The 72,089-nt window shown below is 40.8% G+C and overlaps 2 protein-coding genes across 2 annotated transcripts in view; both read right to left on the bottom strand.

Moving 5' to 3' along the window:
* F11 (coagulation factor XI) overlaps window positions 1-15,284 on the bottom strand; it is a 22,491-nt gene extending 7,207 nt beyond the window's left edge. Inside the window, exons 1-10 of the mRNA XM_059156237.1 lie at window positions 14,913-15,284; window positions 13,831-13,886; window positions 11,272-11,434; window positions 9,062-9,168; window positions 8,037-8,196; window positions 6,507-6,616; window positions 5,681-5,840; window positions 3,208-3,317; window positions 2,943-3,105; window positions 2,747-2,853 (exon numbers count right to left, since the gene is read on the bottom strand). Coding sequence (XP_059012220.1) covers window positions 2,747-2,853; window positions 2,943-3,105; window positions 3,208-3,317; window positions 5,681-5,840; window positions 6,507-6,616; window positions 8,037-8,196; window positions 9,062-9,168; window positions 11,272-11,434; window positions 13,831-13,886; window positions 14,913-14,944 — 1,168 coding nt within the window. The 5' untranslated portion in view covers window positions 14,945-15,284. The remainder of the gene's footprint in view (window positions 1-2,746; window positions 2,854-2,942; window positions 3,106-3,207; window positions 3,318-5,680; window positions 5,841-6,506; window positions 6,617-8,036; window positions 8,197-9,061; window positions 9,169-11,271; window positions 11,435-13,830; window positions 13,887-14,912) is intronic.
* A 5,071-nt stretch (window positions 15,285-20,355) lies between these two features.
* Window positions 20,356-45,047, bottom strand: KLKB1 (kallikrein B1). Its single transcript, XM_059156301.1, has 15 exons — window positions 44,964-45,047; window positions 44,316-44,374; window positions 39,339-39,501; window positions 37,682-37,788; window positions 35,586-35,745; window positions 35,072-35,181; window positions 31,025-31,184; window positions 30,196-30,302; window positions 29,873-30,035; window positions 29,661-29,773; window positions 29,328-29,496; window positions 24,686-24,864; window positions 23,658-23,753; window positions 21,374-21,513; window positions 20,356-20,840 (listed from the first exon to the last, which is right to left on the bottom strand). Exons 2-15 carry the CDS (start codon window positions 44,371-44,373, stop codon window positions 20,661-20,663), a joined length of 1,905 nt encoding a protein of 634 aa, XP_059012284.1. The 5' UTR covers window position 44,374; window positions 44,964-45,047; the 3' UTR covers window positions 20,356-20,660.
* Window positions 45,048-72,089: the final 27,042 nt, after the last annotated feature.

The raw sequence follows: 72,089 nt of genomic DNA, 5'->3' as shown, positions 1-72,089 counted from the left end.
AGTCTAGGGTGAAACCTGAAATTCTTTCTAGCAGGTTTACCGGTAACCTTAACATGCTACACCCAGACCACACTTAGAATAGCAAGGCCCAGAGGATCAGGGAAGTTTCGTGGCCTTAGCTAAAGGAGGAGGGCCAAATCAGCAAGAGAGTCACTAGTCAGAAGCCAAGTCCTAGATGGTCCGCTTCCTGATTTTGTGGGTAAACACAAAGTATGGGTAAACACAAAGTCAATAAAACAGTCTATCCAGGCCTTTCTTTCCTCAACAGGGAAATGGATATATAATCCTGGGGCAGACTTCAAATCAAAGGAGAAGTCAGGAAAAGGAGTCTTGGAGAAAACACCAGTTGGTGCATGTGGAGGCAGGAATAAGCTTGATGTGCTTGAGAAAGCATAAACAGGCTGGGATGCTGAGAGAAGAGGTCTCACCTGAGAGTAGATGGAGTGAGATTACCTTCAGAGTAATATTTTGAAGATTTTTACTAGATTCTGGAATTTCAGGGAAGCCATTATGATTTACAAGAAAGGAACAGCAAAGTTTAGGAAAATTAATAGGTAAGCCATAACTAAAATATGTTACAAACAAGAAAGTCTTTCTTAGGGATAAGTAATAGGTCTTGTTCATTCCCTTTCATCTCTCAGTTTAAACAAAATGCTGAAGATATATGTTTAGCATTAGATTTTGTGTCAGGAAACATTTTTTTTTTTATGGCAATTGCTATGTATCTTCAAGAAGTTATGAAGACCAATGCCAGTGTAAGACATGATAACTATCTCCAGTAGGTATCCCCCCCCAACTAGGGTGTTATTTCATCTCGTATACTGCAGGAAAATCTAATTACCTAGTTTCAGAAGGTGCCCTAAAAATTTGTAAGATTTTATTTCCCCTTATCTTGTATTTTCTGCTTCAGCTATCAATTTCTACATGATATATACCGTAGCCTTCACGGACCAGAATCCATACATTCGTTAGAGAAAAAGCTAAGAAGGAAGGTGGGTGGGGAATGGATTCTGCAATTTTTTTTTAAGATTTTATTTTTTATTTGACAGACAGAGATCACAAGTAGGCAGACAGACAGGCAGAGAGAGAAGAGGAAGCAGGCTCCCTGCTGAGCAGAGAGCCTGATGCAGGACTCGATCCCAGAACCCTGAGATCATGACCTGAGCCGAAGGCAGCGGCTTAACCCACTGAGCCACCCAGGCGCCCCGTGGATTCTGCAATTTAAGGTGTAAGTGTGATTCCCATTTTAGAAACTATATCAATATCACTAACAACAAAATCTGCCAAATGTCAAGCATCCCTTCTAGTACTTAGCAGATGACAGAATGTTCATAAATGCTCCTTCCGTCTCAGGTAAATGTATTGTGAGGAAAACAGAGAATATCTGAGATACAACTTCATTGGCTGGCTTTTTAAAGGAGCTCGGGCCATCCAAAGATTCCCATCAGACCCCTCAACACCCCAGGAAGGCACGGTTTCCTAGTTAGGATGTTAAGCACTGGACACAATATGGTATATGCTATGTGACAAGTTCTCAGAAGGTAAGGATTTACTCATCTTCTCAGTAGAGAATTCCGACACAAAAAAATTTTCATACTCTGAAAACCATTACAAAGTATAATCACCACTCCTTTTTATTCACTAAATCTCGTTGAATCTTAAATTTGTCGTACCTTATAATACTGGACACAAAAACAACAAAAGTCTAAAATGTAGTTTTATTTAAATCAGTAAATACTGAAGTCATAATGGGTAATTTAGGGAGGAGTGTGGTATATTCTTTCCTCTTGGGCATTCTGTCCCTTAGATCATCTGTTTGCCTAAAAACCAGCACTTGGTACTATGCTTAGAAATTAGCCCCTGGAATTGGCCACGGCTGATCTGATTTCAATTAAAATTTTTATGTTAGTATAGCTCTTCTTTAATGTATACAATCTTTTTATTTCCTTTCTACCCTACCACACTCATTGTTATAAATTAAAAAGGTTTTACTGTAAATTTTTGCCAATAGTAATAGATATGCAGAACACTTGTAGGCAAACAGAAAGAATGAAGGCCCCTGAGAAGAAACTACTTTATTTTTTGAATAAATACATAATTTTTCAAACATATGATAATTATTTATCTTTCAGTTAAAAGTCAAGTCATGGCCAATGGACAGAAAATGAATGATAAACCAAAATGCTGGCTGATATTCATTTTTAAAGGATGATAAGAAAGATCACTGGCCTTCATAATAAGAATCAAACATCAAAGTGTTGGCTAACCCCGAGTCTCACCATGAAATACCAGCTATATAAATGTGTCAAATTAAAACACATATTCATGGGGCGCCTGGGTGGCTCAGTGGGTTAAAGCCTCTGCCTTCAACTCAGGTCATGATCCCAGAGTTCTGGGCTCTCTGCTCAGCAGGGAGCCTGCTTCCTTATCTCTCTCTGCCTGCCTCTCTGCCTACTTGTCATCTCCGTCTGTCAAATAAATAAAATCTTAAAAACAAACAAACAAACAAACAAACACATATTCATTTAGTACTAGGCAAAGCAGAGTTTAGGTAAAGCCCAATAATTACCCATAAAAAATGGTCAGCCTGAGTGACGGGAGCAAAAATAAGAGAAAATTGCATCTAAGTTTGTTATCGTACTAATTTTCTCCCCTTTGCGGCTATTAGTGACTCTCTCTGTCGTGATATATTTGGTACAGAGTAACTCCTTCAGATGTATTTTTCCTCAGGTAACATTAAACTCACCATTATCCATTTTACATAACCTTAATGTATATCCAGAGATGCCTCCTCTCCCATGAAGTATTTTAGTTGGAGATCCATTTGAAGAAAGTTTTAAGTAACATTTACCCCTGCAAGTTGGAAACAAAAGAGTATAAACATAACACACCCCTCTAGAAGATGGGACAAGAGTGTCTACATAAGTCTTCATAGGTCTTACTTCCCTCCGTTGCAAGATTCTGGAGATGGAGAATAGGTAAAAAATTGGCAGCGTATGGTGTCAGTACACATTTTCTGGCAAGCTTCATGCCCTTTTGCATCAACAATGTCCAGTTCTTCTCCCAAGAAATCAGTGTCGTGGTAAAATGAGGAGTGACAAAACACTAGGCAGCAAACCACAGATCAGATATGAGACACAAAACCTCAGCACTGGTCAGGCTTGGCTGTGCTGAACTGGAGCAGGAGAAAGTGCTTTCACAGCTTACCTGGGACACTGTGCCTGCAGCTTTGCAGACTGAACCCAGAAAGAGCTTTGCTCTTTTTAATGCGCGTGCTCGGTAATCCACTTACAGATGTTTTCAGGAGACAAAGATTTCTGACGATAAAAAAGTGGGGAGGGGGATGTAAATATATCATGTAAGACATATCAAAGAGAAGAACCATTTTTTATAGCACATACAGAAGGCAATTAATTCATGTTGATCCCGGACAGTGAAAATTTTTTCATTTTGTAAGTACTCTTCATATATCATTGAGTGAAACCCCATGATCCACAGGTGGCAGACAGATCTTCAAAACGAAACCACCTGCCTCCATAAAAATTCTCTGAGCTGGTTCTATTGTCAGTGTTCCAAGCACTTTCCTTCTTTACCCACTTTCTTTCAAATCTCCTAGCCCAACTCAAAGATTCCATCACTTTTATGTTAATGGAGAAATCTGGCATCCGGAGTTGCTGGGTGACTCTGGATGGCAGATTTATTCCTGGCTTAGACAGGGATAAATGCATTCCAACACAGACTCCGCACAGAGAGCATCTTCCTAGAAGGAAGGAACTTTTCCTAATTAGCCCCAAATCACAGTGTAAAGCAGAACTGTCCCAACAGAATTTTCCGCAGTGATGGAAATAGTCCATGTCTGTGCCATCCAAGGCAATGGCCATTAGCTACATGTGGCTAGTGAGCACTTGGATGTGGCTAATACAACTGTAGAAATGAATATATACTTCTATTTAATTTTAATTAATTTAAATTTAAAAAGCCAAGTCTTGGCCTCTAGTGTTCATCCCCTTCTCTCACCCTGTACTGAGGATCCCATGTGTTACTCCTCTTACAGACATTGAGAATTTTATTTTTTTTATTTTTTTTAAAATATTTTATTTATTTATTTGACAGAGAGAGATCACAAGTAGGCAGAGAGGCAGGCAGAGAGAGAGAGGAGGAAGCAGGCTCCCTGCTGAGCAGAGAGCCCGATGCGGGACTCGATCCCAGGACCCTGAGATCATGACCTGAGCCGAAGGCAGCAGCTCAACCCACTGAGCCACCCAGGCGCCCAACATTGAGAATTTTATAAAAGGAATACAAAGAAAAAGGACAGCAATGAACCCAACGGTATCAAAGCCATATTTCTAATTTGTGGCATTTATCATGTCCCAAGGCTCAATCTTTGAACCTCCTTTCTTCTCTGCCTGCTTTCAGTCCTTTAATGTTCTCACCCAGTTTCAGTCACTTGGATTACCATGTACGCTGGTAACACCTGAACACAGATCTAGAACATAAACCTCTCTTCTTCATTCCAGATTTCTCTTTCCAATTGCCAATTCAACACTTCTGGATGTCTACTAGGCATCTCTTCCCTCTTGAAATCTACATCCCCGTGATGGGGTTTTCATCCTCTCAGCTCCCTGAGCCAAAAGTCATAGCACTATCATTGACTTTCTTTCCTCCAGAGCCGACGTCAAACTCATCAGCAAATCTTATTGGCCCTATGTGGACAATATATCCCAATCTGATTACTTCTCTATCACTTTCACTCTGGTCCAAATAGGGCAGGGCTTTTATCTGTTTAGTTCATTAATAGAATCCCTGGTGTTTAGAACAGTGACTGGTATACAGTAGGCACCGAATAAATTACATTATGTAATTTATTGTTGAGTAAATGAAAGCAACAGATATATTTTCATGTGACATACTTAATAATTCTGAAAGTTGCTCAATGGAAAACCAGGCTTGCTTGATGGACAAGGAACTTGAGGGCTACCCTGGCTGGATTGCTCTTGGGGACACAATCCCCATGAAGGCAACCAAATCAAGTGAATACCAAGGATTCTGAGAATTCTGATTCAGATAATATAGAGAACCTAGATTTTGAAGCAAACTTAAGGGTTGTTTTTTTTTTTTTTTAGTAACTCTTATTAATGAGGGGCAGCAACCCCAAAAGATAACCCTTTAATGATCAAAGAAAATTCCTATCCTTTACTATGGTTTCCTGCATCAATACCCATCAGTAGGGAAACACCATCTCAAGTCTCAAAACTCCCTCTGCAGTTATCCCCAATTTCATTAATATAGGCCTTCACTTCCCCTTCTCTTCACGGTGATTGGGCATTTCACTGGTATTCCTAGCTTTTTCTGCTCAATGATCTCAAACTGGGCATTGGATGAAGTTGCCTCTTAATGGTCATCCATGCTTTCTTCATTCTGTTAAGATCTAGGCAACTCTCTCTTTGCTGAAGGCAGGGACCTCCCCCAGCTAAAGAAAACAAGAGTCCTTGCTAACATGGGATTTGTGGCCATTAGGTTGGGAACAGAAAGAGAGAGAAGCAAGGAATTCTTCTTTGCAAATTTGATCTACTCTATGCAGGCATTTAGATCAAATGTGTAGCAGCTCAGAATTGTTAACAATGGATTTTGAGCAGTTGTTTTAAAAGACACCACATTAATCTTAATCTGAACTCCTTACCTTTCAGATTCCTTTGGCCATTCTTGAGAAAAGAAGGTAAAAAACAAACAGCTGGGATGGTGAGTACAAATGCGGCGACAGACAAAGGCATCTGGAGCCACGACACTGTCAATGTTACTGTCTGCAAACGCCGTACCAGGGAAAATGTCCCTAATGCAAGCTGCACAACAGAAGACACTATGCTTAAGGAATCAGTTCTCCCATACAATCAGTAAAATCCCAGTTATCATATTTGTAAATGCCATATGAAAATTAGTTAGGGGGCGAGGGAGGTATGAATAGGCTAAGCACAGAGGAATTTGAGGGCAGTGGGGAAATTCTCTGTATGATACTGTAATGACATTGTCCTAACCCATAGAATACACACCACCAAGACTGCTTGAGAAAGTGAACCATGGACTTGAGGGGATTAGGGTGGGTTCGCGTACGTTAATCAACTGTAAGGAACATACCACTCTGGAGGGGAATATTGATGTGAGGGAGTCTGGGAATGGGTGGGGCACAGGCATGTATGGGGCATCTCTACTTTACCCTCAACTCTGCAGCAAATCTAAAATTGCTCTAAAGTAATAAAGTCTCCATAACAATTTTTTTTAAGTTTTTTGTAATCTCAGGATCTTCAAATTTTTCTTTTAAATGAGGAAACGTAAAGTGATTATTTTAAATTCCAATGTGGCTCTAATTATACAGGACATAATGAATTTTTTCACAGGAAGAAGGTAAAAGATCATTTGGTCCATCTCATCAGTGAGCACCCATCGTACATACCATCAGCGCGCACTTACTATTTAATGGCCAAACCATCTCACGAAGTAATAATAGTTACCCAGGTTAGAAAGCGCACAGGATTTCAGTGAAAATCCAGACACCACTGAACCGAGCTTCATTATTCTGGTTGGTAGCCCCATTTGGGTGTACTTCAGTAGACAAATGTTACTAAATAAAAACAAAAATGGAAAAATGTTTTACTCCTCTAAATACAAGTAGGAAAAAACGTAAGGTGATAAGAAATTCCAATGTAGACATTACTTGGGCATTACAGCTAAGGGATCACTCTGAAAAGCATGAATCTGACAACTGGACAGCTGGACTTCAGTCCTTGCTCTGCCAAGACCTGGTGGGCCTGTGAATTTTGTCAACTTTTTTTTCATAACAAAAATGGCAGCTTTGGAGGAAGGATGGTCTAAAGAGTATCGGGTAGGAAGTAATGAATTCTCAAGCCCTTCTCAATTTTAGCAGTTTAACTTTTTTATAATGCCCAGCAACTAACTCCCAAGCTCCTGGCTTGCTGTGCCCATTGTGTTAAATCTTAGATATAAATAAAATATGTAAAAAGATACATGAACTAAGCTAAATATAAACCATGAAAGCTTGCTTATTAACTTGAGGGTTTTATCATTGTTTTTGAAATAAATCTCTATTGCTTTATTTGCTTTGCACTGATGTCCTTGTGAATATGGAGAGTGGCAATGTTAAAACCCAAAGGTAAATCCAAATACTAGTCATTTGAACTTATTTCTCTTTCTCTCTTTTGGATTCTAGATAAGTATAATTTACCACAGAACTCAAAAACATCGCAAATATTTGTAAATGTAAAAGTCAGAGACATTTTTTTTCCCTAAATTTTTTTTAAAAAGAGAACACAGATTCATCATTAGAGATCAAGTCCTTTTTATATCCTACCCATTTATCTCTGGAATATTTCAAAATCCAATATGGGAATGATTTTAAAACACTTCATATGGGTTTCAGTTATTTTGTCTTAGGTAAGAAACTTTCATTTAGAGAGACCTGAGAGGGTTTTTCCTTTTGGTTCTATAATCCTTTAGGCCAGGAATGGCATAGTCAGACAAATTATAACTCTCAAAACTGTCAATGAAGAAATGTGTCATTTTTAAATTAGTTAGGAGATGGGTTAATCTTTTTTTTTTTTTTTTAATGTAACAATGTCAGTAAAAGACTCCTTACTATAAGGAAATGCATCTGAGTTGGGCTTGAAATGCACTTTCTGTGAAGAAGAGCACTGTACTTACTGTAGTAATGTCATTTAGGGGCTAGAAGTAAATTCTGGCATTCAGCTAAAGAGAAATTTTTTCTTTTTTTTTCTCCTTTTTGAAAAAATTTTATCTTCTCAGTGTTCCAAGATTCACTGTTTCTGCACCACATGCAGTGCTCCATTCAATTCATGTTTTTCATTGGATAATGTAATGATCTGAAAGACCCGCGGATCCCCTTACCCAAGAATCCAACACTGCCACTGGATGCAATCAGCAAGAGGTTCTTTATTGTTACGCAGGCGCCTGGGGGTCTTTCAGATCTACTTACTGTCCTTGGGTTCAGCCCATTGCTCACTCACCGATGTTCTGCGCTGGGAAACTGGCTTGTTGCATATGTGAAAAAGTGACAGTGCACATCATTTGTACACCTCTCTTGGCATTCCTGAACATTCCTAGCGATTGAGCCATTATAGTTCATGCCTTTCATGTCCAAGCCCACATACACCTTTTTGTTGCAAGCTGGAAACAAAAGCAGAAAATGGCAATCTTCCAGACTCCAGGGGCAACTGGAATAATGCTACCTTAGCAACTGTCCCTCCTGACTTACTCTTTCCACACTTACTATTCCTCAGAAGTCCTTTGTTTTCATCTTAATCTGCTTAATTTCTACCCTCAGGTGGAAGCCGCAAAACAATACCAATGTCCTTCTTATATTGCAACAATGTAAACTTGTAAATCACTGTTTCAGTTTCCCCCCCTGGCCTCTCTGATCTCCTTTAACCCTCTGACTGATTGACTAAACTATCCAGGAATCTTTTGACTATTAAGACAAGTGTCATCTCAACCTTTACAGCTGCTCTTTTGATTTGAAGTCATATGTTTAATAAGGACTTTTATATAAAACTTTAAGCTGGGAAAGAGAAAGACAACAAATGAATGGTGAGGACTAATGTAGTAAGATCATGTCCTTTTATTGTGTAAATTTTAATGAATGGGGGGATATGCATGCTTATTTTTTATTCTACACTGAAGCAACTAACTTCATTTGGAGACTCTATGACCATACAGCAGGGTTTTGCTAGATAATTATAAAACCATATGTGAGGGGCGCCTGGGTGGCTCAGTGGGTTGGGCCACTGCCTTCGGCTCAGGTCATGATCTCAGGTCCTGTGATCGAGTCCCGCATCGGGCTCTCTGCTCAGCAGGGAGCCTGCTTCCCTCTCTCTCTCTCTGCCTGCCTCTCCATCTATTTGTGATTTCTCTCTGTCAAATAAATAAATAAAATCTTTAAAAAAAAAAAAAAAAAAAAAAAAACCATATGTGATATGACTATACATATACATCACAGTAACTAGTATTTACAAATTCTAAGAAGACAACTTACCACTTATTTGGTGTGAGCATTGCTTGAAAGAATATCCAGAAATGGCTCCTGTCATATTCACCCTTGGCAGTGTTTCTGTTACACTGTCTTTCAGGATACAAGTAAACCTGTTTAAAAAAAAAAAAAAAAATTACTGCATGAGAATTTACATTTTAAAAGAATGGATCTTGGGGCACCTGGGTGGCTCAGTAGATTAAGCCTCTGCCTTCCTCTTAGGTCATGATCTCAGGGTCCTGGGATCAAGCCCTACATGGCTCTCTCTGCTCAACAGGGAGCCTGCTTCCTCCTCTCTCTCTGCCTGCCTCTCTGCCTACTTGTGAGCTCTGTCTGTCAAATAAATAAATACAGTTTTTAAAAATAAAAATAAAAGAATGGATCTTAAAAGCCAGCACACAGAAAGTCAAAGAAAAAGAAACAAACTCCTCTATCTCCTGCCAAAACAAATATTTTCTTGGCAAAACTGCAAATTTGTTTCTCATTCCAACATCCCTACACTTAAAAGATCACATATTGTATCCCCTACTACCTGGAAACAGGAGTGGGTGAACTCTGGCCTGTTGGTGAAACAATCCTCCACCTATTTTGCCTGGCCCATGAGCTGAGAATGGTTTCTATATTTTTAAATGGTTACATTTTAAATGGTTATAAAAGTACTTAAGTAATATTCTTGATTTTGCTTTTTGACCTGTAAAGCCCAAACTATTCCCTGCCTTGTCAAGAAAAAGTTTGCCAAGCTCTGCTCTAGATTCTAGAATAGTAATTTCGTAAGTTCTGGGTACTATGTAAGTATCTATGAATGTGGCAACAAGACACAAAGATGCTGATAACTTAATTAGGTAGTAAAGCTTTGTTACTGAATTTTCAGGTTCAACATGGAAACAGAAGTTGTGGATGGAATGTCCTAAAATTTTAAAAATGTAACTCTAGGGCACCTGGGTGGCTCAGTGCGTTAAATGACTGCCTTCAGCTGGGGTCATGAAACCCAAGTCCTATGATTGAGTCTGTTATCGGGCTCCCAGCTCAGTGGGGAGTCTGCTTCTCCCTCTGACCCTCTCCCTCTCATGCTCTCTCCCACTCACACTCTCAAATAAATAAAATCTTAAAAAAAATAAAAATAAATGGGGTTATGGACATTGGGGAGGGTATGTGCTATGGTGAGTGCTGTGAAGTGTGTAAACCTGGCAATTCACAGACCTGTACCCCTGGGAATAAAAATATATGTTTATAAAAAATAAAAAAAAATTTTTTTAAATAAAATAAAAAATAAAAAAATAAAAATAAAACCATAATTATAAACATAAAACCACTAAATGCAATTTGTGATCAAATGTAAATGCAATCTTCTGGAGAAGATTCTGGTTAATAGCTATAATTTATATTTGGGGGACAACTGAGATGATATGAAGGGATTCTTGTTAAAATTATATGTTTTTCATGTAGGAAAATGTATGCTGAAATATTTAGCGGTGAAATGTTACAATGTCTTCAAATTAATTCAAGTGGTTAAACAGATTAGATAGATAATAGAAAGAGAGGTAGATAGGGAAGAAATGGCAAAAGTCTTGGTGATGTCAGGGGACTACTGTACTGTTCTTTGAAACTACCATTACAAATATTTATCTCCTGGGATTGGGAGGGAGACAAACCCTAAGTGACTCTTAATCTCACAAAACAAACTGAGGGTTGCTGGGGGCAGGGGAGTTGGGAGAAGGGGGGTGGGGTTATGGACATTGGGGGGGGGTGTTTTGGTGAGTGCTGTGGAGTGTGTGGACCTGGCGATTCACGGACCTGTACCCCTGGGGATAAAAATATATATTTATAAAAAATAAAAAATTAAAAAAAAATTTATCTCCTAATAAAATAATTGAGGGAAAAGCACCAGTTTAAATAACATCCAACATCAATAACAATCAAAAAGCAAAGAACAAAATGATTAAGAGGCATAAAAGTGGAGAGAAATAAGAGAGAAAGTGCACCATTAAAATCTAGACCACAGAGAAGTTGGAAAGTCCACACTGAGGGGCACGTCTGCTCCTCACTTATCTGCCAAAACACCATCCTTTTTTTCTGTAATATTTTGTATTTTAATTGAAGGACAGTATGTTTTCCAACTATTGACCATACATTTTATAAAATGGTAGATGAATACTCATTGGTAAGTAATCCTTATGTAAAAACTATTTCTGCTACGTAGAAATGCAAACATTTACCATTTGGCAGGATCTTGAGAAGACGATTCAGCCATGAAGGTGAAAAGCAAACAGCGTGGGTGGTGGGTGCAGACGAGCTGGCAATGCCTGGCACTTGGTGTAAAGACGGTAGTGATGTCTCCTCCTTCGAAGCAGGTGTCTGTGAACAGCTCAGTCACACAGTCTGTGATGTAATACATTGCATGCCTTATTTTGGATTTTAGTTGCATGTAACTGATTAGAAAATAATCTCACAAAGGCCAGCAGAGCAGGTCTACATAACAGAAAATATGCCTGACCTTGGAAATCAGAGCAATCAATACTTTTATGGTAGTTTATTGGGTGAGAAGCCTCAGACAGAAAAAGAAATCACAAAATGGCACGTTTGCCTTAATGGAATGGTGCAGATGGGGGTTGTCTGGGAGACATGGGAGCTTTGTGGGTGACTGAATAATTGCACAGAGCTTTACTGGCCCAAGATGTTCTTTAGCGTTACATCCAAGTCTGGACAGGGCCACCTGCTTTTTCCTTTCCCTGCTGATTGCTTGTTGGAACTCCACGTTTCTATGAAACAAAGGATCCAGACTGATCATTTTTCAATAGTGCTCAATGGCCCTGGATGTGATATTTGGTATCATATTACTATTTTTTTTCAAAGATTTTATTTATTTACTTGATACTCAGAGATCACAAGTAGACAGAGAGGCAGGCAGAGAGAGAGGAGGAAGCAGACTCCCCGCTGAGCAGAGAGCACGATGCTGGGCTTGATCCCAGGACCCTGGGATCATGACCTGAGCTGAAGGCAGAGGCTTTAACCCACTGAGCCACTCAGGCGCCCCTCATATTACTATTTTAAATGGGCCAGTTTAGTAACAGGAACTTTAGATGCTCAGAAAAATAATTGAATCCGATTATAACTGAAACCACACAGGTTTGGTTTTTTTCTTTTTTTTTTTTTTTTTTTTTTTTTTTTTTAATTTTTTTTTTTTTTTTTTTTAAGATTTTATTTATTCATTTGACAGAGAGAGATCACAGTAGACAGAGAGGCAGGCAGAGAGAGAGAGAGGGAAGCAGGCTCCCCGCTGAGCAGAGAGCCTGATGCGGGACTCGATCCCAGGACCCTGAGATCATGACCTGAGCCGAAGGCAGCGGCTTAACCCACTGAGCCACCCAGGCGCCCTGGTTTTTTTCTTTTAAAGCTAAAGTGCATAAGATTAATTTTTTTTCTGTTTCTAGGAAGATATAGCTAATATTCCAGATTATGACTCTTTGGGTCATTATTATTTAGTCACTGAATAAAAGGTTGTAGTTTTTAATCTTGGTATATTCCTATTAAGAAGTACTACTACACCGCCCATGGTCTTCTTAATATCTTTCATATACATTTACTATATGCATACTACATATGTAAATGTATACATACAGATTTGGTAAAAATGAAATACTTAGGGAGGATAAAATATAACTCAAATACTTATTGTAGCAATAACCAACATACCAAATATATAGGAAAATATGTAAGTAGGGAGCAGTAAAAACTATCACTAGAGGCTTACAGGATTTAGGTAGCCCATGGCCTTGGATGGGGGAAATTCCAACTTTATTTTCTCTAACCTCTAACTAAAATGTGGCATAGACTTCTCTTGTTAACGTAAGTAACAAAGCACATAGTGTTCACGGTATCTGCAACTTTGTCATAGTGCAATTATAAGATTTTAAAAGAAAATACTACCTGCAGATACCTTAAAATACCATTATCCTCATGACTAGTTTGGTAGTAATAATTACTCTGCATTTTTAGACCACTAAAATTTTAGACCACTAAGATACGAAGCACATCTATTTTTATATCAGAGTTCAGGGTTTTTTTTTTTTAAATACATTAATTAACTATATTGCAATATACTTGATTTTCTTGGTAATCCTGTGTATTTTTACTTTATGCCTTTAAAGACATTATTTTGAGAATATAGTCTCCATGGATTTATGGGGAAAAAGGAGTAAGGATCCCTGCCACAGACTCTGCTCAAAATCCACCATATACACCTTCTAAAATACCCAACTACAACCTCTGCAGATAGCATAATTTTCTCCGAAATTGGCAGCTAGCCAAGAATGACCTGGAGGTTAACAGAAACCTGCCCTGGCTCAAGTTCTGTGTTGCTTCCAACAGAACTGAACAGCAGTTCCCCCCTCCCCTGCCTTAATGAAGTCTATTGACAGCTCAAAATACTCCCACTGCCCACACATCCCACCTCTTGGTGCAAAGCAAGTACTAAGTACCACCAAACTAGTAAGAGTGATATGGATTTGGATATAAATATAGGTACAGATGTGTATACAGACATACATATAGATTACTGCTATTATGAAGAGTTCCTGTACCTCATTTGCCTCCCCTGTTTTGAAAACCCCCAAAGCCTTAAGTGAAAAATAAAACTATGCTGTCCTTCACTAGAATAGATGGCATGGGACCTCGGTGTGATTTCCATCCCTGGGATCAATCCCTTTTGTTTCCTAGTTTTCAAGTCAGGGAACCAAGCTCTTTCCAATTCATACCCAAGATTAAGCTCTACTTACCACCAGAAACGGAGGCAAATAAAATGAAATGTACCACTTGATATAATAAAATCATCCTACAAAGAGAAAAATGTTCATGTGTTTAAAACATAAAACGTGAATTTATAATTCGCTTACTGCCATCAGTGTTTATAAGACATAGGGAGGGAGGGAGTGGTTAATTTCATAGTGTTCCCAGGGTTCTTACCACAATGCTGAATTTTACTTTCCCCACACCCCAAGACATTCTTCATCATGGTTGTGTGTAGAGTTCAACACTTTCCTAGTTCTGAAGAACCCAGAACTGACAGGGCAGATTACACCCCACATCTTTGCTTTCTCCCCGCCCCCACCCCCACCCCACCTGCCCCTCACCATTAACCAGACATTTCTCACTGCCATGATCTGACCCTTCCCCAACTCCAATTTTTCCACTTTTATTTTCCCTTACAAATTGCTTCCTTACTTTCCATCACTGAAGTCTCTATAGCTGTTGACTCCAAATGATTTTCTACGTACGAAGTTTCCCATTTTAAAAATTCTGCTGCAAATATATTCATAGACTGTCTTGGTCATCCATAAATGTACTCATCCCCACAAAGTACTGATTTAACTCTTCTATAAAAAACCGACCATCAGTGAGAAAATTCAAGATTTTTTTTTTTTATTTGACAGAGAGCGCAAGTACACAGAGAGGCAGGCCAGGGCAGCGGGAGGGTTGGGGCAGACTCCCCACTGAGCAGGGAGCCTGATGCGGGGCTCGATTCCAGGACCCTGAGATCATGACCAGAGCCTAAGGCAAGAGACCCTAACCCACCGAGCCACCCAGGTGTCCCAAGACTTATTTTTTAATATTGATCTTGAAAACCTTTTTAATTTGCAAAATACTTGTCATTGATTACAAATGATTAGTCTTCTCTCATTCTGCATCTTCTCCCAAACTGATTAGAGATATAAGCTTCTAAAATGTCAGGTCAGACAAATTTTAATAAACCAATCACTCTCCATTGTAAAAAAAAAAAAAAAAAGAATTTTAAGCCCCAGTGGTAGAAAAAGGATAATTGCTTGGGAGAAATCTTAAATAAAAATTTTCAGAAACATACCTGAGAACATTTTGTTTGTTTGTTTGCAGCATTCTCAGCAAGAGTGTTTCTCTTCTTCCGAAATAGTCTTCATCCTCCTCTACATGAACTTATGCAGGTAACGCTCACTAATATTTACTTTAACTGGTTCCCAATGTTATGCAACCTTGTCTCTTTGTGGAGCACTTCCGCAAGGCCCTTAAAATCTCGGCATATCAAAAATGTTCATCGGTCGAGTTGCTTGCTCTTTTTGTCTTATTTTACTGTGTCTTCCAAAAAAAAAAAAAAAAAAAAAAAAAAAGATGCCCAGAGAGATTGCTAGAGAACTTGGATTTGTCTGCATGTCTCTTAGCAGTTGGGCAAACTCCCATTAGTGTATGCCTGCTTGCCAAAGGCTCACAGAACCACATGTTCAAATACCAGCTGTTAATCATTAAACCCCGCCGAACCTGAGCCTCGCACTCCGCAAAGAAAACAAGGAAGACCTGAGGGACCTACTGATGCTCAGTAGAGCAGCGGGACGGAACCTCACCTGTTGGAGGTGGGGAGGCTTCTGCCGGGGTCTATGCTGATAGTTCTAAGAAGCCAAGCTCTTTTTTATTCCACTCACAAACACTGAAAGTCTAACTTACTTTTTTTTTTTTTCTTTAAACGGAAAAATATGGGGCTTTTGTATTTTTCTTTGGATGTTGGCGCCCTGAGACAAATGGAGAGCTGGGAAGTCACGTGTCTAGCCTTTGCAGGAAAAACAATGGAAACAGAACAGGTCGTTTCTCTCTGCCTTGGAGGGTGCCCCCTAGTGATAGGACCTGGTGCAGCTCACAAAGAGGAAAGCTTGTGAAACACTTTCTTGGGTTTCGCCTGGTTGTATTTGTTAAGAGTCTTCCCATTGATCTTGAAAGAAGGGCTAAAATCTCTACAGAAGCCGAGGTTGAAGCATGTCCTCTGTTACTAGTCATTAGTTTACTATTCATGGAACTGCAACTTGGTCCTTGGCCAAGTTGCCTTATCTCTCTGAGCTTCAGGTTCCTCATTTATAATATTAGACAATAACTAGCCCTAAGGATTTCTATGTGATTTCCTGGAAGCCTAAAGAAATTTAAAAAAAAATTTTTTTTAAGCCTTTTTTAGGGATACCTGGGTGGCTCAGTCTATGAAGAAGTCTTTGGCTCAGGTCATTGTCTCACCATCCTGGGATTGAGTCCCTCACATGGCTCTGTAAATAGTATGGAGTCTGCTTCTCCCTCTCCTCTGCCTGCCACTACCCTTGCTTGTGCTCTCTATCTCTGTGTCAAATAAGTAAATAAAATCTATTTTTAAAAACCTTTTCAATGTATCTGATTTACATATATTTGAGTTCCCTCACAATAATAATGTAGATAAATAAATAAATAAATTTAAGAGAAAGATAATTTTATGGCTCAAAGAAGACTTCTGTTTTCCAGAGAGAAGCAAAATAAGATTTTACATTCACAAATGAAGTCACAATTTAAAAACAGTTCTGAAGAGGAAAGAAGAAATAAAATTATAGGTTTGCCTCCATTTGAGATCTTGCTGAAGTTATTGGTATCAGAGGAAAGATACTTTGTTCAGGGACACTGTACTGATATGAGTGTGATCTTCCGATCTTAGAAAATGCCACAGTTACTTTGAGCCTCTCGATATTTGGAGATAGAGACAATCTCATTTTACGTCCATTATAACAAGGTCAACATTATCTGAACAGTTTCTGACAGTGTGTTGGGGTGCCTGGGTGGCTCAATTAAGTGACAGACTATTTTTCAAAAATATTCTTTATTTAAACTCAATTAGCCAACATATAGTACATTAGTTTCAGATGCAGTGTTCAACAATTCATCAGTTGTATATAACACCCAGTGTTCAGATTCTCCCTCTCCCTCTGTCTTCCCCGCCCACCACCACTCACATGTGCTCTCAATAATGAAAGTGTGGAATACCTAGTCTCCATTGGCCAACTGCCTGTGTAGAAAGACAAGCAAAGATTAGGAACACTGGACACTGCTTTCAAAATTTGCAGAAATGGAACTGCAGTAGAAGAGAACTTACTGAAGGAGACAGTGAGACTATCATTAGTGAAGTGAAGTAGATTTGAAGCTTAGCCCCATATAAATTCATTGGAGACTTTCTGAAAAGAAGAGAGAGGCCAGTGTTATGTTGCAGAGGGCAGAAAATGATAAGGGGGATTTGGACTCAGAAGAAGGCTTTATGCAAAGTGCTGGGGACTGTGTGACATTCTATCTGGAAGGCAGTTCTTCAGACAGTTTTAATTCCTCCATTGCCAAGATTGTGTGACCAATCTGGACACAGAGTCATTAGCTGCTTTCTTGAGTTTCCCATTTGAAATTAAGTACATTCCAGCCAAACAAAGAGCCCATATTTATGATGCAATGCTTTTTAAGAAGCTCAAACACAGAATGGCAAATTTATGCCAAGACAGGTTTATAAGGAAAACTGATACATGAAGTGATATAAGGTCCTTACATCCTTGATTGTTTACTTCATGAAACCACATCTCTATCCTAAAGCTCCAATAAAAAAGACTATAATGATAACCTTCCAATACTTTTTGGAGAAACAGAAAGACTCTAGTGACAGCAATACTTCATTGGGAAACCAGATAATATCGTACTAAGTTTGGTTTAGCTAGTTAGTGAAACCTCTAAAGCCTTTGAAATAATATAAAAATTTCAAAATATTTTTGTCCATTCAAATAAAAGCATAATAGGAGTTCTGCTTGCATGGAAGCTCTTTGAGATTAAGTAGACCTTCCTTTCAAAGTGAAAGTAAGTACTCTAAAGACTTTTTTCAATTAATGCCACTGCAGTTTAGAATTCCAACGTCAACTGCTTTTATCTTAAAGGTAAGTTTCCCCACCACCACCACCCAGTGAATTAAAAAGCTTTTGAAGGCTAATGGAAATAGGGAATTACTAGACAAAATCTTAGGAAGAATCTAGAACTTAGTCTACAGAGACGCAAGTGCAAGTCAGAGCTTATAAGCATTGGTGACCTCAAATCCCCATCTGAGACAAAGGAAACCACACAGACAGACACATTGCAGGTAGAGACCCCGTTTTTAGGTCACAGCCACAGTCAATTTGCTCTTGGAGCTCTTCTTGCTCTCATCAAGATTTGCTTTGAAAAGGGGCCCAGACTCCCAGATCATTCCTTGTGGTGAGGGACTGTCCTGGGCCCCATAGGATGGTTAACAACATCTCTGGCTTCTCTCCGCTGGATGTACCCCCTTGCCCAGGTGTGAAAACGGAAAATGTCTCTAGGCTTTGCCAGATGTCCTCTGAGTGGGGATTGTTTGCAGTTGAGAGCCACTGTTTTAGATGCTAATGAAAATAACAAATAATGGCTTTCAATGCTCCCATCACCTTTTATCCTTTTCATAGAATGAGACAACATAATCAGGACTAGAGACACAATCTCGGCTATATGAATGACATGTTCAGTCTGAATCTGTCCTTAACAGTGACCTTGAGCTCATCTTTGTACCTTGACAGTGACCTTGAGCTCATCAAGTCTCCCACGGCCTCATATCTAGAATAAAGATGCATTCTTTCATAAGATATTCACTGAATGCCCATTTATATGCAATATGAATGAAAGAGAGCCTCCTTCAACGTTGCTCACAATTTAGTGAGGAGATAGAGGTAAACAATAATTAAAAGTTTTTAATTTAAATCAGAGGTTTCGCACACCTTGGTGAGGAACCAGACGGATGTTGGAGCCCTGGGCTAACCTCGGATTAGATGTGCACCTATGGGATACACGGGCACATGGGGGACATGCCAAGAAGAGCAGTGCAGCTTCCAGGCCTGGCACTGCCACTACCCTCTCCTGGGTGGCACAGCTGAGGACCCACAGCTCCTCCTCACTCTTCCTCGTGAAGGTGAAGTCATCCCAACCCCTTGCCTTCTTAGCCTCTCACATTTCTCAGTCCCACTTGGTTCTTCCTGCGTGACGGGCTCCTCTGTTCGCCCCCATACATGACAACACCGTGAGTAACAGAGACCAGGCCCAGACCGCGGGCCCCGATCAGCAACTTTAAAATAATCGTTCATACCCTAGGGGAAGTCCACATTTCAAAACTCTGCTCCTGGTATCGCCCAGATGAGGTCATTGCCTGACCAGTGTTTTGTCCAGCAAGCATTCCAAAGTCCTGTTCAAACACCCATTTGAATTAGTACTAAAAGCCAGAGATAGGCGATTCTCATAGCAAACCACTTTTTTTTTCCTTTTAAAGATAAAATGACACCCACACAGAACAAGGGCCACTGTATCTATGGCATGCCAAAGTACAAGGTGAAGATGTACTTGTTTTTATATTGTAGAACCCAGCCACGTTTTATAAAACCTAGAGCATTTTTGGAGTAAACTCTTGGGTCTTCAGATTCCTAGTGTGTGGGGTATGACTAACTCAGACCTTATGGTTTTCCTTCCGTCCCCTCCCCACCATCTTTTTTTTTTTTTAAAGATTTTATTTATTTCTTTGACAGAGGGAGATCCCAAGTAGGCAGAGAGGCAGGCAGAGAGAGAGAGAGGGAAGCAGGCTCCCCGCTGAGCTGAGAGCCCCATGCGGGGCTCGATCCCTAGACACTGAGATCATGACCTGAGCTGAAGGCAGCGGCCCTATCCACTGAGCCACCCAAGCGTCCCCCCTCCCCCCCCATCTTTAAGCCCTTTCTATCCCTTACTGTGTCTTTGAGTGTGGAAGGAAAAAAAAAATTAGAAATTTCACTTTTCTATTTTTTCTACTTATTTTGCAAAATATTTTGTCAACGGTCAACTTTGTAAATGTGAACTCAGTTTAATGGAACTGAATATACAGGCTAGTGTCGGTTGCAGTAATCCTGGACAAGTTGGGAATTTGTGACCCAGGCAGATTTACATTAACTCTTTTCTCCAGGGCTACCATAAGTTGACAAGATTGAATTTATGATATACTTTATACCCAATGCTTCTTGAATTACTACTGCAGAACCCAAAGCCATGGACATCCCCACTCTCACCGCACAGAGCAGATTCCTTGTCCTCCATGAAGGCTGTGTGACACCGCCCCTTCCCAGGCCTCTCCTGTGCACCCAGCCCCGGGGCTTTGTGCCAACACCAGCTAATGAGGTAGGAAGGCCCAGATGTAAAGCTGCACTGTTATTCTCCCACGTTCAGAAAACCCATCTCTTTCTTGGAAAACTGAATCTTCTGTACTTGGCAAAACAAAACCCAAGCTTACTGGCTCTTCACTCCAAGTGAGGCAGGCAGTAGTAGGTTTTCATGACCATGCAGGTGAGGAAGAAAGAAGAAATTACCACCTCTAAGAGAGACTGAGCCCCAGAGCAGGCAGTCAGACAAGAGTGATCCCCGTCCAAGCACTGTGCTAGAATCAGGAGTACCTTACCTTCCATTCTGTCTCACAATCAGAAGAAAACACTGGTAAATCACATTCTTTTGCCATTTTATTTCACAACAAATAATCCTGGAGATGTTCAGTTGTTGTCGCCTGTTATTAACATCGTTACTGAATGTCTAAAGCATGCCTCTACACAACATTTTCCTCTCAGCAGCGCTGAGTGCATTGTCTCTTTTTGCCCTTATGACAAGGACAGGAAGGAGATACCACTCTGCGTTTTTGCAGACAAGTGCCCCAAGGCTCACTATTTGGCTTGGACCCAGCCTGCAAAACTTACACTACAAACTGGGCTCTTTCCCACTGCTAGAAAGCTTCTTCATGCTGGTGTCTTCATCAAAGACTGGTGTGCCCGTCACTGACCTGTGTTTTCTCTAAAATCCAGTCCACATACTCCGCAACTTTGGTGTAGACACCTGGCTGTTCTCTGCGGGCACAGCCATCACCCCAGCTGGTGATGCCCACCAAATGCCAGATTCCGTTGTGTTTACAAACTAATGGACCGCCAGAGTCTCCCTGTGTCACAATGGGTGGAAAAATAAAATAGAAAGTTTGAGAGATGTGCCTTTCAACTTCTTTAGTCACACTGCACACAACACACACATCCAGGTCCTTATAGTTCTTCAGGTGTCTTCCATTCCTCAGTAGCTATTGGACGTGATGAAAATAATTTAATTCAGTAATGTGTGGTTGTATTTTTTGTTTAGTCCAACAAGGAAATGTTGACATCATGATCTCAATGTCAAATATATCTAATGCTCTAATATTTTAGTACTATTATATGTACAATGGTGCTCCCTTAAATATAGTGTGCTTCTGCACAGATTGTGAGATACATATATAATATAATATAATATAATATAATATAATATAACATAAATTATATACATGTATATTCAGTTCATTAAAGGTTACATAGGAAATTGTCAGATTATTTGGCTCTGAATTTTTAAAGAAAAATATAATGAAATATACTATGGAGAATATATTTTGCGGTTGATTTTTCTCAAGCAGATCACTGTGTGTTTTTTCATAATTGAATATATTACCTTACAGGCATCTTTCCCTCCTTCTTTATAGCCAGCACAGATCATCTGTTTGGTTACTTCATAATCTCTGTACTTTTTCTGGCATTCTTCATTTGGTACCAAAGGAATATTTGCCTTTTGCAGAGTATTTTGGATTTCCCCTAGGAAGTAGCCAATATGAAACTTCAGAAAGAGGAAATACAATGAGTATGAAAATACAAAAGTCTTAAAACAAGTCAGAAGAATGAACCTTTCATTAAGGTCATTTTTTTATGATAAAAATAGTAAGGGTGGGGATGCCTGGGTGGCTCAGTGGGTTAAGCCTCTGCCTTCAGCTCAGGTCATGGTCTCAGGGTCCTGAGATCGAGCCCTACATCAGGCTCTCCGCTGAGCAGAGAGCCTGCTTCTCCCTCTCCCTCTGCCTGCCGCTCTGCCTACTTGTGCTCTTTATCTCTCTATGAATAAATAATAAAAATCTTTAAAAAAATATATAGTAAGGGTGAAAAAGTAGAGTTAATCACACCAACAGAGAGAGAGAGTAAAAGAGAAAGAAACTGAGAAGCAGAGAGAGGGAGAGGGAGAGAGCGCATGCCATGTATTGGCCTGTGCTGTGCAATGTTAGGACCACCCCAGCTCCTCGGGCTGACCAAAGACTTTGCTTCCAGATTCTCTGCTATCCTCCTAGCTCAAAAGAAGTCTCTCAGAAATTCCCTCTTATCACCTCCAACCCCAAACCTGGAAGTCCTTACCTTTAAGTTTTTGTTTTATATATTCAACATGATCATTTAAAAATACATGATTTGGGGGGAAAAACACCCACCGAACCTCTGGCAACAGAGGAGCATTTTGTTCTTTGAGTAAATGCAAGTATTTTTTAAGAAGAACAATTTATTTACAAATAATTGAATTTCTACCGGTGTCTGGGTTCCCCTTCAACATACGTTGGGAGCTTTCCTTGTTTAGTTAAGGTTACTCTTTTTTTTTTTTAAAGATTTTATTTATTTATTTGTTTGACAGAGAGAGATCACAAGTAGGCAGAGAGGCAGGCAGAGAGAGAGAGAGGAGAAAGCAGACTCCCTGCTGAGCAGAGAGCCCGATGCGGGACTCGATCCCAGGACCCTGAGATCATGACCTGAGCCGAAGGCAGCGGCTTAACCAACTGAGCCACCCAGGCACCCTAGTTAAGGTTACTCTTAAAATGTCTTCCTGTCTTAAGGTTCTAGTCAAAAACTTGAAAGTTTTGAATTCTTTGAATAAAGGACTACATTAGGAAAGAAGGAAAGAGCTTGACAAGCCTAAATATGTAAAGAATGATGCCTATACTGTCCCTTATAGTCTCTATCAGGAACAAAATTTTGGAAAGGGAGAATAGTGTGTTTCCTGGGAAATTCAAGGGCAAATGAGATATATCAACTACCCGTGGGTCAGGGGTTCTTAAACTGGGGTCCACAGAAAGAATTCACTCGCTCTATAAACTTGGAGAGGAAAATGCATCTTTATTTTTACCGTCTCCAACTGAAGCCTAACGCTACCTTCAGTTATGAATGCAGGCAATAAAAAAGGCAGAATCAGCAGTGACTTTGATGACTTTGCCATCAGCCGAGAGCACAGATATTTTTGCATCACAGTCATGATATTCTCACATGACAGATGTGGCCAATAACGGAAAATATCAGTAAATTTCAAAATTGTGGTAGTTACTTGAAACACTTGCTATTTAACATATTAGTAAAGAAACTCATTTATTACCATGTCACATCTCTTAAAAGTATTTTGATAACCCTATTTGCAATTTCACTGGTTTCCTTCCTATTTCTGGGTATTTTCTTTAAGTGTTTAAAAGCACCATTACAGAAGGGGCTCATCAGCTTCATCGGACTGCAGGAAGGATGCATGAAACAACAAAAGATTTAGAACCTTCCAGAAAGAGAGACGGTGTGCCTGCCTATATTCCTGGCGCTCAGTAGTAAGGCAGAGAAACAGCACTGAGAGATGGGAACATTATGAATAGTGAGGACAGGACAATCTTGAGTGATCTTGTTAGCCCCATATGGGACCAGTCCTTTATATGAAGTCAAACAAGTGATCTTTATTATTAAGTAAGATGCTTAAAAGGTTATCTCTAAAGTTTTCCAGACCCAAACCAAAATACATCTCAGAAATCACTGAGGAAATATTTGGGAATGGATAGACTGGAAAGGTCATGAGTTTGGAGAAAATTTCACACACACTGACTTAAATCCCTCCATGTACTTTAACATAAAAAACTTGTCTTAGGAACAACATTTAAAATGCCATACTGTACCTTTTTCTTTTGTGAAGCCCCATCCAGTTACCCAACAATTAGTATAAATTGTATTTGTATCAGCTTTGGAAGGTAGGCATATTGGTTTTTGGAATTCTGAAAGTTAATTTTGAGATTAGAGTTTGGTTAAATAAAGTTACAGATATTGACCCAAAATACACATTTTCTTTTTCCCATATTCTCTTTCTATAGAGTAGCACCAAGAAAAATCACCCTTTCACTTTCTGCTCAGTTGCTAAGGTCAATGATTCAAGAAAATTTCTCTTTACCAGACTCATTTTCACATGACATTTTGCGTGTCAAATTTTCTGGATTAAATCTTAAAACTCAGAACACACATTTCTGTCAAAAGCATTTAGAAGTTTGTGTGTTTTACCCTGTGTGTGATACTTTTAAAAGTAATAACAAAGTGTCTCCATTGTCAGAGGCACTATTTTAAGTGCTGCTTAAGTACTTAAATTATTAACTAACAATTTTTAAAACAAACAGGTGACTATCATGCTCATTTTACAGATGAGGAAATCTGAGGAGCAAAGAGGTAAAAACAACTTGCCTGAGGTCGTGGAAATGATACCTGACACAGTGGGCATTAGCCAACTGTAGTGCCTTGTACCAGAGGCCTTGTCTTCCATCACAGACTACCTGCTTCCTAGAGTTCCTGCTGCATCGGTGTCTCTACTCAAGTTAGAGGCCTACTTGCCTTCATGCATTCTTAATATGCCCAAAGCAATGGTAGTCCTACTGTTCTTGTCAAAGGGAGCCATTCTTCCCAAATGGCCATGTGCATTATTTCAATAATGTATATGCCTTTCTATTCCTACCTGAAGAAACCAATTACTATTTCTTCCCCCATAAACAGAAGAGATTTATCCAAGTCACAGGTGTTGTCCCCCTTGGCAACTCCTCGCCTTGCCTCCAACTCCACCAAGCAGAAAATAAAGACAATCTCTCCAGATTCTGCCCGCTTGTTCAAGTTGATGTGAAATTAAAACCACTGAACCCGGCTGTATAGCTTGAATTATACATACCCGTATAATTCAAAGGAGTCTCGAGTTTTATTAAGGCAATATCATGACCACCGCCATCTGAGATTTTGTAATTTGGGTGAATAATAAGCTCTTTTATTTCTGAGAAAGGTGTTTCTTTTGTTATCTCTGACAGTTTTAAAATGCCACTATAAATGCGCCAAACATTCGACAAGGGAAGCCTAGGAGGGAAAAATAAAGACCTATGTGAAACCAGAAAGACCAGCCTTTGATATTGGCCCATTTTCCTTTCAACTTCACCTTTTGAAAATAGTACTTTTCTGGGAAGAAAATACTACCACGGCATATTTTGACTTAACTAATTTTTCTTCCTTGCAGTTTGTCATCACCACCAGCTGCAGTACTGAATCTCTGAAGATTTAGTTAAAAACACTGAAATGTACATTTATGTAGCTATTTAATGTTACTAACCCCTCTGTGTTCTCTCTTTCTCTTTCACTCTCTCTCAAATAAATAAAATCTTATAAATAAATAAATAAATAAATAAATAAGGAACCTCCATGCTGTTTTCCAGAATGCCTGCACCAGCTTGAATTCCCACCAACAGCATAGGAGGGTTCCCCTTTCTCCACATCCTCGCCATCCTCCTTCCTGACTTGTTAATTTGAGCCATTTTTTTAAAGATTTTATTTATTTATTTGACAGACAGAGATCACAAGTAGGCAGAGAGGCAGACAGAGAGAGAGGAGGAAGCAGGTTCCCTGCTGAGCAGAGAGCCTGATGCGGGACTCGATCCCAGGACCCTGAGATCATGACCTGAGCTGAAGGCAGAGGCTTTAGCCCACTGAACCACCCAGGCGCCTCTAATTTTAGCCATTTTGACTGGAATTTGATTTCTATTTCCCTGATGCTGAGTCATGTTAAGCACTTTTTCATGTGTCTGTTGGCCATTTGGATGTGTTCTTTACAAAAATGTCTGTTCATGTCCTCTGCTCATTTCATGATTGGATTGTTCTTTGGGTGTTGAGTTTAATAAGTTCTTTACAGATTTTGGATACTAGCCCTTTATCTGCTTTGTCATTTGCAAATGTCTTCTCCCATTCTGTCCATTATCTTTTTATTTTGTTGACTGTTTCCTTTGCTATGCAAAAGCTTTTGATCTTGATGAAGTCCCAATAGTTCATTTTTGCTCTTGCTTCCCTTGCCTTTGGCAATGTTTTAGGAAGAAGTTGCCAAAGGGGCACGTGCACCCCAATGTCTACAGCAGTAGTGTCCACAATAGCCAAACTATGGAAAGAACCTAGATGTTCATCAACAGATGAATGGATAAAGAAGATGTGGTATATATATACAGAGTGGAATACTATGCAGTCATTAAAACCCCGATATCTTGCCATTTGCAATGGCATGGATGGGTCTAGAGGGTATTATGCTAAGTGAAATAAGTCAGTCAGAGAAGGACAATTATCATGTGATCTCTCTGATATGAGGAATTTGAGAGGTAGGGTGGGGGGTCATGGGGGGAAGGGAGGGAAAAAATGAAGTAAGATGGGACTGGGAAGGGAGGTAAACCATAACAGACTCTTAATCTCAGGAAACAAACAAAGGGTTGTGGGGGGGTGGGGGTATAGGAAAAGGGCGGCTAGGTTATAGACATTGGGGAGAGTATGTGCTATGGTGAGTGCTGTGAATTGTGTAAGACTGATGATTCCCAGAGCTATACCCCTAAAGCAAATAATACATTATATGTTAATTTAAACACAAATAAATAAATAAATATTCTCTGTCTAGGCCTCTGGCTACAGCAAGGTGAGTGGGAGCACCAGGCATGGGGCTCTGAGAGGAGCTCCACGGTGATTTCAGACAGTAGCAGTCAAGCAGAGAATCACAAGCTTCTGTCAGGCCAAGCTGAGGAATACAGAGTCTCCCTCCAAAGACCACTGGGCAGGAGAAGCAGAGTGAAATTTCCTAAGAACCTAGAGGATTCTCCACCCCTGTCATCTTGGAGACAGCCCAGTCCTGACATGCAGAAAAGCCACCTGCAAAATGGACGAGTGACAAGCTTCCCCATGAACCTAACACCCTGAGCAGAAGCCACCAGCCTGTGGGTTTCTCAGAAGACCCTTCATTCAAACTGCCAATCCTCCTGTTTGCCTTGGACTGTTAGGGAAAATTATTTATATATTTAATGAAAACAAAACACATCTCATGGCATGGCCAAAAAACAAAATCATATTATAATAAAACATAAAAACAAATATAAAAAATAATAAAATATATTTTGAGGAGTGTGAAAACTTATATTAATTCTTTTTACTTAATTATTCTTTAAAAGATTTTATTTCTTTATCTGAGAGAAGAGAGAGAATGTTCAAGCAGCGGGAGGGGCAGGGGGACAAGCCAACTCCCTGCTGAGTGTGGAGCCCAATGCCCAGCTCAGTCCCAGGACCCTGAGATCATGACCTGAACCAAAGTCAAACGCTTAACCATTGAGCCACCCAAGTGCTTCTAAATTAATTTTTTAAAATATGAATACATACAAAGTAAATCTAAAATTATTTCTATAGCAAAGTCTTATCTTGTGGTAAAGATTTGAATATTTTTATCATCACTGAGAGATGCAAAATACATTTGCATAAAATTCTAGAGAAAGTCATGCAGCTAGGGGCAAGGTGGTTTTCTTTCAATTAAATCAGTGTTTCCATGTATATTATCTCTTATAAACTCAACAACACTGAGCCTTCGAGAATGAAAATTCTTAATATAAATTGAAGCAGCCACTATAGAAAACAATATGGAGGTTCCTCAAAAATTTAAAAATAGAACTACCCTAAGATCCAGCAATTCCATTTCTGGGTGTATATTCAAAGAGAATGAAGATACTTCCTTGAGGGATATCGGTACCCCTGTGTTCATGGCAGCATTCGTTATAATAGCCAGGACACAGAAACAACCTAAGTGTTCATCAGTGGATGAATGAATAAAGAAAATGTGGTATAATATGTACAGTGCCTACATACGCACACAGATGAGATATACATATATGTATTATATACACACATATGTGTATTTAAGCCTCTATGTGTGTGTGTGTGTGATGGAATATTATTCAGCCATAAAAAAGAAGCAAATCCTGCAGTTTGCAGCAACATGGATGAGACTTGAGGGTATTATGCTAAATGAAATAATTAGACCGAGAAAGACAAATGTTACATGTTTTCACCTATATGAGGAACCTAAAATACTGAACTCACAGATGCAAAGAACAGACTGGTGGTTGTCAGGGGAGTGTCGTGGCAGGAATGAGTGAAGGGTACAAACTTCCAGTTATAACGTGAATAAGTTCTGGAGACCTCATGTGCAGCACGGTGACCACAGTTAACCATACCTGAAATATCTGAACGTGGCTAAGAGTGTGAATCTTGAAAGTTCTCACCACATTCACAAAATGTGATTCATGTCTGGTGCTGGGTCTGTGGATGTCTTAACTAACCTTACTACAGTTATCATTTTGCAGTGTATGCCTATATGAAAGCATTACATCATAAACCTTAAATTTACACTTGCTAAAGCTGGAGAAAAAGAATGAAAAGTCTTGGTCCTAAACTGGGGTACATTCGGTAAAAAGAGGACCCGCTATTCTCCTTCCCAGAGTCTTTCCTACCAAGTCAATAGCTTTCCCCTTGTGGAGCAGGGCCACTGACTGGAGCTCCCATGAAGCAATGCGGAAACCAGGAAGGAGGCTCGTCTGCCGCCATGTCCCAGACTCTGATATACTTCAGTGGCCGGATGCCCAACCCTGACCTACGGCAACCAGAGCCCTAATCTTTTATTTAGTCAGGGGAAGAGGGAGAATTTTATGGGGCAGTGGGGAACAACTTTCTGAGAAAAACTGAGTATCTTTTATTTTTAGGGCTATTATTATTTCTTGCTATTCCTATGCTTTGTCCATGTTAACATTTCTTATTTAATCATAGCTTATTTTTTTTGTAATTTTTATGTTCCAGGTATAGGTCTTTAAGTGTGTCACTTAACCCTTCTCATAACCTTATGAATTAGATATCATTCCTTTCATATTTCACAGATCGGGAAATAAAGCTTAGAGAGACTTACAAATCGCCCAAGGTCAGTCAGACCTCTAATAAGTGACAGAGCTGGGACTCAAGTCCTGTTTTAACTACAAAGTTGAAGTGTTTTAGAAATATCATATCGAAAAAAAAAAAAAGAAATATCACATCGGATTTTATCCACTGAAATATATAGGGTAATAAATTTGTTTTTTTGTTTGTTTGTTTGTTTTCACTATTACTATTCTTTAGTGCATTTGTGAATCGAAGAGCTGGAAGTAAAATCTCTATCACCCTGGAAATTAAGTCTTTGAAGAATATACTTGGGGAGTGGCAGATGCAGGTGGCAGGAAGTGGGCATTTTTTCCTTATTCTTTAAAGCAGGAGTGACATCCTCTCCTGAGAGTGTCAGTCCTGTGAACAGACCACACTGTGTTCTGCTGGGTCAGTTCATTCAGTGCTCAGACTCTATGAGTTGTTCAACAATTTGAATACCAGCCTTACTTTAACATGTCTTTGATTAGTACACTGATGGGCTGATCGAGATACCAATCACAGATTCTTCCAAACAAATTTGCAAGTTAAGGGTACCTGGATAAAATGCATCCAAAACTTACCCATCAAAGCAATGGGCAGCAGTTAGCACCCACTGGTGTCCAATGATTGACCCTCCACACAGGTGGCTCTGATCTCTCAGCTTCACTTGCAGGCTGACTTGCCAGGGCCACTCTCCCCAAGAAGAGTTGGTTCCTCCAACAATGCGTGTGTTTGTTTTTGTTGTGCAAACTAAAAAGAGAGTCTTGACCTTAACGGTTGGAATTCAAGGTGAGTCAGAGTTCACCTCAGCCAAGGAAAACAGAATACATAATTCGATTATCTAAGACCAAGCAAGCTATTGAGACAACACAGACATCCCTTGACAGTTCCATGAAAAAGTGAGACTTACTTACCAGAACTACCCCCACTTTTACACAACCTCAAAGAATAACCAGAGCTCGCTCGTGTCCTGTACGTAATCCTAGTTGGCGAACCATCCAAAGATAATCGTAAGGAACAGTTGCACCTAGATAAAATGATTGATATAAAGATTAAACCTTCACAGAGGGGGATAATTCATGAAATTGTCTTGCTGACTGTCTTTAAAAAATAAATGTTCACTAACTTCTTTCCTCTACAGTCTTCTGGGCGTAAAGAATAAGTAAAAAACTGACAGCGAATCATCTTTGTACAAGTCTCTTGGCAAACATTCACTCCTTCAACAAAGGTCACGTTCAGTTCTTCCCCTTCAAAATCAACTCCTGAGTAAATTTTGGGATGACAGGGCTCTGTGTGAATTAGAGATGTAAAAAGTTATAAAATGAAAACAGCAATAAACCCACACTTATCCAGGTTTTTGGTACTGAAGACTGTTTTCATTGCTATTACTTGTTAGAAGATCGTAAAGTGTATCACATTTTATGTACTATTATTATTGAATCACATTACCAGGCAAGGTTTTGCAGGTTAAAAGGCTATATCCAGACATGGTGTTTTCCTGAGGAGTAGGGGAACTTGGTGTCCCACTTCTGGAAGTCTTAAGAACACAAACATTTCTATTAAAAAAAAAAAAAAAGTAAAAGAGAAAGTAACAAAACTGCATTAAAGGCAAATACAAAAGCGCATCGTATTTTGGAAAGCACCTCTGCAAATTTCATTTCTCTGAGAAACTCTTTTCAAAGTAAAGCACACCACAGGACTGTAATAAATCACAGAGATTAAATGTAAACCAAGCCACATCTCCCTCTGAAGAAAACTGATAGGCACAGATAACCTGGAAAGGGGAGAATGTTAAAGTTCCACCTTCTCATTGAGAGGAAAAAGAAAAAAGAAAAGGAAAAAAGAGCCAAGACCAAATTCTGGGGGCTACTGTATAACTATGCATCCCTCTCTTAGGTCTGTCTTTGTGTAGAAGGACCAGGGCAAGTTATCAGAGGGTAAAGAGGTCAATCAGGATAATTAGGGCTCTAGTTTCTGAAACACAGGAATCAGAGACGACATTAATGGCTATGCTGCCAGTGAGTGGTTTTTACTTCAATTTAATAAGACAAAATATTAAGATCAGTTAGAAAGGTATCTGATCCTTTCTCCCATAAATCCAATGCTATGTTTCAGGAAGAGAATGTAGGTGGGAAAGACGGCTCAGCTCTTAACTCATCTACACCTGGCCGGAAAGTACCTCCTTCACCCGTGGCTTCAAGTGCTCGGAGGGAAAGGAACAGAACTATAAAATTACAGTGATGACAGGCAGGAGCAAGTGTTACACAGTCTCACTCACCTTTGTGGTTCCAGATGCCATGCCTTTGTGTAGAATGTAAAGAAGAGGCAGCTGGGATGGTAGGTGCAAATAGTTTGACACACAAAAGCATCAGGGGTGATAGCTCTGCCGACATCCACATCTGAAAATGCGAGGTGCTGGAAAATGTCCATGCGGCAACCTGTAAACTCACAGACGGAAGACAGCCCTCAGCAGGTGACGCGACGCTCAAGGGACATGTCCTTTGTCATCACGGCTAAGGAGATTATGACTGTTATTTACAGTACCAGATATCCTAAGTGGAAAAAGTGTCAGTTAAAATATCCTCAGACTTGTGGGGTGCCTGGGTGGCTCAGTCGTTAAAGCATCTGCCTTCAGCTTGGGTCATGATCCCAGGGTCCTGGGATCGAGCCCTGTATCGGGCAGTCCGGCTCAGCAGGACTCCCACTCCCCCTGCTTTGTTCCCTCTCTCACTGTGTCTCTCTCTGTCAAGTACATAAAATCTTAAAAATAAGTAAATAAATAAATAAATAAAATATCCTCAGACTTGTTTGCCATTTGGAAGAAGGAAAAATTGGTCTAAATCTGATAAGAGATATATTCTTATATCAGAGAAATGAAACACCTCGACCTAGGCTCTCAACTCCATCCCAACTCATGTAAAATATTTAGGCTACTTAGCATACGCTCAGCTTTTCTTTCTATTACCCTGACCCTGAATTCCAGATTTTAGGAGATAAGGTTTTGTGTTCCATTTTCCTGAATATTATGAAAAAGATTTTGATAAAAACAGATTAACAAAAACATCAGGTAGCTAAGAAAAATGCCATGGGCCCATTGAAATTAGAACAGGAGAAAGCCCACTTTCATTTTCCACATATAATCTTATTATTTATTTATTTATTTATTTTTAATTTTTATTCATTAGAGAGAGACAGTGAGAGAGGGAACACTCGCAGGGGCAGTGGGAGAGGGAGAAGCAGGCTCCCCACTGAGCAGAGAGCCTGATGCAGGGCTCAATCCCAGGACCCCAGGATCATGACTTGAGCTGAGGGCAAATGCTTAATGACTGAGCCACCCAGGCACCCCTAATCTTATTTTTTTTAAGATTTTATTTATTGATGAAAGAGAGAGAGAAAGGGACAAGAAGACTCCATGGTGAGCACCAAGTCTGACATGGGGCTCGATCTCAGCACCCTGAGATCACGACCTGAGTTGAGACCAAGAGTTGAATGCTTAACCAACTAAGCCACCTCTACCTCTGATCTTATGTCTTAATTACACTTTCATTTGTGTTCTTATTATTTACTCACTTTACTCAATTTGATTACCCAAATTTTATTTAAATTATGGAATAATGATAGCATAGGAAGGACAAAAAGAGTACTAATTTAAATGAACATAGTTGTATCAAGATAATGTACCTCCATGACATAATACCTACATAGGGGCAGTCTAGGAAATTAGGCCTCAGTTAGTTAAATCTTTCCAAAACAACAGCAACAACAACACACACAGACTCTAGAAGCTGGAAGAGAATTTACAGATCACCATGCCAACCTACAACTATATCCCCTGAAGGATGTCCCCAACAAGTTTTTTACCGTTTACTAAGATATTCACAGTGATGAGAGATGCCTGGGTGGCTCAGTTGGTTAAGCAGCTGCCTTTGGCTCAGGTCATGATCCCAGTGTCCTGGGATCGAGTCCCACATCTGGCTCCTTGCTCGGCAGGGAGTCTGCTTCTCCCTCTGCCTCTGCCTGCCATTCTGTCTGCCTGTGTTCACTCTCTCTCTCTCTCTCTCTGACAAATAAATAAAATCTTTAAAAAAAAAAAAAAAAGATATTCACAGTGATGAGGTGCTCACTACCTCATGGCAAGGCCCAATTCTTTGCTGGACCATTCTAGGTGTTAGGTATGTTTTTCCTATTTTCTTCATAGGAGAATCTACCTTAATCTGTCTAATGGAACCACACAGGTTAATCTAATCCTTTCTCTAATGAAAGCCTCTATAAACAAAAATTAAGACAGTCATCCTTATCTTTTTCAGCTTAAATGCCTTTAACCGGTCCCTCTAGCGATTTTGTGTTTTCCATTACTTCTAGGTATCTTACTCTCCTGGCTACCTCCTTTTGAAATGCTCAGGGTTGACCGTTGCTACATACCACATATGCAACATGAGCTGTATACAATGTTTTGGTCACTCCTTGGCCCAGCCAGATGACAAAAACACAGGAGCTAACTTGTTAAGAACCATTCTCTTTTTTAAAGCTAGTTTTTTGGTTTCGTGTGTTTTGTTTTGTTTTATCAAAAGCACCACAGGATGTGAGTGGAAATGGCAGAGGAAGGTCCTCTGAAAATCCTCACCTCCATAGAAGAAATGGGAGCACGGGCAAAATTGTCAAAATCAATGTTTTCAGAGCTCTAGAAATTAATCAAAATTAATCAAATTATAACAGTCCAAGGAGCACTTGTTCAAGAAAAATGACTGAATCTCTCTAAGAACAGTGAGTTTTGTGGGGTTTTCATTTGCCTTGTTCCCATTCTCTTCTTCCCAGCACCATGGAAGCCTTGAAAGCAGCCCCACCATCATGCTGGAAACCAGCCAGTAGTCCAGCACCCCTAGAGGGCCAGACTGGGTTTGGGGCTACTCCAAGGCCCCATTCCCATCCCCAGTTAAAACCATTATTTGACCTGTCTGGAAATTCTCAGGAGAATTCCACTCACAGGGATTGAGTTTATTTGACATGACTCAGAGCTTCCTTCAGTATTAATAGCTTTTTCCTTGTACGTGTTTGTAAAAAACAAACAAATAAACAAAAAGTGCCAATTATGTAGCACTGCAGCTTCCTAGGGCAACAGGAATTGCTAGAGCCAACAATAAGCTGACAAAAGTCTTAAAAGGAAAGTGAAGGGCAAGAGGATGGTGGTAAGTATTTATTTACCACATTCCTGGGTATTAGAAGACCATATGTAAGTACAGGGCTATGTGCATGACCAGGACTGTGCACATGTCCATGAAAGAGCTGAGAAAGTTCTAAACTCTCAGGCTAGCTGACATTGCACCTGGGGTCAGCAAAAAGCAAAGGCCAAGGCAAAGTTGCGAAATGCCTGTCTGCACATTGAAGCCATGCCCAGCACTCCCAAAAAACCCTGTCAAAGGCTGGAAAACACTGATTCCGGGCAGGTAAGGACCAGAGGATAATGGAAACAAATCAGAAAAGAGATACCCTGTTGCTAACTTCCCGATCTCCCTCGGAGTGGGCTGGGGGTGAGTCCTCCCCAGAATCTGCTGCAGAATTAGGCAGGAGTTGATGCTGGATACTGTGTAGCATTGAGTATTGGTGATTCAGTTTCAGTAACATCTTATTGTGGACATGCTGACAATTAAGTGAGGTGTAAGGTTATGACAATTTTCTGGATAACTGAATTGAAATTACCTAAATGTCTGAAACTATAGCAGTTTCTTGATCATTGTGTTGAGTCATTTCACTACGCAATGGACACCACCAAGAAACGATCTTACGGTTTTCTCCACAATGTCACTGCTGTAGTTCCCTAGAGCTGCTGTAATAAATTATCACCAGTACAGTGCCTGCAAATAATATAAATTTAGTATCCCACCATTCTGAAGGTCAGAAGTCTGAAATGTGTCTCACCCGGCTACAATCAAGATATCGGCAGGGCTTTGTTCCTTTGGCAAACCATTCGGGAGGACGTACTTCCTTGCTTTTCCCGGCTTCTAGGCTACCTGTGTTTCTTGGCTTGTGGCTCCTTTCTTTATCTTGAAAGCCAACAATGTAACCTCTTTAAAACTCTCTCTCTCTCACTATGACCTTTCTGTCTTCCTCTTTCTCTTATAAGGACTCTTGGGATGACATCGGGCCCATTCACAGAATCTGGAATAATCTCCCATCTCGAAATCCTTAGCTTGATTACATCTACAAAGCCCCATTTGCCATGTAATGTAACATAGACACATGTTCTGGGTATTAGGATACAGATGTCTTTGGGGGACTCCAATTCTGCCTACTACAATCACACAAGAAAAAGTAGCCATAGAATTACCAGTTTCTGAGAGTGCACAGGGCTTCAGAGAGAATCCAGATGCCACATGAGTCAACACCTTTATACTGGTGGGCGTTCCTCCTGGACCGTGCTTTAAAAGGCAGCTGTTTCTAAATGTGAAGAAAGGAAGTTAACTTCTCTTCCTAAATTGCAAAGACATGTGTAGCAATCCTTTTTTGCATTGAAATAATCCTTGGTCAGTGGGAAATAAAACAATCAGAAAATTGAGTTTGACGCTGATTGGCCCATGTCAAAGAGACATTTTTCTGCTCTGCACTAGGAAGGTTATGGTGAGAATGGGATGGGCAACATTTTTCAACCAAACCCTCACTCTCCAACCAATGGAAATTACTCTCCTTAGCAAAATGACACCAAAACAGAGTAAATAAAAAAGCAAAATGGTTAGGTCTGAAGGCCCTGTCTGGTCTTCCACCGGGGGGAAAAAAAAGTTACAGAGAGTACAATTAAATCTTAAAAGAACCCCGAAAGATCAAACACTATGCATATTACTTACCGGTGCTCTGCACTATAAAATCTCTCAGTGGCGTATGTGAAAAATTGGCAGTGAATGCTATTGGTGCACTTTTTTTGGCATTCTTCAACACTTTTTACCTTAGAGACATTAAAATTAACTCCTCTCATATCAATTCCTTTATGAATGTCTCGGTAACAAGCTGTACAAATAAAATGCACAGAGAAAATTTAGTAAGCTTCCTTCCAGAAGTACATGATCATTGAGTCAGGGTACTTTCAAAGGATCCCGTCCTGCTTTTCACAACTGCACTTTTAACTACAAGGTTTAGGTTTTTTGTTACATCACGACATTATCAAACTCATTATCAAACACATTCCAGAATGTTTCAGAGCACTAGCCCTGAGAAGCAGGGGGAAAGGGTTTGTTTCCAAAACTGTATAGTATATGAAACTGTATAAGTAATATTTCACCCTGAAATTATCAATGAGCAATGGAAGAGAGAAACAAGGCAATGATAGTGAGGGCCCTGATGATTGTGCTAGGGATCTAGCACAATCGAAACAAACTCATGTGTCCTCGACAAACTAGTAGGAAAACAATATATTGAGGTGGGCAAGGCAGTGGATAATTCACAGTGATTCATGCACATAGGATTTTGTAGATTCTAGAAATGAAGTGTCTTTCCAATTCTGCTGCGCACGAGAAAAGAAACCAGCTGAGCTGGGATAGGACACTTACAAAGTAAAAACATATCTTTATGATCAGTGCAAAGCTATAAACCTACCTATAAATGTTTTAAACCAAAACTGGTCCCGAGTTTGGGGACTTTATGTCCTTGAGAGTAATTACTCACTTTAATTTGAGATACTCGGGGAGAGTTAGGAGGGAATATTAAATCAAGTTCTGAAGGATGAAGTTTGAGAAAAAAGTAACAATAACTAGGAGTATTGAGGAAAGCAAAATACTGTTCTTTAACTTGTGCTATGATAGCATAATTAAAAATAATTCTTAAATGAATGATTTGCCCTAAATTGTATTAAGATACAAATTTGAACTTATAACATAGGACATGTACTCATCCTCAGGTAAACTACATATTGACTAAGTCACATATCCCTGTGTCCCTAACTAAGGACAGGTTTCCATACAAACAGCAGACACAAAGCACACATGTGTATTGAGGGAGTGGTATTAATAGAGGAAGGGAGGAGAGAAAACCTTAAAACATCTGAAATTTGAAAGTACAAAATTAACTGTAAATAGTAAAGGTAAAATAGAAATGATGGACAGTCACAACATGGTTCTTTCAAGTTTCTGCCAGCTTGTCAGTTGAATCTTTTTAGTACTTTTCGCTTTCAGATAGACCAGTTATGTCGGAGAAATTGCTCATCTCTCCTTTAAATTAGGATAGGATTAAAAACAGTTTCCCAAGACATTAGTAGCAATAAGTGTCAGAATTTAAATTTCCTGGCCTCTTAGTCCTCATATTTTCTTCTAAGAAGTATAATTCTCATTAGCAAGATTTACAGAGCCCAGACCTTCAGTTTGGGGGCTTAATGAGGTTTCTTAACTTCTGCATTATTGACATTTGGGACTTAACTTCTGCATTATTGACATTTGGGACCAGAACATCTTTATCAGGGGGATGTCCCTGGGCCTTGTGGAATGATTAGCAGCATCTCTGACCTCTATCCACCAGATGTGAGTTGCAAGCCCCGAAGCTGTGACAACCAAAAATGTCTTCAGTCATTCCCAAATGTGCCCTTGATGAAGGACAAAATCACACCTGGTTAAGGTGTGCAAATTATCTCAAGTAAAACAGGGAGAGAGACGGCCCTCTGTGTTCTCTTTAAGATTCTTAAAGTCAGGGACAGGGGAAGGGGGCAGCTACCATTTGAATGTGTATTCACTTTCGGCAAATCATACCCTGTAGTGCTGACCTCATAAGTAATAGGGCCCTTGAGCATGGAACTGATAACGGGAGAGGGAGGATACAACCAGTTAATAGCGCCCCCCACCCCGTTATCTTTCTGAGTGCTCCCTTCAAAAGTCCAAGGTAGTACAGAGTTTGGGCAGAAGACATTTTAAAGTAAACCCATTATTCACTCAGATTTAGCTAGAAATCAACAGCTTACCACTTATTTGATGACCACATTGCTTTAAGGAATGTCCAGAAATTGCATTTCTCCGTGACACTCTTGGCAGGGTTCCTGTAGCACTGTCTTTCAAGAAGCAACCAAATCTGTTTTTAAAAGTACTTTCAGTTAAAAGTAGAATAATAAACACACATTGAGGAGATATCTGAGGTTTTTTGGAAACTAATAAATATGTCCAGGAATAAGGAAAATAATAGAGCTTTCCTGACACTTGCTCGAAAGAACACACTTAGAGGAAAGTCCACAAAATCTAACAGTCTTTGTAATATCTAACTTCAGCATTCTTTTTCATTTTTAAAAAACACTTTTGGGCGCCTGGGTGGCTCAGTGGGTTAAAGCCTCTGCTTTCGGCTCAGGTCATGGTCTCAGGGTCCTGGGATCGAGCCCTGCATCGGACTCTCTGCTCAGCAGGGAGCCTGCTTCCTCCTCTCTCTCTCTCTGCCTGCCTCTCTGCCTACTTGTGATCTGTCTGTCAAATAAATAAATAAAATCTTAAAAAAAAAACCCACTTTTAAGTACAGAAAGTTGATCATATTAAAGAGGTAATGATTTTTCCTGTGTTCCTATAATTTGGGGAATTATGTTCTCACCTGGTCATTGTTTTTATTTAAGAAATTAAATCAGTCATGAGAGTTGGATCTATCTGTAGTGTTCAGCTTTTTTATTAACTCCTTCTGGTTCCCAGTAATGGTAGACTTCATTCTATCTCTGCTGTTAATCCTAACGATATTCTTTCATAAGGATTCTAGAACCTAACTCAACAAAGTTGATGCCTCACCCACAGTCTGGGTTTTCTGTACAAGTTTAACATGTAGAATCTGGGGGTGATGCTCTAATTCCTAGTCTTTAAATTCAAATGGAATTAAGATAAAAGAATAGACTTACGGAAACAGAAAGAAGAACAATGAAGAAATGCTCATTCTGGATATTGATCAAAGCAAAAGAAAATTATGATGAAACCCTGGCCACACTTAGTCAACTTTATGACCAAATAAGATCTTTAATGACTATTTTTTCAGGGCTCTTACTTTTCCAAAATGCCAGTTAATAATATATTTGTATGTGCACACTCATGCACATAGACACACACACACACACTCTACATCACAGATGCCCCACAGGCCCTTTCTGAACAGACCTTTCCCGAGGTCACAAGCTCTGGATCTTACTCAGTAATATTCTCAATAAAATATTTGCCTTCTATTATATTTTCTTAGGCCTGTGCTATCCACAAATATAATCCTGACTTACACAGTTTCCTTGCTCAGGAGAAATAGTCACCTATTTTTAGACCCTTTCTGGAGACAATCACTTAACCCAATGATTTTCAAGCATTCTCCCTGAGGCCTTGGATAAAGCCTAACTAGTGTCTATGACTCTAGGTCATTGCAGCAACTGTTTGATATGCACATTGCCAGGCCCAAGACACTTGGGTTCAGTGGGCTGAACCATTTGGGTCTGAGGCTATGGCCTAAGAATCTGCTAATATAAGAACCACTCCAGATGATTCCAGTGAAACTGGCCCTTGGACCCCATTGGAAAAACATAACCCTACAATATCTATATCTTTTTGCACACAACTGGTTCTATTTTGAAAAATGTCTGGCTTCTCCAGTAATGACATAACAGCATTTACCTTTTGTCTGTGTCATTAGTGGAATCTTCAGGAAGAAAGCTAAAGAACAAACACCTAGGATGGAACGTGCACATCATCCGACAGTGTTGAGCGTTTGGGGTGTACATGGCCGTGAGGTCCCCACCTCTGAAGAAGGTGTTTGTATATAGTTGAGTCAGGCATCCTATGATACAATCATTGAAAAAAAGGCATTAATTTGCAATGAATGCAAATAATTATTTTGATAGAAATATGTCTGTGTTCTGAGCCTTCTTACTGCCTCCACTAAATACCGAAAGAGCTTTACAACAGGACTTTAATTACAGAGGAAGTATGAAACATATTAAGGTGACTATTTGAACAAGGTATAATGTTATTTAAAGTCAGTCTATGGGTACTTCTACATAAAAAACTTGGTTGATTTGTATGAAACCAGAGGATAATTTGCATATAAATTATCCATAAGAAAATACAATTCTAGCTTGGTTTCTCCCTATAGCCTAATGTGCTATGAGAATGTTGTTACTTAAAAAAAAAAAAACAGGCAGGGTCCCTGGATAGCTTAGTTGGTTAAGCATCCAACTCTTGATCTCAGCTCAGGGTTACGAGTTCAAGTCCCCCACTGGGCTCCCTGTTAGAATGTGAAGCCTACTAAAAAAATAAAATAATAAAATAAAATATAACGGGCTTCTAGTCATGGAATAAATAAGTCATGGGCATAAAAGGCACAGCATAGGGAATATAGTCAATGATACTAACAACAGTGTTGTATGACGACAGATAGTAGCTACACTTGTGGTGAGAATAGCAGAATGTGCAGAGAGGCTGAATCACTATGTTGTATACCTGCAACTACTTTAACATTATGTGTCAACTATAGTCACAAAAAAAATTTTTTTTTAAAATGTAGAATCTATTTCTCCAAACCTTCCATAATAAATATCTCTGTAAGGGGAGTTAGAGACAGACTCATTATATGCCTCTGACTATTGTGCTTGTTGTGTTGTGTTTTTACAGAAAGAAGTTGAGTAACTGAGCCTTAGGGCAGTACAGACTTGTGCAAAACCCACATGGCTAATGAATGTCCTAGGAGAGAAACCTAGCTCTTTTCACTCCCAGTCCTGTTCCCTTTTCTAGTGTGCAATGTTAAATGTTGTTCCTCATCTCAGTTTAATTTAAATAAACCAAGAGTTATTGGGTACTTACTGGGATCAGTACATTTATTTGCTCGGTTTCTATAAGCAAACACAAATGTGTGCATATGCTAAATCAAAAACCCATTCCGGACTATTTGCTGTTTAGAATTGTTCACAGTTCTAAAGTACCCTGCATCCCACATATTATTAGAATATTAAGTGCTATCTTTACTGTTCTACTGTTTCATATATTAAAAGTAAAATTTAATACATGAATTTGAGTTTACCTTGAAAGACCCACTTTAAAGTCAGCTTAATAAGCTTTTCCAACTCAGGCAGTGCATTTTTCTGTCAACTGTCTGTTAACCACAGGATATCCCAATGGCAACTCTGCCCATCCCCTAGCACATCTATTTTTGTATTGCCCTTCAGGGAATGGACAGCTTAGACACGTGTGTTTCATTAAGCACTGAAGACTAATTTCCTTTGCATTATCCTACCCCTCTGGGGAGTCTAACCCTGAGCTCTGCTAGGATGACCTAACCCAGGAAGATTGCTTTTCTCCCTCTTAGAGATGTGGCTAAGATGACTAATCCTTGGGTAAGTTTCATATTTTGAAAAAAGCAGAGATTCCCTAGAAGTTGCCGGGTGTATATGCCTGGATTTCATATACACACAAAACACTGAGTAGCTGGTCCAGTGACAACACTAACTGCAAAGTGACCTGTGTTTTAAACAGTTGGTGTATTTGGCTGATTCCTAGTTACCAAGCAGCCATCTTTCCCCCATCCCCACAGACATGAGTACAAACAATATCCTATGCTAGCCTGGGAGTTCCCTTTCTGCAGCCAAGCCTTGTGAACAGCCATGCAACTTGATGGGTGGAAAGGGGCAACCAGAAACACACCAACTTTGGAGCAGTTTAGGAGGAAAGCTCTAATAGGTGTTCTTGCTTATGCTCATAAGCTGGTAATGAGGATGATAATGGTGATGACGATATCGAAGATAGGCTTGTTGGTATTGTATTTTAGAGTGTTTTAAAGCACTGTTATAAAAGTTATCCACAACATAAAATAATATCACACTGCCTCCTGTGTCCATGGACTTTGGGCAGGTTATTTGTTCTTGTTTTAAAAAAAAAAAAATCTACATGATCAATAATAAGAAGAAAACCACTACATTTTTTTTTTTTAAATTGGGCAGAGGATATGAAAAGGTAATTTACAAAAGAAACACAAGCAAATACTAAGTATACAAACATGGAAAGTATCATAAATGCAGGCAAGTCAAAACAGTTGATGCCATTTTACTCACCAGAGTAGCAACAATTTTTAATTATCTAAGTTACCAGTGTAGATTGGCTGCAAATGATTTAAACAAAAACAAAAACAACCAAAAACAAAACCTAGTTCAACGTGACTTAGTATAAATGAAATGTATTGGTTCGGAAGCCAGAGGCCATGGCAGGTTGGGCTTCAGGAATCACTGGACAGAGTACTTGGCTGATCCCATCAAGTTTCAATTTGTCTTCATCCCTTTGCTCTGTTCACGGTGTTGTTGTTGCTCTCAAGTTCCACATAGAGGCAAGATGCCAGAAGCTCGGGGCTTTGCACTCTCCAATAGTTCAAGTCAATTGGAAATAATAGTAAGAAGGAGAGTCTTATTTCCAGAAGTGTAAGCAAAGGTCTTATTGCAACCCTTTGGCTCTGATCGGGTCACTGTAGCCAGCAGGATGTGTGCCCCTGTTTACTAATTCAGGTCAGCTTAGGTCACAGCCACATAGACCCAAACTTGGAGGCAGCAATTTCCCAGAAACAGATTAGGATACAGTTTCCAGAAAGGTGAATATATGTCAAGCCGTAGAGAAAACTACTAGAGTTGGCCCAAGTGGCATAAAGATCACTCTTGGCAGCTGGTGGAGAGAGTTAATTGGAGAATCACCTTTCTGAAAGATAATTTCATGATGTACATCACAGAACCTTCCAAACTATTTACACCTTTCTATCTAACATTTTTATTTCCAAAATTTTATTCTACAGAAATAACTGAATATGTGTATAAGAATGTGCTTACAGGGGCACCTGGGTGGCTCAGTGGGTTAAGCCTCTGCCTTTGGCTTAGGTCATGATCTCGGGGTCCTGGGATCGAGCCCCGTATCGGGCTCTCTGCTCAGCAGGGAGCCTGTTTCCCCCTCTCTCTCTGCCTGCCTCTCTGCCTAGTTGTGATCTCTCTCTGTCAAATAAATAAATAAATAAAAACCTTAAAAAAAAAAGAATGTGCACACAAAATACCATCACTTGGGGCACCTGGGTGGCTCAGTGAGTTAAAGCCTCTGCCTTCGGCTCAGGTCATGATCCCAGGGTCCTGGGATCGAGCCCCGCATTGGGCTCTCTGCTCCTCAGGGAGCCTGCTTCCTCCTCTCTCTGCCTGCCTCTCTGCCTACTTGTGATCTTTGTCTGTCAAATAAATAAATAAAAATCTAAAAAAACCCAGAAAACAAAAAACCATCACTAGGGAAGATTACTAAGTTCCAAAAAATATAACATATATAAAAAATAGTTATAAATGGGTAACATAAATTATAAACAAAGTATCTATAATTAATAACATCTTCGTTAGATGTGTAAATAGACATAGAGAAAAATATCTGAAAGACTAAAAAATATTTTAACAGTAGTCATTTATGTATTATAGGACTACAGATAATAGGCAACTTCTCATTTTCTGCTTACCTGAACCTCTAATTTTCCTAGCATGAAGATAAATTTTTTTTTTTTGGCCAAAAAGATAAAACTGAAATGGCCATGGTCCATAGCATCTCTGGTTTCTACCCTTCAGCATTCAATGGATTTAATGATCATGGCTTAAAAAAACAATTAGACATGGAGGGGTGTTGGTTTAGGAGGGGAAAAAGAGCTTCCTCGTGAAAAAAATTATATCTCTTTATAAATGTAACCTTTATGCAGGAGGTGTTTATCTTCGCCATACATCTGAGAGGTAGGTAAATAATCACTGCAGTGTCCATCTTAAGTCAACACAGACTCAAAATCTATCCATAACGATGGCACAGAGAAAATGCCATTCTATAATGATTAATAAAGAACTGGCCCCAAAGTCGTCTTTATTCCCTGAAAATTTAACAGAATGGCTAGAGAGAGAAATATGTTCAAAAATTGGTGTTCGGGGTGCCTGGGTGGCTCAGTGGTTAAACCTCTGCCTTCGGCTCAGGTCATGATCCCAGGGTCCTGGTCTGCTCAGCAGGGAGCCTGCTTCCTCCTCTCTCTCTGCCTGCCTCTCTGCCTGCTTGTGATCTCTGTCTGTCAAATAAATAAATAAAATCTTTAAAAAAAAATTGGTGTTCAAACCAGAATTAGTCAAAGGGATGATTTACTAATTTAAATTTAAACCAAATACTTTTGTTTCTGAAGCAATTCCCCTGTGGCCAAAAGAGTAAAAATATGCATCCCGTACCCATTACAACACTTGGGTTTTGGATCCAGATATTACAAAATGCCTACACAGTAAATATTAAGATAAAGTTGATTTTTAAAATATATTGATACTAAAAATAGAGGGCTGAGTGTTTAAGATCTGCTTTGTAGAGAGTCATTTGCCAACAGCCATTTCTGCTAACACAGGCACAAAGACATTCTCACTTCCAGGCTCCCACGCCCGTACATCAAGGGCAATACTTCTGAGAAGTGGCAGTTGCCCCTGGATATTAAAAGGATATGTGTCCTGACCTCTTGGATCTGCCTCCTTCCCAAAGCTGTCTGTTCAGTAGTTTTCTTCAGGTCGGGCATGTCTGATTAACTATTCCTCTCCCTCACACAATTTGAGATTTTAGAAACAATTCACTCACCACAGGAAACAGTAGCAAAGAAGCAAGTGAGATAAGCTGCTTGCATGGGTGAAATCATCCTAAAAGAGAAAGCAACACATGCGTGACCCTGCTGGTGACAGATCATATTTAACATGAACCTTCATTTAAGGTAATAGAGATCTTCTTATAAATGTCCGCATTGCAAGTCTAAACACATAATTACCAATACAGGGAGCAAGCGCTTTCTGTATATTTTATGCCAGGTACTTGGCACAAGATACAAACTGAGATCTCTAGACTACTACTGCGTTCATAGCTCATTTGTCGCTGATATTGATAATTATGGAAAGGGAATTGGGAGAGGGAAATTAAACAGTTGTGAAACCTCTTGATTTGAGCAAAAAGAAAATGATTGTAAATAATGGCCAGCATATCAGTCCAGAATCCCTAAGAAAATATCTCAAAATACTAAAGCTCATTGAAAAAATTTTAAGCAGTCAATATCCTCTTTGATGTTAAAATATCTTACACTAAAAGATTTCATATGTAAGAATGTCAGTTTCTCCTATATTCTTAAATACACCAGAAATTAGAATACATACTGATAGCTTCTTATCAAAGTAGAAGTATGCTTAATTAAAAAAAAAAAACTATTTGGAAGCAATCAGAATAAAAGAAATTCTCTACCTGAGAGCACAATTCTTCTATGGCTCTGGAGGTGAGGGTGTCTCTCGTCACTTAAAAATGGACGGTCCTCAAGCTTTCCTAACGGGGCACTGCAGGCCGTTATTTGCTTGGCTCTGATATTGACTTTGATTTTCTGCCAACAGTTTCAACTTTTTGTCCTGTCAACATATTCTGTGAATGTCCCATTCCTGTGTTCAGCTATTTAATATATTAACTATTTCATGTTAGGGCCCCACAATGCATGCCTCGATTTCTATTTTTTTTATTCCTTCTTTAATTGATTTTATTTATTTATTTATTTATGAGAGAGAAAGAGTGGGAGAGCATGAGAGGGGAGAGGGTAAGAGGGAGAAGTATATTCCCCATGGAGCTGGGAGCCCAATGTGGGACTCTATCTGGGGACTCCAGGATCATGACCTGAGTCAAAGGGAGTTGCTTAACTAACTGAGCCACCCAGGCACCTTAGATTTCTATTTTTCTAAATGTTCATAACTTTTCCCATTATTTGGAGTCATGCAGCTTAAATCTTATTAAACTTTTCCCATTGTAATTACCTGGATGACAACTGAATAAGGGATGGATATGGGTAGCTCTTTTGGCAGGATCTTTTGATGAATGATATCTATGTTTTTTCATACCCCCATCAAAGAAGCATGTAACACCAAAGTTTTGAGAGTGGAAGGGAACTGGAGGATGATTAGGTCCTTCTCACACCCAGTTTAGGAAATGACATATAGCAGGAGTTGACAAACCACAGTTCACAGACCAAAACTGGCCTGGTGACTGTTTTTATACATAAAGTTTTATTAGAACACAGCCACGCCCATTCATTCATATAATTATCTATACTTGCTTTCATTCTATAACTACAGAGTTAAGTAGTTGTGACAGTATGGCCTACAAAGCAAAAAACGTCTATTATCTGGTCCTTTTCAGATGAAGTAAGCAGAAACCTGCTATATATGGCACTCCTAGTAGAATTTAGACTTCTTTGTCAGGATGCCTCATCTGGAAAAAAAAAAAATACGTTTTCCTAGAAATCTGTTCCTATTTTATTTTTTTAAAGATTTTATTTGTTTATTTAACAGACAGAGATGACAAGCAGGAAGAGAGGTGCGGGCGGGGGGGGGGAGCAGGCTCCCTGCTGAGCAGAGAGTCCGATGTGGGGCTCGATCCCAGGACTCTGGGATCATGACCTGAGCCAAAGGCAGAGGCTTTAACCCACTGAGCCACCCAGGTGCCCCTCTATTTTATTTTTAATAAAAAGTCTCATTATATACTGAAATGCACCTTCTTGCAACTACTTTAAAATTTTAAAATTTACTTATTTATTTATTTAGCCTCTGTGTGGAGCCAGGTGAGTGGAGGGGCAGAGGGAGAAGGACAAAGAATCCTTAAGCAGGTGCCAAGCTCAGCACAGAGCCCAATGCAGGACTCAATCTCATGACCCTAAGATCATGACCTGAGCCAAAATCAAGAGTCAGACACTGAATCAACTGAGCCACCCAGGTACCCTCTTCTTGCAACTTCTATCCTTCAGTCCTAGATTTACTTACTAGAGCCATACAAAATAATTTATTCTCTTTTTTGTGTGTACTTCTATTTTTTTGTATTTTTTTAAAATTTTATTTATTTTCAGCATAACAGTATTTATTGTTTTCGTACCACACCCAGTGCTCCATGCAATCCGTGCCCTCTATAATACCCACCACCTGGTACCCCGACCTCCCACCCCCCCGCCCCTTCAAAACCCTCAGAATGTTTTTCAGAGTCCATAGGCTCTCATGGTTCACCTCCCCTTCCAATTTCCCCCAACTCCCTTCTCCTCTCTATCTCCCCATGTCCTCCATGCTATTTGTTATGCTCCACAAATAAGTGAAACCATATGATAATTGACTCTCTCTGCTTGACTTATTTCACTCAGCATAATCTCTTCCAGTCCCATCCATGTTGCTACAAAAGTTGGGTATTCGTCCTTTCTGATGGAGGCATAATATTCCATAGTGTATATGGACCAAATCTTCCCTATCCATTCGTCCGTTGAAGGGCATCTCGGTTCTTTCCACAGTTTGGCGACCGTGGCAATTGCTGCTATAAACATTGGGGCACAGATGGCCCTTCTTTTCACTACATCTGTATCTTTGGGGTAAATACCCAGTAGTGCAATTGCAGGGTCATAGGGAAGTTCTATTTTTAATTTCTTGAGGAATCTCCACACTGTTCTCCAAAAAGGCTGCACCAACTTGCATTCCCACCAACAGTGGAAGACGGTTCCCCTTTCTCCACATCCCCTCCAACACATGTTGTTTCCTGTCTTGTTAATTTTGGCCATTCTAACTGGTATAAGGTGATATCTCAATGTGGTTTTAATTTGAATCTCCCTGATGGCTAGTGATGATGAACATTTTTTCATGTGTCTGATAGCCATTTGTATGTCTTCATTAGAGAAGTGTCTGTTCATATCTTCTGCTCATTTTTTGATATGATTGTCTATTTTGTGTGTGTTGAGTTTGAGGAGTTCTTTATAGATCCTGGATATCAACCTTTTGTCTGTACTGTCATTTGCAAATATCTTCTCCCATTCCGTGGGCTGCCTCTTTGTTTTCTTGACTGTTTCCTTTGCTGTGCAGAAGCTTTTGATTTTGATGAAGTCCCAAAAGTTCATTTTCACTTTTGCTTCGTTTGCCTTTGGAGACATATCTTGAAAGAAGTTGCTGTGGCTGATATCGAAGAGATTACTGCCTATGTTCTCCTCTGGGATTCTGATGGATTCCTGTCTCACATTGAGGTATTTTATCCATTCTGAGTTTATCTTTGTGTACGGTGTAAGAGAATGGTCCAGTTTCATTCTTCTACGTATAGCTGCCCAGTTTTCCCAGCACCATTTATTGAAGAGACTGTCTTTTTTCCACTGTATATTTTTTCCTGTTTTGTCGAAGATTATTTGACCATAGAGTTGAGGGTCCATATCTGGGCTCTCTACTCTGTTCCACTGGTCTATGTGTCTGTTTTTATGCCAGTACCATGCTGTCTTGGTGATCACAGCTTTGTAGTAAAGCTTGAAATCAGGTAACGTGATGCCCCCCGTTGTGTGTACTTCTTAAACTATTTGAAGACCATAATCACTTGCCCACTAAATCTCCTTTGTTTCCTAACCCTCAAAATTATAGTACATTATTCTGACTAGTAAATCAGATTTGTAGGGAGTTGATTCTTATATAAATATTTTATGCATATTACTGCAATGCAGAAAGGTGTTTATTAAAAATGTAGCATAATGTTGCTGGTAAAATATTTCCTGGCTGTAACGAAGTAGCATATTCCAAATATGCCCGCTGTACCACCTCGTAGATTCAGGGTATCAACTAGTACACCAGCAATCAACAAAAAACCCCTCTGCCTTGTGCAATATAAAATATTTTTTTTTAAGATTTTATTTATTTATTTGACAGACAGATCACAAGCAGGCAGAGAGGCAGGCAGAGAGAGGGGAAGGGGAGAAGCAGGCTCCCTGCCGAGCAGAGAGCCCAATGCAGGGCTCGATCCTAGGACCCTGGGATCATGACCTGAACCCAAGGCAGATGCTTTAACCCACTGAGCCACCCAAATGCCCTAATATAAAAGAATTTAATATAAAAGATATAAATATGAAAGAATATAATATAAATATAAAATATAAAAGAATTTAAGCTTGGGCTCTCATCTGTTACCAGCCTCAACAACAACAACAAAAGATGAGAGGAACAGAGCTACCTTGCCTCCAAAGCACAGCAGAAACTCTAGAGGTTGTTTCCTTAAAAGGTGAGATTACAGATTTTAACCTTTTTATATCCTTCTGTGTTCCATTTGAACATTTCTTACAGCAAAACATGTTATGTTTTAGTAATACAATAAAACTAAAAATTTCCATTTTAGAAGAACGAAATCAGAAATAAGTTGAAAAGAGGCAATGGTAGGCAGAATTGTAAAATGTTCCCCGAGATTTCCCAGTCTAATTCCAGGGACTGAATGTAGGATGAGATGCCCTGTCTGTCCATGATTGTGCTGGGTTACATGACAGAAACAATTTTGCAAGTCAAAGTAGGATTGCTAAAGAGTTGATTTTGAGCGAATTAAAATGGAGATGATGTGGGAGCTTAATCCCATCCTGGGGGTGCTGCTCTTTGAAATCACAGTTTTCTTTTGCTGCTAGCCTAAGGAGAAGGCAGAACCCAGGCGTGAGAGGGAGGTCGTTGGCTTTGACATGGAAGGGGCCTGTGGCAAAGCCCCCACAGTCACCTCTAATGTTTCCAACAAACTGAATGAGCTTGGATGAGGATTCTTCCCATGACACCCACATCTTTATTTGGGGCTTGTGAGATATCAAAAAGGGCGGGAACTCAGCTAAGCCCACCTACTGATGCACAAAATGCTAAAAGGTAAATTAGGGTTGTTTTAAACTGCTAAGATTGCAGTCAGTTATTACCGCAAAAGAACACTAATACGGAAGAGTTAATATCAAAAGTGACAGTGGCCTGGAGAGAGGGGGGTTTGGAGCTGAACACTTCTGGAGGGAGGGAATGGAGGAGTCCCTAGTGGAGCCCAGGCCCTGTGGGTGGGAAGGTGGGCTGGCTGCAGGGTGATGATCTGCCATGGGAGCTTTCAGAGAACCTCTGGAGTGTTCTGTTTTGTTTTATTTTTAAGATAAAGCCCTGAGTCTTTATTGAAGCCGCTGTGTGGCCAGAAGATGGGGTGATCAGGAAGGAGATCAATGAACAAACCTACACTATGCTGCTCATTAAGAAAAGAATCTCAGTTCACTGAGGAAGGTCTTTGGTGGTGACCTTTGACTCTTGAAAGATTTCTGCTCTCCACATTTCTATGGCATTAAATGTCCCTGTGAAGGGTCACAGTTTAGGCTCTGCTCTTCCCAGTGCACCTCAGTGAGAAGTAAGATATCTGATATATATAACACTGCTATTATAAATGTACACATAAATAAAATACATATTAACAGAATAAAGTACGGAAGTAAATATCTTAGCAGAACAGGTGAGGTAGGGCAACAGCTGGGAGGGGAGGGTAGAAGAGATGCTATTTGTAAAGGACCAAAAAGAGGAAAGAGGGCAGGTGGAAACACAAGATGGCATCATCAAGCATCTCATTTAAAAAGGCATCTTCCATCCCTCAAGTCTCTACTATGCTTTATTTTTCTTCATAGCACCGACCACTATCTGATGTCGTGTGCCCTATTTGCTCCTTTGTATATTGTTTTTCTGTGGCACGCTAGCTAGACCTCACATCTTGCTAATAGGCTTGGATCTCTATTCCCAGAGCCCTGAGTAGTACTTGGCAGACATTAAAGGAAAGAGTGAAATGATGAATAAATAATTTCTTATAAATAAATAAGAAATTAAATGTTCTTAAAAGAAGGAAGGAAGAGAGAGGAAAGAAGAAAGGAACGAAGAGAGGGAGGGAGTGAGGAAGAAAGAAAGAAAGAAAGAAAGAGAGAGAAGAGAAGGTGAGGAGAGAGGGGAGAAGAGGAGAAGAAAAGAAAAGAAAGAGCGGGAGGCAGGGAGGAAGGAAGGGAGAAGAGAGAAAGAAAAGAAAAGAAAAAAGAAAGGAAGGAGGGAGTGATGGGAGAAGGGAGAAAGAAGGAAAGAAGGAAAAGGAAGAGAGGTAGAGATTGAGGACAGGAGGGCCTTTACCCACAGCTGTGGACCATCTAAGTCAAGTATGAAAGTCACTGTCACTCTGGTAAATGAGGATGAGCTGCCGGTTGTAGATAACCCTGACAACAATTATTAGACAAATAGCCAGACTGGCCTTAATCCCACGAATACCCTCTGTGGGGAGCAGATGTCCTCTTGAGGATCCATCCAGTTGCTCAGTAGGAAACACTGCAGTCCTTGGCTTTCATAAACAACATTGTTTCCAGCGATAAGGAATCAGCATTGGGTCCAACATCAAGCATTACTGATGGAAAACAATTAATGAGGAAGGCACAGGAGGCCAAAAGCCTGAAGGACAATCACATGCCTATGAAGCTGTGGCCTATAGAAAACATTAATTGTGCTTGAGTGGATTAAAAGTCTTAATTTGCTCTATTTCCAGAAGCATACATCAAACTGGCAACCCAACTTGAGGAAGAAAGGAGCAAGATGCCCTGTATATATGTGTATAGCATTCAAAAATAAGTTTAAAACATTCTAAAAATAAGAAAATCTTGCCTAAATATAGTAACAATTTTTATTTTGAGGAAAAGCCTATCATAAGTTTTTATACAGAAATAGGAGTTTGAGTACAGCCTTTATTTCCAGGAGACATATGTTGGCTAATACCAGGAAAGGCAGGAAAGAATTCATGTAAACTGCAACCAAAAGAAAAATGCTGGGGAGGAGGAGGCAGGAAGTAATGGGATGGAAAAAGAAGGTGCCACAAGGTAACTCATGGGATCAAGAGAGCAGGAGGAACAGCTACAGTCTGGGAGTAAATTTAGAAATTGAATTCAGTGTAAAAGGCCCAAAGAAATATTCCCATTTTATGAATTCCTGCAAAAGAAGCAGAGGAGAGAATACACCATCCATTTGTAGTAATTACAGATGAGAGATTTGTCCCTGGAATTGTCTCTGGTATTTGCAATACAGCTAGCCAGAAGGAAAACTGAGGTGAATCTTGGCTTAATTAAAGCAAGAAAAAATGGTGAACTAGTCTGGGGAATACATCAGAATGTAGCTGAAAAACTCAACTCTTCTGTTGGGCTAATTCCTGCTGTATTGTAAAAGAAAGTATTGGACTTTTAATTCTGCTACTATGTAGAAAAGATGGAAAACCTGCATTTCCTCAAATGCTATTGCATTTATCATTTCACGTACATATGAGCATCAAATCATGGCTGTTATATACCTGAAACTAATAAAATGTCAGTTAAATCTTAATTTTTAAAAATTCGATCGCATCTAAATGATTAGCAGACATATGTTATTGGCTGATGTTATCCAGCCTAGGGAAGTATTGAACAGCAGAAAGGAAAGAGGATGAAGATCTAAGATCATGTCCGAAGAATCGAGCAACTTTCTTCATCCCACAGCTGAGCTAACAAATACTAAGTTGCCTCTGGTTAGAAATGAAAGACCATCAACCTAAGCAAAATGACAATAGCCTGGCTGTTGGGCTCCAGGGTAGAGTGAACAACTCAGCAGTGCACAGGGCAGGCAAGCATGATATGGGTAGAAATCTCGTGATAATTCATTTCAAATATTTTGAGAACTCAGGGAAATCTCGTGACCTATGTCCAAATCTCATGAGATCTCAATCCAAATCTCATGAGATCTCAATCAAATCCCATGAGATCTCAATCAAATCCCATGAGATCTCCCTCCAGATCTCAAAAGATCTTGGTGCAAGTCTCATGAGATCTCAGACCAAACCTCATGAGAACTCGAGCGTTTCCCATGAGATTTCTACACAAATATCGTGAGAAATCTTTCAAAATATCATGAGATTTCAGTCAAATCCCATGAGATCTCTGTCTAAATCTCCTGATATCGTAGTCCAAAAACTCCTGAAATGTCAGGCACACCTAATGAGATTTCTTCCCAAATCTTGTGAGTTCTCTGTCCAAATCTCATGAGATCTCTGTCCAAGTCTCATGAGAATTCAGTTACTTATGAGTTTCTTCCCAAATATCGTGAGAACCCATTCCAAATATCATGAGATGTCGGGGAAATCTCATGAGACCTTAGTTCAGATCTCATGAGATCCTAGTTCAAATTTCATGATATCTCAGTCTAAATCTCATGATCTCTGTCCAAATGTCATGAGATCTTAGTTGAAATCTCATGAGAACTCAGATCCCTAGAGATCTCAATCCAAATCTCATGATATCTCAGTCCAAATCTTATGAGAATGCAGGCACTTGTCATGAGATTTCTACCCAAATCTCATGAGAACGCATTCCACATATCATGAGATGTTGGGGCGAATCTCATGAGGTCTTAGTCCAAATTCCATGATATCTCAACCCAAATCTCATGGGATCTCAGTCCAAGTTTCCTGAGAACTCGGGCATTTCTCACAAGATTGCTACCCACATCTTTTGATACCTCATTTCAAGTACTGTGAGAACTCAAGGAAATCAAATGACCTCAGTCCAAATCTCATGACATCTCTGTCCAAATCTCGTTATAACTCAATTTGGAGTGCTGACTACTGCCACTGGAGGGAGTGATGAGCTGCAGTGAGAGATGCTGGAAGAAGTGGCATTGCCAGTTCCCACCACTGGAGGCCATGGTGAGCTGCACAGTGAGAGGTGCTAGAAGATGGGACACTACAGCTTGCTGCCACTGAAGGCGGGGATATGCTCCAGTGCGAGAGGCTGGAAGAAGTTGCAATGCACTTTCACACCACTACACCTGTTGGAGAGTTGCAGTGGGAGACCCTGGAAGGCATAGCAGTGCAGGTCCCCACCACTGGAGGTTATGGTCAGTTGGAGTGTGAGTGATGCCTGAAGGCCTTGCAGTGCTGCATATAGCCACTAGCATCTCACTGCTGAGATGCAGTGAGAGACCATGGACGGTGTGACTGTGCAGCTTTTCGCCACTGGAGGCAGTGCTGAGACTCCATGAGAGATGCTGGAAAGAGTGACAGTGAAGTATCCCGCCACTGGAGGCAGTGTTGAGCTTCAGTTTAAGAGGCTGCAGGAGGGACGCCCGGGTGGCTCAGTTGTTTAAGGGGCTGCCTTCGGCTCAGGTCATGATCCCAGCGACCTCGGATCAAGTTCTGCGTCCGGCTCCTTGCTTTGCAGGGAGCCTGCTTCTCCCTCTGCCACTCTATCTGCCTGTGCTCACTCTCTCTCTGACAAATAAATAAATAAAAATCTTAAAAAAAAAGAAAGATGCTGCAAGGAGTAGCAGGGCAGTTTCCTATTACTGGAGGCAGGGGTGAGCTGCAGGGCGAGATGCTGGAAGGCGAGTCAGTGGTCAGTGCTACTTACCACCACTAGAGGCAGTGTTGACACACAGCGGGAGACCATGGATAGCATGGCTTTGCAGCTTGTCACCACTGGAGACAGTGATGAACTACAATAACTACGATACAAGATGCTGAAAGCAGTGTGAGTGAAGTATCCTGACACTGGAAGCAGTGGTGAACTCAGTGGGAGATGCTGGAAGGCATGGCAGTGTCAGCTCCCGCCACTGGAACTGGGGTCACCTGCAGTATGAGGGATGCCTGAAGGCATTGCAATGCTGCTTACTGCCACTAGAGGTAGTGTTGAGATGCAGTGTGAGGCCATGTATAGCGTAGCTGGGCAGGTTGCCACCGCCAGAGGCAGTGGGGAGCCTGTCCCACTCCCTCAACTCAGCATCACAGAGCGCTCACATAAGCACCAACAGATGGGGCCTGCCATGCCCTTAGGCCCTAACCCTCACCTGAGATTTCTGGCTTTGGTGCCTCAAGGTCTGGCACCCAAAGCCTCCAGATTGGGACACCTGAGCCATACCGCAGGACTCTGAATGCCACCCAGAAGGAAACCGTGCTTTTTGGAATTCCACAATGGTTTTAGAGCAGGAGAAATTTGCATGCCCACCTGAGGCCACCCCCACTTTAGACAGCCCCCTGGACAAAATCCCAGAGCCTAACACTCAGCCTGTCACATGTCCTCAACTCAGCATCCCCAACCCCTGTGGGAGTTTGCCTCAGTTCCTACAGATTGGGCCTGCCATGCCCCTATGCTCTAACCCTTACCCTAGCTTGGGTTTTCAGGCTTCTGTTCCCAGAGGCCTGGCATCCAAGCCCTCCAGACCAGGGACACCTGAGTCATACCAGAAGATTCAGCCTGCCACCCAGGAAGAAACTGTGCCATTTGGAACTCCAGAAAGGATTCAGAGCAGGAGAATTCTGATCGAAATAATCAGCAAATCCCTGTTTATGTATATGTTTGTTACCATACTGAACACAAACCCTGAGCCTATTACTCTCCCTATCTGTAGACCTCAAAGAAGTCCTCTACGACATTCTCCTCACATCAGCAGATCACTCCTTCTATGCTCCCAAGCCTTAACCCTAACCCTCGCACAAGACATGGATGAAAATCTGAACAAGCATTCCCTGAAGACCATATACAAGTGACTAACAGACACAGCAAAGAGTGCTCAACATCACCAGCCATCAGGGAAATGCAAATCAAAACCATGAAATACCACTTGACACCAGTTAGAATGGCTAAAATTAACAAGTCATGGAATAACAAATGTGGTTGAGGATGGAGAGAAAGGGGAACCCTCTTCCACTGTTAGTGAGAATGCAAGCTCATACAGCCAGTCTGTAAAATGGTATTGGGTTTCTTTTTTTTTTTTTTTTTTTAAGATTTTATTTATTTATTTGACAGAGAGAAATCACAAGTAGTCGGAGAGGCAGGCAGAGAGAGAGAGACGGAAGCAGGCTCCCTGCCGAGCAGAGAGCCCGATGCGGGACTCGATCCCAGGACGCTGAGATCATGACCTGAGCCGAAGGCAGCGGCTTAACCCACTGAGCCACCCAGGCGCCCCGGTATTGGGTTTCTTTAAGAAGGTACAAATAGAGCTATCCTACAACCTAGAAACTGCACTACTGGGTATTTACCCCAAAGATACAGATTGAGTGAAAAGTAGTGGAACCTGTGCCCCAATGTTCATTGCAGAAATATCCACTATATACAAACTACGGAAAGAGTCCAGATGTGTACGGACAGATGAATGTATAAATACAATGGAATATTACTCAGTCATCAGAAAGTATGTATACCTACCATCACATCAGCCTGAATGGAATTGAAGGGTATAATGCTGAGCAAAATGAGTCTATCGGAAAGAAAACTGTCATAGGGTTTCACTCACATATGAAACAGAAAAAACAGCACAGAGCATCACAGGAGAAGGGAGGGAAAACAGAATAGGAAGTTATCAGAGAGGGAGAAAAACCATGAAAGACTTAACTACAGAGACAAACTGAGGTTTGCGGGAAGGGAGGTGGATGGGGGATGGGGCAACTGCATGACGGGCATTAAGGAGGGCATGTGACGCAATGAGCACTGGGTGTTATACACACCTGATCGACTAATGAACACTACAACTGAAACTAATGATGTGCTCTAAGTTGGCTCACTGAATTTTTTTTAAAAGATTTTATTTATTTATTTGACAGACAGAGATTACACGTAGATGGGGGGGGGCGAGCAGGCTCCCTGCTGAGCAGAGAGCCCAATGCGGAACTCAATCCCGGGACCCTGTGATCATGACCTGAGCCGAAGGCAGAGTTTTAACCCACTGAGTAACCCAGGCACCCCTGGCTCACTGAATTTAAATTTAAAAAACAAAGAACTCAAACACTCCTGAAAATTTGTATGCAACCACCAAAGATACTGAATAGCCAATGCAATCGCTCAGCCATAAACCCACAATTATGTGACCAATTAATCTTCCACAAAGCAGGCAAGAGTATCAAGACGGAAAAGGAGAGTCTTTACAAAAAAAAAAAAAAAAAAAACGGTGCTGGGAAAACTGGACAGCTACACACAGAAGAACGAAATTAGACTGCTTTCTTCCACCATACAGACTAAAAAATATCAAAACAGTTTCCTTTTTTTAAAAGATTTTATTTATTTATTTGACAGAGAGAGAAAGAGAGAGAGAGACAGTGAGAGAGGGAATACAAGCAGGGGAAGCAGGAGAAGGGGAAGCAGGCTTCCCGCCGAGCAGGGAGCCCAATGTGGGGCTTGATCCCAGAACGCTAGGATCATGACTTGAGCTGAAGGCAGAAACCCAATGACTGAGCCACCCAGGCGCCCCTGAAAACAGTTTCAAGACCTCAGTGGAAGACCTGAAACCGTAAAAATCGTACAAGAGGGCACAGACAGTGTCCTCTTCTCTGTGGTGGACCATAGACTTCTCTGACATGGACCATACCAACCCTGAGGCAAAGGGAGCAAAAGCAAAAATAAACTACCAGGGGGGCGCCTGGGTGGCTCAGTGGGTTGAGCCGCTGCCTTCGGCTCGGGTCATGATCCCAGGATCCTGGGATCGAGCCCCGCGTGGGGCTCTCTGCTCAGCAGGGAGCCTGCTTCCTCCTCTCTCTCTGCCTGCCTCTCTGCCTACTTGTGATCTCTCTCTGCCAAATAAATAAATAAAATCTTTAAAAAAATAATAAATAAACTACCAGGACTACATCAAAATCAAAAGTTTCCACACAGCAAAACAATGAAAAATAATCATCATAAGACAACCTACTGAAAGGGAGATGATATTTGCAAATATCCTACGGAATAAAGGGATAGTGTCCAAAATATATAGAACTGATAAAACTCAACACCTGAAAAACAGAATCTAGTAAAAAAAAAAAAAAAAAAAAAGGCAGAAGTTATGAACATTTCTCCAAAGAAGAAATACAGATGGCCAAGTGTCCATGAAAAGATGTTCACCATCACCCATCGTCAGGAAAATACAAATCCAGAGTACAATGTGATATTACCTCACATGTATCAGAATGGTTCACATCAACAGCACAAGAAACAACAGGTATCTGGAGGATATGGAGAAAGGGACACCCTTGTGCACTCTTGGTGGGAATGCAACCCGTTGCAACCACCGTGGAAAACAGTATGGATGTTCCTCAAAAAATTCAGTTGAGAACTACCCTGTGATCAAGCAGTCACACGACTGGTGTTTACCCAAAGAATAGGAGAACAATATCTAAAAAAGATATATGTAGCCCCATTTCTTGAAATATTATTTACAATATAAGAATAGGGAATAAACCCAAGTGTCATTTATAAATTTATATATTTATATTTATAATTTATATATCTATTTATAAATGATAGATATGTACACACACATTTACACACAATGGAAAGTTACTCAGCCATAAAAAGGAATGAAACTTTGCCATGTACAGATTCATGGATGGAACTAGAGAGGTGATCCTAAGTGAAATCAGTCAGTCAGAGAAAGACAATACTATAGGATAATACTCTTATGTGGGATTTAAGAAAAAAATAAAGGAGAAAAATGAGACAAACCAAAATAAAAAGTTTTTTTCAAAAGATTTTATTTATTTATTTGACAGAGGGCTAGAGAAAGAGCACAAGTAGACAGAATGGCAGGCAGAGGAAGAGGGAGCAGCAGGCTCCCTGCGGAGCAAGGAGCCCCATGTGGGGCTGGATCCCAGGACCTTGGAATCATGACCTGAGCCAAAGGCGCTTCACTGACTGAGCCACACAGGTACCCCACAGACTCCTAACAATAGAGAACAAATTGATGGTTACCAAAGAAGAGGTGGATGAAGGGATGAGTGAACTAGGTGAAGGGGATTAAGAGCATGATCTTCATGATGAGCACAGAGTATTATATCAAGTTACTGAATCACTCTATTGTACATCTGAAACTAATATACTACTGTATGTTAAATCCATGAACACAAATTAAATTAAATTTGGAATTAAAACATAAAAAATATTTTTCTTTCAGTAACCTATTCGAAAAAGCCATGTTCATAAGCCTTACTTGGGAGTATTTCCTCAACAGTATTTATTCACGCAATGCCTCAAATTCAAATTTCACTAAGTTCTTATTAAACTGTTAATTATTAAACTGTTTTTAAACTGTTAATCCTAGCCCACAGGAGCCATGGTCTCTTTCAGCACTTAGGCATTCAAAAGTGTAAATAGAGAGAGATGCCCACATCACAGCCAGAAAGCTATTATTTCTGTTTTAATGTGAGATAGTCACAGAGTGTAGGATAGGTTTCAGAGCAGGTTTGTTCTCTATCCTGGATCTCTAATGGTTCTTCCCTGGATGCATTTGGCCAATAAGTTCCCTGTAAATGGGCTTCCTTCCAAGCTCATCTATGGAAGATGCAAAGGTGGGTGGGCTTGGTGCAGGACAGGAAGAGGTCAAAGTACAGACAAGGGTAAAATCCCTCTCCTGATCCAGGAACTGCCATGGGAGCGGGTATGGGAGGTATAGGGAACAGGAGACCACCTCAAGGTCGCAGAATCTTGAGATGCAGGGCTTGGAGCTCTGAGCTATCTCTGGGGTCAGGGGTGGGAGAGGAATGAGAAAGACAAACTTTTTGCCCTGGCCCATGCTAGCTGCTTACTGCTCCTGGCACACATCTGTCTACAGAGCTGACACAGAGCCTGGGCTCAGGATGGGCTGGCTCAGGTCCCTCAACCCTCAGTGGGGCAGCTGGCCCCAGGGCTCAGGGACATACTGAGGGAGGTGATAGGGAGAGGTGTTATCTCTCCCAGGTCATCTCCTCTTTGAGCAGACAGCCCTGCAGGACTGCTGAAAACCCACCAACATGCCATGGATGAATGAAGGCATGGAGAAATAGAAAACAATATTGGTTTTTAAGGTCAGAGCTGTCAGCTCAGGAAGTGGGGACAGCTTCCCTGAGGAGGACGGAGGGGAAGGCAGGCCAGGCTGAAAAGGAAGACATGGCTCTCCTGATTGGGGAAGTGCATCCCCCTTCAGGGCAGGGCATCATCCTCACCTCACAGGGGATCCATGGAAGAGTTCCCCCAGGGGACTGACAGAGCAGCCTCTCAAGAAGACTGTTTCACAGAGTCCAGGGAGGAGGGCCAGATGGATGGAGGGCAATACCCTGGGGCATGGGGAAGAGCAGAGGCTCATGACCATGAAGATGATAAAAAGTAGGAGGCTGCAGCATGGGTGCCAGCTGGAAAGTACCATGGGCACCGTGCCCACAGCTATAGGGACTGGGTGCCTACTGAGCCAGGAATGGCTGACCTCGGGAGTCCTGACCACAACCCTAGGAAGTGTGAACCACCTCTGCCCTCCTTTCCCCCCTGCTGCTGCTAAGAATCATAGTCACAGACCCTGGTCAGTTTGTATGGAAATAAAGGAGTCATTCCCCCCCGCACACTGCCCCTCTGGTGGCGATCCAGTGAAACCCTTGTGCCTGACCAGAGACTGCTGTCTACCTGTTTCTATACAACTCAAAAGACAGGAGGGTGTCCCTGAATTCCACAGGATATGATGAGACAGATCCACAGGCCCTGCTACCTTACCCACCAACAACAATCAGTGGGTCACTCGGTGTTGGAGGCCACGGCATGGTTGGAGTCGTGGATCAAACCAGGCCCTGACTTGTGTCTCCTTTAAAGTCCGGATGCCTTGATAAGGGGTTAAGGACAGGAAAGTTGAGTAGCACTGAGAAAGGGTCTGTGCTATGTGTTGTGCGCTCGCCTACGTGACTTCCCACACACTCTCCCTACAGAAGGGAACAATGTGGTCAGGGTCATGAATTCTTAGTTGGTCCTTGTTGTTCCTGTACCTCCCATAACCCACTACCTGGTTGATTGTCTTGCTAATGGCATTAGCTGAGAATACCTGGCATCATGAGATTTGCTAATAGTTAAGGTAAACTTGTTATAGGAACTTGCAGTCATCTGACTAGGTACCAATGTATTGCTCCTTCTATTGTGGTCTGCCTTATAAATGCTTGTAAGATGTGGAATAAAATCGGCGCTGTTGGACATCCTCCTCAGTGCTCCTCCTGCCCCCATCTCTTTGTCTCTTAATTTCTTTTCACCATCCTCTTACCCTCACGTTTCCTGGTCCATTTGTAGTGCCAGCCACGACAACTCGGGACCTATTGTCATGAAGCACACCATGCCCCATTTCTTTCACTTCCAACAGAAACTTGGGTTCTGATCCTCCAAGTTATCATACATCCTGGTTGCTGACCTGGGACCATGTCTTAAACCCATATGACACCTTTCCATTAGAGAAGGCCACCCTGCACCTCCTACAAAATATTTCTAAGGAAGTACAAATCCATCAGGGCTACAGTGTGAACAGTGGTACACAGCCTGTATGGTAGTAGTCAGTAATTCTAACAAGGGTTGACCCATACCCCCTTCCCACTCCAGTCTCACAAAACGTTCCTCTGTCTCCATGGAGTGCGTGGTCTTTCCTCAGAGTGGGGGTGGGGATCAGGAAACTAACCATTAAACTGAACACTCCCTTCACCCTCTGTTTCAAATCTTGTCCAACCACAATGGAAGGAAAGTAGAAATCAGTCACAAGAAGAAAATGGAAGTCAGAATTATGTGGGGATTTAACCACATGCTACTAAACAACCAATGGTCAAAGAAGAAATTTTAAAAAATTTTAAGTATCTTGAGACTAATGAAAGAGAAACTATGAAAACTTAGGGGATGCAGCAAAAGTAGTTCTAAGGGGGAATTTCATAGAAATTTAGTTCAGAAATTTCAATTCAGTTGAAAGTTCTCCAGTATAACCAATTTAATTTTACATGACAAAGAAGAAAAGAAGGGAAAAAAAAAGCAAAGCCCCATACAGTAGAAATAAGGTAATAACAAAAAGGAATATAGAAATAAATCCATTGGAGACAAAAAAAGACAAAGGAGCAATGAAAATATAAGCTGCTTTTTTTGGAAAGATAAACAAAACTGATAAACTTTTAGCTACACTCACCAAGAAAGAGAGAGGACTCAAATACATCAGGAAAGAAAGATAATTGATTCCTGTCTCACATCAAGATCCTAGAGGACAACACAAGCAGCAACCTCTTGGACCTTGGACACTGCAACTTCTTGCAAGACATGTCTCTAAAGTCTAGGGAAACAAAAGCAAAAATGAACTATTGGGACTTCATCAAGATAAAAAGCTTCCGCACAGCAAAAGAAACAATTAACAAAACTAAAAGGTAACCTACAGAATCAGAAAAGGTATTTGCAAATGGCATTACAGATAAAGGTCTGGTATCCAAGATCTACAAAGAACTTCTCAAACTCAACACCCAAGAAACAAAGAATCCACTCAAGAAATGGGCAGAAGACGGGAAGAGACACTTCTTCAAGAAAGACACACAAATGGACAACAGACCATGTAAAAATGCTCCACATCACTTGTCTCAGGGAACTCAGAACTACAATGAGATACCACCTTCAGCAGTTAGAATGGCTAACGTTGACAAGACAGGAAACAACAAGCATTGGTGAGGAGGTGGAGTAAGGGGAACCCTCTAACACTATTGGTGAGAATGCAAGCTGGTGTAGTCACTCTGGAAAACAACATGGAGTTTCCTCCAAAAGTTAAAAATAGAGCTGCCCTATAACCATCAATTGCACTAACAGGTATTTACCCCCCAAAGATACAGATGCAGTGAAAAGAAGGGGCATATGCTCCCAAGGTTCACAGCAGCAATATCCACAACAGCCAAACTGTGGAAGGAGCTCCTTCAACAGAGGAATGGATAAAGAAGATGTGGCACATACATGTTCTAGAATAGTACTCAACCACTAGAAGGGATGAATGCCTACCATTTGGATCGACATGGATGGGACTGGAGGAGATTATGCTAAATGAAACAAGTCAAGCAGAGAACGACAATAATCATATGGTTTCAGTCTTACATGGAACACAAGGAATAGTATGGAGGACCACAGGGGAAGGGAGGTAAAACTGAATGGGATTAAATCAGAGAGGGAGACAAACCATGGGAGACTCTTAATTATAGGCAACAAACTGCAGGAGAGGCAGGTTGGGGGCAGGGTAACTGAGTGATGGGTATTAAGGAGGGGACATGTGGTGATGAGCCCTGGTATTATATGCAACTAATGAATCATTGACCATTACATCAAAAACTGTACCTTAGCTAACTGAATTTAAATTAAAAAATGTGAAAATTAAATAAAAAAAAAAGAAAGAAAGATGAACTACTACAACGAACACCACAAAAATACAAAGGATTATAAAAAACTACTATGAGCAAGTAGAGGCCAACCTCTTGGACAACCTAGAAGAAATGCATAAGTTCCTAACAACAACCTAGAATGATCCATGAAGGGGGAAAAAAAAAATCTGAACAGACTGATCACTAGTAAAAAGATTAATTCGATAATCAAATCCTCCCGACAAACAAATGCCCAATACCAGATAGTTTTACTGAAGGATTCAACCAGAGAGTAGAAGAAGAACTAATACCAACCCTTTTCAAAAAAAATTTTTTTTTAAAAGAGAAGGGCATATGTCCAAACTCATTTTTTTAAAGATTTTTATTTATTTGATAGACAGAGAGAGATCACAAGTAGGCAAAGAGAGGGGGGGAAGCAGGCTCCCCGCTGAGCAGAGAGCCCGAAGTGGGGCTCGATCCCAGGACCCTGAGATCATGACCTGAGCCGAAGGCAGAGGCTTAAACCACTGAGCCACCCAGGCGCCCCTGTCCAAACTCATTTTATAAAGGTAGCATTATCCTGCTACCAAAACAAGACAAGGATGCTACAAGAAAAGGAAAGGCCAATATCCCTCATGAACAGAGATGCAAAAATCCTCCACAAATTGCCAACATTAATTCAACAATACATCAGGAGAATCACACAACACAATTTAGTGGGATTGATTCCAGGGATGCAAAGATGATTCCACATCTGCATATCCACAAATGGGATACACCACCTTAACAAAATAAAAGATAAAAATCCTAGGATTGGGGACGCCTGGGTGGCTCAGTTGGTTAAGCGGCTGCCTTCGGCTCAGGTCATGATCCCAGCGTCCTGGGATCGAGTCCCACATCGGGCTCCTTGCTCCGCGGGGGGGCTGCTTCTCCCTCTGACTCTGCCTTCCACTCTGTCTGCCTGTGCTCGCTCTTGCTCGCTTTCTCTCTGACTAATAAAAAAAAAAAAATCCTAGGATTGGGGGCACCTTTGCGGCTCAGCAGGTTAAGCCTCTACCTTCGGCTCAGGTTATGATCCCAGGCTCCTGGGATCAAGCCCCACATCGGGCTCTCTGCTCAGCAAGGAGCCTGCTTTCTCCCCTCTCTCTGCCTGCCTCTCTGCCTGCTTTGTGCTCTCTCTCTCTCTCTCTCTCTCTGTCAAATAAATAAATAAAATCTTTTGTAAAAATCCTAGGATTGTTACAATAGATGCAGAAATTAACACTTGACAAGATTCAATATGCATTTATGATAAATATTCTAAATAATCTGGGTACTAAGGAAACATATGTCAACCAAAGGCCCTATATGAAAAGCCCACAGCTGACATGATACTCAAAGGTGAAAAGCTGAAAACTTCTCCACTACCAGCAAGAACAAGATTAACATGCCCACTCTTATCACTTTCATTCATCATCATATTGAAAACCCTAGCCAAGCCATTTAGACAAAAAATAAAACAAAGAAAAGATATGAAACCTAAATAGGAAAATAAAATGGTCACTATTTGTAGATGACATGATACTATATGTAGAAATCCCTAAAGAGTCCACAAAACAAAACAAAACACCTGTTAGAATAAACAAACTCAGTAAAGCTACAGGACACAAAGTCAATATACAGAGACCTGTTGCATCTCTTTTTTAGAAGAATGTTTTTATTTGACAAAGAGAGGGAGAGAGAGAACACAAGCAGGGAGAGCAGCAGAGGGTCAGGGAAAAGCAGACTCCCTGCTGAGCAGGGAGCTCAATGCCAGGCTCATTCCCAGAACCCCAGGATCATGACCTGACCTGAAGGCAGACACTTAATTGACTGATTCACCCAAGTGTCCCAATTTGTATTTCTATATACTGATGACCAACTTTCACAAAAAGAAATTAAGAAAGCAATGCCACTGACAATTGCATCAAGAAAAAAAAATTAGGAGTAAAAGTAACCAAATAAGGAAGACCTGGTATACTGAAGACATGGCAGAAAAGGAAGGAAAAACGTGTGTGTGTTGGCGGGTGAATGTATGGGCCAAAGATTTGGAAGATAACACAAATAAACAGAGGCATACTCCATGCTCATTAACTGGAAGAGTTAATAATGTTAGCATATCCAATATACCCAAAGCAATCTACATATGTAATGAAATCCCTATCTGAATTCCAATGGCATTATTCAAAGAAATAGAAGACAGTCCTAAAATGTGAATGGAATCACAAAAGACCCCAAATACCCAAAGCAATCTGGAGAAAGGAGAGAGAGAGTCCAAGATGGTGGAGAAGTAGGAGACCTTAATTTCATCTGGTCCAAGAAATTTAGCTAGATAACTATCAAAACATTCTGATCACCTGCAAATTCAAGCAGAGATCCAAGAAAAGAATAGCTTGCAACTCTACAAACAGAAAAGTGATCACTTTCCACAAGGTAGGAGGTACAGAAAAGTAAGTCTAAGCCAATAGGTGGGAAGATAAACTGTGGGGAGTGGGAGCCTCAGTCAACCACCAAGTGCTAAGGGCAGTGGAGCACAAAATCTGTTCTGGTGAGGGATGTCACTCTGGCAGCTAAGCAGGGGGTGGAACCCTCAATGGGACAGTGCGGTCTCAGGATCCTCAGGGTCCCAGGAAGACCAGAGGCACTTCAGGGCAGCAGAGCTCTCCGGTATCAGAGCAGGGAAGCTGGCTACAAAGAGGGAGCCCAGGAGTGGATTCTAAGTGGATTCTAAGCAATCTGACAACTGCTCTTTGAGAAGGGGCCCAAGAAGCAGCACAACTGGGGAGAGCCCCTTCCTCCCCCAGGAGGAGTGCTGCCTGAGCATGCTGCAAGAATCTGCCAGATTTCATGACTCCAAATGGGGTCATGTGCCAGAGATAGAAATGCTTGATCAGAGGTTTGGTGAGCATGGAGCACAGACAGAGACCAGGAAGACAGAAAGGATTGGGGGTGCACTGAAGAGTGGGACCCTGAGCTCTCAGCTCTGGGGCCAAGATTAGGAATCCACCATGTTCATTCTTATCCAAAAATATTGGGATAGTTCCCTGAATATTTTCAGGCCACAATACTTTGAAAATGTAACTCAATCACAAGAGGAAAGGTGGAAAGAACTCAAATACATGGAGGCTAGAGAGCATCCTACTGAAGAATGAATGGGTCAACCAATCAATTCAAGATGAATTTTAAAAATTCATGGAAATGCAAGAGAATGAAAACATGACTGTTCCGTATCTTTGGGATGCAGCAAAGACAGTCCTAAGAGGGAAGTATATAGCACTACAAGCCTTTCTCAAGAACCAAGAAGGGTCTCAAATACACAACCTAACCCTACACCTAAAGAAGCTAGAGAAAGAGCAGCATAGAAAACCTAAATCCAGATGGAGAAGAGAAATAATAAAGATGAGAGCAGAAATCAATGAAGTAGAAACCAAAAGAACAGTAGAACAGATCAACAAAACTAGGAGCTTTTTCTTTGAAAGAATTAATAAGATTGAGACACACCTGTCCAGACTTCTCCAAAAGAAAAGAGAAAGGACCCAGATCAATAAAATCATAAATCAAGAAAAAGAGATCACACCCAATACCAAAGAAATATAAACAATTATAAGAACATTGGATGGCAACTCTATGTCAACAAATCAGGCAGTCTCAAAGAAATGGATGAATTCCCAGAAATAGAGAAATGAACAAAACTGAACCCGGAAGAAAAGGAAACCTGAAGAGACCCATAATCAGCAAGGGAATGGAAGCAGCCATCAAAAATCCCCCAGGAGACAAGAGCCCAACATCTGATGGCTTCCCAGGGGAATTCTACCAAACATTTAAGGAAGATTTAATACCTCCTTTTCTGAAACTTTTCCAATAGAACTGGAAGGAAAACTTCCAAACCCTTTTGATGGAGCCAGCATTATCTTGTCCCCCCCCCCCCAAACCAGACAAAGACCTCTCCCAAAAGGAGAATTATGGACCACTATCCCTGATGAATATGGATGCAAAAATTCTCATCAACATACTAGCCAATAGGATCCAACAGTCCATTAAAAGGATGATTCATCACCACCAAATCGAATTTATTCGTGGGCTGCAAGGGTTCTTCAACCACCACAAATCAATCAATGTGATACACTACCTTAATAGAAGAAAGAACAAGATCCATAGGATCCTCTCAATAGAGGCAGAAAAAGCATTTGACAAAGGAAAGCATCCTTTCTTGATCAAAACTCTTCACCATGGAGGGGTAGAGGGTATATACCTCCACATCATAAAAGCTATCTATGGGAAACCCACAGCAAATATTATTCCCAATGGGGAAAACTGTGAGCTTTTCCCTTCAGGTCAGGAACAGGACAGGGATACCCATTCTCATCACTGCTGTTCAACACAGTACTGGAATTCCTAGCCTCAGCAATCAGACAACAAAAAGAGAGAAAAAAAAAGGCATCCAAATAGGCAAACAATAAGTCAAACTCTCACCCTTTGCAGACAATAGGATACTTTCTGTGGAAAATTTAAAAGACTCCACCCCCAAATTGCTAGAACTCATCCAGGAATTCTTTAAAGTGGCAGGATATAAAATCAATGCACAGAAATCACTTGCATTTGTCTACAGCAACAACACAACAGAAGAAAGAGAAATTAAGGAATCCATCTCATGTATAATTGCACCCAAAGCCATAAGCTACTTAGTAATCCATCTAACCAAAGAGGCAAAGAATCTCTACTCAGAAAACTATACAATAGTAATGATAGAAATGGAAAGACACAAAGAAATGGAAAAGCATCCCCGCTCATGGACTGAAAAAACAAATACTGTGAAAATGTCTATGCTACCTAGTACAATCCACAGATTCAGTGCAATCCCTCTCTAAATACCACCTACATTTTTCACAGAACTGGAATAAATAACCCCCAAATTTGTATGGAAGCAGAAAAGACCCTGAATAGCCAAATGGATGTTGAAGAAGAAAATCAAAGCTGGTGGCAGCCCAATTGCAGACTTCAAGCTCTATTACGAAGCTGTAATCATCAAGACATTATGGTACTGGCACAAAAACAGACACATAGATCAACAGAACAGAACAGAGAAACCGGAAATTAACCCTCAACTCTAGGGTCAACTCATCTTCTTCAAAGCAGGAAAGACTATCCAGTGGGGTGGGGGGAGGGGAGTGTCTTCAATAAATGGTGCTGGGAACATGGGACACTATATGCTGAAGAATGAAACTGGACCATTTCCTTATACCATATACAAAAAATAGACTCCAAATGGATGAAAGACCCCAGTGCAAGACAGGAATTCATCCAAATCCTTGAGGATAATAGAGGTAGCAACCTCTTTGACATCAGCCAGAGCAACTTCTTGCTAGACACATCTCTAATGGTGAAGGAAATGAAAACAAAAATGAACTGTTGGGATTTCATCAAGATAGAAAGCTTTTGCACACCAAAGGAAACCATCAACAAAACCAAAAGACAACAAACAGAACCATATCCGATAAAGGGCTATCATCCAAAATTTAGAAAGAACTTACCAAACTCAACACCCACAGAACAGATAATCCAGTCTAGAAACAGACCAAAAACATGAACAGACATTTCCTCAAAGAAGACAACCAATGGCCAATAGACAAAATAAAAAAGTGTTCACCATCCCTCAATATTAGGGAAATACAAATCAAATCCATAATGAGATACCACCTTAAACCAGTCAGAATGGCTAAAATGAACAAGTCAGGAAATGATAGGTGATGGTCAGGATGTGGAGCAAGGGGAACCCTTTTGTACTGCTGGTGGGAATGCAAGCTGGTGATGCCACCCTGGAAAACAGTGTGCAGGTTCCTCAAGAAATTGAAAATAGAACTACCCTACAACCCTACAATTGCACTACTGAGAATTTACCCCAAAGATACAAATGTAGTGATCTGAAGGGGCACCTGCACTCCAATGTCTATAGTACCAATGCCCACAATAGCCAAAGTATGCAAAGAACCCAGACGTCCATCAACAGATGAATGGATATATACACATATATATACCATTGAATATTATGCAGCCATCAAAAAATGAAATCTTGCCATTTGCAATGACATGGATGGAACTAGAGGGTATTATGCTAAGCAAAATAAGTCAATCAGAGAAGGATAATTATCATATGATCTCACTGATATGTGGAATTTAAGAATAAGACAGAGGATCATAAGGGAAGAGAGGAAAAAAAGGAAGCAAGATAAAACCAAAGAAGGAGACAAAATATAAGAGACACTTAAACTCAGGAAACAAACAGGTTTTCTGAAGGGGATCAGAGTGGCAGAATGGGGTGGCTGGGTGATGGGCACTGGTGAGGATATGTGCTGTGGTGAGCTCTGTGTGTTGTGTAAAACTGAAGGATCTCAAACCTGTACCCCTAAAATAAATAACACATTATATGATCATAATAAAAAAGAAGTGAACGAAAAACATTTAGAATACAAATGTAAACTAAGTAAAAATAAATAATAATCTCACAGAAAGAAAAAAAGAGATTAAGCAACCTGGACTCAGAAACTAATCCACATGTGTATGGTCTTAACTTATGACACAGCAGCAGAAAATATACAATGGGGGAAGGGACTATCTCCTCAGTGAATGGTACTGGGAACACTGGACAGTAAATGCAGAAGAACGTGACTGGATCATGTTCTTGCACCACACATACAAATTATGAATTGGTGAATGACTTGAACATAAGAACTGAATCCATAAACCTCCAAGAAGAAAACACTAGTAATAAGTTTCTCAATATTGGTTTTGGGAAAGAGTCTTCTACATCAGACACCAAAAAGCAAAGGCAACAAAAGCAAAAACAAACAAATGGAAAAACATTGAACTGAAATTTTTGCATGGCAAAAGGAACCATCAAACCCCTAAAAGGCAACCTCCCCAATGACAAAAAATGTCTGCAAATCCAGTGTATGAGAAGAGGCTAATATCCAAAATACACAAAACACTCCTTCAAAGCCAAACAAAAACGGAATAAAAACTGGGGAGAATATGTCAATAGATACTTTCCAAAGATGGCATGCAGTGGCCAACAGACACAGAAAAAGTTGTTCAACATCACTAACTGTCGTCACGGACACATAAGTCAAAACCGCCATCAGCTCGCACCACACAACTGTTGGAACGGCAGTCTTCCCAGAGACAGACACCAGGCGTGGCCAAGGGTGTGTACACAAGGGGATCCTGTGCACTGTTGGTGCGAATGCCAATTGGGGCAGCCACAGTGACAAATGCTATGGAGTGTCTGGGAAAAAATGAATACATTTACCGCATGCCCCAGTAATTGCTCTACTGAGTATTTCTTTGGAGAACATAAAAACACTCCCTCAAAAAGAAAGATGCACTCCCATGTTCATGGCACCATTACTCACAATAACCAGACAAGGAAATGTCGACCTTAGAGCAATATGCTAAGTAACTCAGATACAGAAAGACAAACATCAGAGGCTTTCATGGACGGAATCCAAAAAGTACTGAACGCATGCATACTGAGAACAGATTGCTGGTCTCCAGATCCAGGGAAGGGGGAAAGGGATGAAGGTGGTCCAGGGTGCCATGTCTGAATTATAAAATCCACAAGTAACGCAATGTTCCGTGCAGCGTGGAGATGAAAGTTAACCTTACAAGATGGGGTACAGGCTCCCCCGCTACTTGAAAGTACAGTGTTCCTAGGAAACCTTTCACAGAAGAAATGGTGTAAAATGAAAAAGGAATGACCATTCATTTCTATAGAAAAATGAGTGAGCATGCTCAGACACCAGAGGTTCCTTCTCTGTGACCGTTATTAGGCCTCAGAACACAACATCCTAACGGATGCCCAAAATACATGGAGATAAGCACAGCAGATGCTCAAAGACACAATTCAAAGTACTGTGGCTGGACACAGTGCAATGCCCAGGAAGGAGTTGGTTGGGGTACATGCCGCCTCTGTAGTGGTTCCTCACAAAACAGATGCTGAACACGATGCCCACTTTTTTTTACTTTTTTCATAAGAGGGAAATCCTCCTCTGGTTTCTTCCTGCTACTGGATGGAGCCGGGTAATAATGTAGATCTTTCCAAAAAGCCAAGTGTCTTACCAGGAACTTTGAGAAAAGTGGGGGAGACTTGTACTTGAAAGTTGCTGAGGGGTAGAAGTTCAAAGTTCTCTCAGACACAAACATCAGCAGATCCACTGTGAAAGGCACCTTCCTCAGCAGGTGAAACATGGACTACTCCTTCCACTAGAAACCTCCTCCTTCACCTTCCTCGGGACAACCAACAAGAGCTGGGAGTTACCTCAATTCCTCCTTTCTCCCACTCCCAATATCAAGCCCATTGGCAAATCCTGTGAGCTCCATCTTCAACAGGTATCCAGAATAGCAACCTTTCTTCCCAAGGCCACCTGTCTGGTCCACACTAGAACCCATCTCTTGCTTGAGTTTCTGGAAAACCTTCATCATTGACCTCCCTTGCCCCTCCTCAACCCTATGTCATCTGTTCTCAACATTATAACCAGGATAGCCCAGTGAAACAGGGCCCCATGGGGTCATAACCCTGTGATGGCTTTCTTCTGTCACATTACTGTCACCTCCCTGAAGTCATGTCCTAAGTTGTCTCCTGTGGCCACAGGGCCTTCTCACTGCTCCTGGACATACCTGATATGCTCCTGCCCCAGGGCCTTTGCATATGCTTTCCCTTCCGTTTAGAAGGCTCTTGATGTGGTATCACTTACCTTCTGTAGAACTTGACTCAAGCATCACCTCCCTAGTGAAATCCCACTTGGCCCTTAGGTGAATAGCAAGTACCACCGTCACCTCCCCTTCAGCACCCCAGCCCTGTCTCCTGCTTCACAGTTTCAGAGCAGTTATTACAGTCACCAGGCCATCTCAGCAAGGGAGAAAGGAAGGCCTACTCAGATGGTTTCACCACTGACTCCCTCTGATTTCCTAGTCCAGAGCCCTGGGGGGGGAAGATGACCAGAGCCCTTGCACAGACAGGATGCCCAGGACAATGGGTCCACCTATGACACCCTGAAGACCATCAGGAAAATGAGCCATAAGAGGAATCCACCTGCACATGAAACCTGAAAGCAGACACCTTCCTCGATTACAGAAGAGCACACACACTTCCTCCACTTGCCTGAGGTGCTCATCTGAGAAACCTAAGCAGAGAAGCAAGCTTCTCTGGCCAAGGTCCTGGGAAACAGACATCTCTCCTTCCTGCACTAGCCACCTGTGATTGACGTCTGGTGTCCTCCTGTGCTGGGGCAGAATGGTGCACCTGTCCCTCTTTCCTAGGACATCATCACAAACCAAGCTTTGCTGCACACTTTTCAGGAAGGAACCTGCAGCAGCAGAAGCAGCAGGCTGCCCAGGCTTGGTCTCAGTCTCACACGTGAGGCCCCATGT

The sequence above is a fragment of the Mustela lutreola genome, chromosome 18 (genome assembly GCF_030435805.1).
Source record: "Mustela lutreola isolate mMusLut2 chromosome 18, mMusLut2.pri, whole genome shotgun sequence".
NCBI classification, from domain to species: Eukaryota; Metazoa; Chordata; class Mammalia; order Carnivora; family Mustelidae; genus Mustela; species Mustela lutreola.
Note: the sequence above shows the minus strand (reverse complement) of the source record. Positions and strands in the feature narration are given on the sequence as shown.

Bases quoted from the DNA above. Each gene is read 5' to 3' on its own strand.
- KLKB1 (XM_059156301.1), bottom strand. From the start codon at position 44,373: ATGATTTCACCCATGCAAGCAGCTTATCTCACTTGCTTCTTTGCTACT. The intron at 35,182-35,585 runs GTAAGTAATATG...CTTCACATTTAG, and splicing joins TTTTATAGTGCAGAGCACCG to AAACAGCTGCCTTTTAAAGC. The intron at 31,185-35,071 runs GTAATTCTATGG...GTGAGTTTACAG, and splicing joins CTGTGCACTCTCAGAAACTG to GTTGCCGCATGGACATTTTC.